The 60,948-nt window shown below is 47.0% G+C and overlaps 3 protein-coding genes across 4 annotated transcripts; 1 reads left to right on the top strand and 2 right to left on the bottom strand.

The window, feature by feature from the left end:
• Positions 1–3,786: 3,786 nt before the first annotated feature.
• On the bottom strand, positions 3,787–25,906 carry LIX1L (limb and CNS expressed 1 like; the record flags this gene model as incomplete). Its single annotated transcript, XM_080692367.1, has 6 exons — positions 3,787–4,029; positions 4,780–4,857; positions 5,645–5,740; positions 8,114–8,254; positions 14,387–14,550; positions 25,624–25,906. 6 exons carry the CDS (start codon positions 25,904–25,906, stop codon positions 3,787–3,789), a joined length of 1,005 nt encoding a protein of 334 aa, XP_080548493.1.
• Positions 25,907–29,593: 3,687 nt separating this feature from the next.
• Positions 29,594–31,111, bottom strand: ANKRD34A (ankyrin repeat domain 34A; the record flags this gene model as incomplete). The annotated part of the gene is made up of 1 exon (XM_080693486.1): positions 29,594–31,111. The coding sequence occupies one exon, from the start codon at positions 31,109–31,111 to the stop codon at positions 29,594–29,596; it is 1,518 nt and encodes a 505-aa protein (XP_080549612.1).
• Positions 31,112–38,154: 7,043 nt separating this feature from the next.
• On the top strand, positions 38,155–46,363 carry POLR3GL (RNA polymerase III subunit GL; the record flags this gene model as incomplete). 2 transcript variants are annotated; one of them, XM_080693204.1, is made up of 7 exons in its annotated part: positions 38,155–38,289; positions 38,599–38,728; positions 41,355–41,423; positions 43,190–43,246; positions 43,680–43,753; positions 43,860–43,973; positions 46,277–46,363. In XM_080693204.1, 7 exons carry the CDS (start codon positions 38,164–38,166, stop codon positions 46,361–46,363), a joined length of 657 nt encoding a protein of 218 aa, XP_080549330.1. The 2 variants fall into 2 exon arrangements, with proteins under 2 accessions (XP_080549330.1, XP_080549329.1); XM_080693203.1 differs by lacking the exon at positions 41,355–41,423 and having other exon boundaries at positions 38,164–38,289.
• Between the last annotated feature and the right edge of the window lie 14,585 nt (positions 46,364–60,948).

The following is a 60,948-nucleotide window of genomic DNA, read 5'->3' as shown; positions in this document are numbered from 1 at the left end:
GAAGATGGTCGCAGGGAAGAGTTGAGATGGGGATAAGGTTCTGACTTAGATAACGAGGTAGATAATCCCAATAACATATCGAGGAGTCAAAGAAGAGCAAATATGGAGAAATGGGCTTTACTTTGATTATGTGAGTTCACGGTGCTTCTGCCACGTATGGCAGTGATGCCCAGTGTGTGGAGGTGCAGGTGGAAGGGTTGAAAACAAGGTGACGGGAAGAGACAGATTTGAGAACTGTGTGAATAGAGGAGTTTAAGCCCCCATAGTGGGTGAGATGGCCAGTGGGAAAGAGTAGGGCCTGAGAAGGACCCAGGACAAAATCCCTTCCGGCCCTGACGTTTCTGGGGAAGGAAGGCGGATTGCCTTCCCCAGCAGTTATGTCTACCCCCAAAATGGGGTGTGTGTGTGTGTGTGTGTGTGTGTGTGTGTGTGTGTAGTACTAAGGATTGAACTCAGGGGCATTCTACCTCTGAGCTATATTCCCAGCCCTATTTTTATTTATTTATTTATTTGTGTGGAGGGGGAATGAAGTCAGGGCCTCACACATGCTAAGTAAGTGCTTTACCGCTGAGCAACATCCGCAGCCCCTAGACATTTTTTTTTTATTTTGAAACGGTTTCATTTAACTGCTGAGAGCTTCACTTAAGTTGTTGAGGCTGGCCTCAAACCTGTGATCTGGGCGTGGTGGTACATGCTTGAAATCCTAGCTTTTGGGAGGAGACCAGAGGATTGCGGTTCACGGACAGCCTCAGCCAGCCGCAGCCCTTCGCAACTCGGTGAGACCCTGTTTCAAAAAATAAAAATACTAGCCGGGCATGGTAGCGCACGCTTATAATCCCCTCGCGTGGGGGGCAGAGACAGGAGGATCGTTCAGGTTCGAAGCCAGCCTCTCTGGTTTAAGAGACCCTGCTTCCAAATAAAAAATATAAAAATGGGTCTGGGAGTGTAGCCCGGAGGTAGAAGGGTTTCTAGGAACCCCAGTACCATTAAAAATAAGTAAATAAATAAAAATAAAAATACTAGAACCAGGCCTAGTGGCACATGCTTGTAATCCCAGTACTCAGGAGGCTGAGACTGGAGGATCACGCAGATTCAAAGCCAGCCTCAACTACTTAGTGAGGCTCTTAGCAACTTAGTGAGACCCTGTTTCTAAATAAAATATAAAAGAGGGCTGGGAGTACAGCCCGGAGGTAGAAGGCCCCTGGATTTCATCCCCAGCACCACAAAAATAAATAAATAAATAAATAAACAAACAAACAAACAAACAAACAAACAAACTAAAAAATAGGACTGGGAGGTGTAGCTCAGAGGTGCAATGCCCCTGGGTTCCATCCCCAGTACTGCAAAACAAACAAGCCTGTTATCTTCCAACCTCCCAAGTACTAGAATTACAGGCATGTGCCACCAATCCCTGCTAAATTGTGTGTGTGTGTGTGTGTGTGTGTGTGTGGTATTGGTGATTGAACCCAGGATGGGTCTACCTCTGAGATACACCCCAGCCTTATTTTTTATTCTTTATTTGGGAAACAGGGTCTCACTAAGTTGTGGAGGGCCTAAGTAGCTGAGGCTGGCCACAAACCTGTGGTCCTCCTGTCTCAGCCTCCCAAGTACTGGGATTACAAGCATGTGACACTTTGCCCGGCTAAAAATTATTTTTAGTCTTTTAAAATTATTTATTTATTTATTTATTTTTGCATACTGGGGATCGAACCCAGGGGGATTCTACCTCTCCCCCCAATCTACCTCCCCAGCCCTCCTATTTTTTTTTCTTTATTTTGAAACAAGGTCTAAGTTGCAGAAGGCCTCACTAAGTAGCTGAGGCTGTCTGCGAACCCGGATCCTGTCTCAGCCTCCCAAATGCTGAGATTAAAAGCATGTGCCACCATGCGCAGCTTAAAAATCCTTTTTAAATATATGTGCAAATGAACAGGACCATTTAGGGCTCCTTTAGTGTGTGTGTGTGTGTGTGTGTGTGTGTGTGTGTGTGTGAAGAAAGAGGCATTCTGGTTCACTAGACAAAAAAAATCTATTTTAATTGTATAAAATTTTACATATAAAATACATAGAAAGTACCAAGAAGATAACTAAAATTTTTGAAGCCAAAAGTGGACAGATCAGGGAAAAATATTCTCAAGTTCTTTGGGAATCTTGGATATTTGAGAAAAATAATAAATCCAGGAGATGCAAGGACAATTCTTCCCACAACACATACCCATAACAGTTCTTCTCAGAGGAAGGAGCATAGGAAAAACTGGAGGCTTTATGAATTCTGGGTTATAAATATCAATTAAAAACAGATGGATGCACTTATTTAATGTAAAAGCCTCTACTCCAACCCTAGATGAGTTTCATGGAATACAAAGATAGGGCTTGGAGAATAAAAAAAAAAGCTTCTTTCAAACACTGTTATAATTGTAACTGGTACCTCTGATCCCATATGTACTGGTCACCAAGATGATTTCAAAAGCAAGAAAGCTAGCTGCCTTCCATCTTGCTCCTATTTAATCCAGAAGAACAAATTGTGCCCATTCTACTTTTTTTTTTTTGTACGCGGTACCGGGGATTGAACTCAGGGGCAATCTACCTCCAAGCTACACCCCTAGCCCTAATTTTTATTCTTTATTTTGAAACAGGGTCTCCCTAAGTTGCAGAGGGCCTCGCTAAGTAGCTGAGGCTGGCTGTGAACTGTCATTCTCCTATCTCAGCCTCTCAAGTACTGGGATTACAAGTGTGTGTCACCACACCCGGCACTGACCCTATATTTGCGAGGCTGAGACAGGAGGATCACAAGTTCTCAGCCAGCCTCAGCTACTTAGTGAGGCCCTCCACAACTTAGTGTGACCCTGTTTCAAAATTAGAAATAAAATAGGTCTGGGGTGTAACCCAGAGGTAGAGCGCCTCTGAGTTTTATACATAGTGAAAAAAGAGAGGGGGGTGGAGAGGGAGGGAGGGGAAGAAAGGAACTCCACTTCTGAATACAAAGGTAGGGAAGCCTCAAAACAAATGTCAAAGAAAGGAGTAATCGTGAGAAATAGAAGTGTGCCACCCAGGCCTAGCTCCTGATAAACCAAAGCCAAAGGCTTCTTACTCATATCCTGTTTGAGTCCCAGAAAAAGCAAGAATGAGGATGAGTTGCTGGACCTACTGGTGCACGCCTATAATCAGAGTACTTGGGAGGCTGAGGCAGGAGGATCAGAGGCTTTTGAGGATAGCCTCAGCAATTTAGTGAGACTCTCAGTAACCTAGCAAGACCCTATTTCAAAACATAAGGGCTAAGAAGTGTAATTAGAGGTAGAATGCCCCTGGGTTCAATCCCCAATATCATACACATACATACACACACAAGGGTGAGGGTGGAGCACACAGTCCTTATTTAGCCTACCTGTTCTTTTATAAGAAGACATGAACACTTATTCAATCATATTGTGCTTTTCAAATGAATACACAGAGTTAATCTGGAAATTTAAGAGCGAACAGAACCCTAAAGACAGCCTGCTCTTTCTTGTAAAGTGGAATGGGGATATTTCAAATGAAACCACATCTAAAAACTAGATGTTAGAAAAGAGATCTCATTAGAATGTTCTTGGGTTAAATCCCCAGTACAAAAAGCAAAGGGATCTCTTAGCAAATAGAAATCCAGGTGTAGAATTTATACATATATATAATCTATATTTTAAAGTATAAAACTGAGAAAGTATGTACAGAAGTCATCCTAAGTCTTAGAAAGGAAACATATCAAAAAAGAAAAAAAGGCCAGGAGAGGATGGTCAGTAAGTGGGTCGATGCTTAGCAGTTGGAAGAATGCATGTTGCCCAACTGCCCTGCAGCCAGCATGAGAATGTCTTTCTTCTCCTTGTGGAAGCGCAGCTCCTTGCCGGCCAGCCGGGCTTCGTCCAGCTCCCGCTCCGTGGAGGCCAGCTCCCTTGACAATGCCCCTGGCACACTCTGCTCCCGGCTCACCCAGTCCAAGGCCATTTGGTGGCGAATATCATCATCCAGGGCCCGGTGAGAATAATGAGCCAGCACCTCCTAGTTGGGGAGGGAACGTGAAGGTCACTGAGAAGGTAGATGTTCACGTCATACCCTACTGACCCGATGGAAGTAGGCACGCTTAGCCTTGCTCCTAACTGAAGTCAGCACCCAAGTAAGTCCTCCAAGCACTTGTGTGTGTGTGTGGGGGGGGGTACTAAGGATGCTACACCCCCTAGGCCATATATATATATATATTTTTTTTTTTCAGTACTGGTGATGAAACCCAGGGGTTCCATCAAAGTTGCTACTTCTGAGCAACATTCCCAGCCCTATTTTTTTTTTTTTAACAGGATCTCACTGAGTTGCAAAGATAAGTAGCTGAGGCTGGCTTCGAACCTGCCCAATCCTCCTGTCTCAGCCTCCCAAATGCTGGGATTACAAGCATGTGCCACCACACTCGGCTCTTTTGTTTTTGAAGGAGGGTTTCGCTAAGCTGCTGAAAGTCTCACTGTGTTGCTGAGGCTGTCCTCAAACCTGTGATTCTCCTCTCTCAGCCTCCCAAGTACTCCAAGGAGATTCTTAAGGGAAATTTCCTGGTGGGGGAAGCAAGGCAGTCCAAAAAAAGAAAAAAGAAATTACAGTGAAGATTTAAATAAAATTACAGCCGTGAAGGAGGCACTTAAGTAAGGCTTTCAATATTTACAACCTGGTAACCACAGGCCTGCTTATTTCTAACATAGCAGCTACCTCAAAGTCATCCTACCCTACCCCCTTCTACCTGCTCCCCTCACCTATGTGGTCTCTTACCTGCCGAGAGCACTGTCTTTCCCTCATGGCCTTAAGGCTGCCATTCCAGTGCAGCAGCTGAAAAACTGTCATTAGCTCCTGGGGGAAGAAGATATGAAGTACCAGGAATGTGACTGTATATTGGTAGCTTGCATCAGAATTACATGAAGAACTTTTTACAAGCCGGGTGTGGTGGCGCACGCTTGTAATCTCCGCGCTTGGGAGGCTGAGACATGATCACGCAGGTTCGAAGCCAGCCTCAGCTACTTAGTGAGGCTCTCAGCAACTTAGTGAGACCCTGTTTCCAAATAAAATAGAAAATGGGTCTGGGAGTATAGCCCGGAGGTAGAAAGCCTCTGGGTTCCATCCCCAGTACCAATAAATAAACAAACAAACAAACAGGGTCTTGCCAAATAGCTGAGGCTGGCCTTGAACCCGCTTCCACTTTTAGCCTCCCAAGTACTGGGATTATAGGCATGCACCGACTGGGCTGAGGTATTTATATTCTTAAAAATATTTTCTCTGCCGGGCGTGGTGGCGCACGCTTGGCTTGTAATCCCCGCGCTTGGGAGGCCGAGACAGGAGGATCACGCAGGTTCAAAGCCAGCCTCAGCTACTTAGTGAGACCCTGTTTCCAAATAAAATATAAAATGGGTCTGGGAGTATAGCCCAGAGGTAGAAAGCCTCTGAGTTCCACCCCCAGTACCACAAAAATATATTTTTTATCAACTTTCTTTTCCTTTCTTTTAGTCTCAGTGAGAGATTGATTAGAGAGAGAGAGAGAGAAAGTGTGTGTGTGTGTGTGTGTGTGTGTGTGTGTGTGTGTGTGTGTGTGTAAGCAGGCTGACCTGTTATATCAGTGCCAGGGAAGTAGGTAGAATAGTACCTGGAACTCCAACATTGACTTGCCCTTGTTGGATTCCAACATGAATCGGAAGGCACCAATCCCTGTATTTGGGTTGTCAGCTTCCTCCCTGTTACCCTAATAAAATGAAAGGAAAAGACAACAGACTTTCAGTCAGAATTATCATCTCATGTAGCCCTACCCAAAAGAAATACAACACGAGCCACATATTTAATTTTAAAATTTCCAGTTGCCATTGCCATATTAAAATGAAAGTAAACCAGTAGAATTATTATTTTATATATATATGTATATATGTGTGTGTGTGTCTGTGTGTGTATATATATATATATATATATATATATATATATATATATATATTTTTTTTTTTTTTTTTTTGGTGGTACTGGGGTTCCTGGAAGCCTTCTACCTCCGGCTACACTCCCACGGGCTACACTCCCAGACCTATTTTTATACGTTTTTTATGTGGAAACAGGGTCTCTTAAGCCAGCGTGGCTGGCTTCAAACCTGCGCGATCCTCCTGTCTCTGCCTCCCAAGCGCAGGGATTACAAGCGTGCGCCACCATGCCTGGCCAGTAGAATTAATTTTAAGAGTGTATTTTAAGCCAGGCGTGGTGACGCACACTTGTAATCACAGTAGTTGGGAGGCTGTGTCAGGAGGCTCACAGGTTTGAGGCCAGCCTCAGCTGCTTAGTGAGGCCTTCTGCAACTTAGTGAGACCCTGTTCCAAATAAAGAAGAAAAAATAGGACTGGGGATTTAGCTCAGAGGTAGAATGCCCCTGGGTTCAATCCCCAGTCCTACAAAAAATAAAGAGTATAATTTAGCCAGGTATGGTGGCACATGCCAGTCATTCCAGTACTTGGGAAGCTGGAGCAGGAGAATCACAGGTTTCAGGCCAGCCTCATTGATTTAGCGAAACTCTCAGCAACCTAATGAGACCCTGTTTCAAAATAAAACATCAGTCAGGTGTGGTGAGGTATGCTTTTAATCCCAGCATTTGGGAGACTGACACAGGAGGATTGTGGTTTGCATGAGGCCCTTTGCAACTTAGACTCCATTTCAAAATAAAAAATAGAAGCTGGGCGTGGTGGCACATGCTTGTAATCCCAGTGCTTGGGAGGCTGAAACAGCAGGATTGCATAGGTTCGAAGCCAGCCTCAGCTACTTAGGCTCTCAGCAATTTAGTGAGACCCTATTTCCAAATAAATATAAAATAAGTCTGGGAGTATAGCCCAGAGGTAGAAAAGATCCTGAGTTCCACCTCCAGTACCACCAAAAAAAAAAAAAAAAAAAAAACCATAAAAAGGGCCAGTGACCCCGGCATATGCCTGCAATCCCAGTACTTAGGATGCTGAGACAGGAGAGTAACAGGCTGGAGGACAGCCTTAGCAAGTGGTGAAATTCTCATCAACCTAGTGAGATCCTCTTTCAAAGTAAAAAATAAAAATAGGGTTAAGGGTGTAGCTCGTAAGTAGAATGCCACTGGGTTAAATCTCCAGTACCCTCCCCCTACACACACACACACACACACACACACACACACACACACACACACAAGGGGCTGGAGGAGTAGCTTGGAGGTAAAATGCCCTGAGTTCAATACCCAGTATCATACACACATTAAAAAAAAAGTATATTTTAGTTGGGTGTGGTGGCACATGACTGTAATTCCAGTATTTGGGAGGCTGAGACAGGAGGAGTGCAGGTTCAAGGCTGGCCTCAGCAATTTAGCAAGACCCTGTTTTTCTAAAACCTAAAAGAGAAGCCAGGCGTGGTGGCTCACGCTTGTAATCCCAGCGTTCGGGAGGCTGAGACCGGAGGATCGCGGTTCGCGGACAGCCTCAGCTACTTAGTGAGGCCTCTGCAACTCAGTGAGACCCTCTTTCAAAATGAAGAATAAAAAATAGGGCAGGGGGTGTAGCTTGGAGGTCGAATGCCCCTGGGTTCCATCCCCAGACCCGCAAAATAAATAAATAAATAAATAACCTAAAAGAGAAAAAAGACAAAACACTTTATAGTATTTCTATAATATTTACACTATTTGTTTATGGTATTTAATGGCATTCATCTTATTTACTAATAAGATGAAGTAATAGAGGCAGGAGACATGACTATAGAAACATCTGTGTACAAGGGAACAGCTCTTGCCCACTCCTTGCCATGTGACAGCCTGAGTCACCTTACCAGCAAGAGGGCTGTCAGCAGATGAGGTCCCTTGACCCGGGACCTGACCATGATTCATAACAAACTTCTTTTCTTTATAACGTAAAAACAATCGGCCTGGGGATGTAGCTCAGTGGTAGAGCACTTACTAGTACATAGGATATCTGGGTTTGATCCTGAGCATCTCAAAAAGATTCCGAGCCCAGTGTGGCTCTATCACTGAGCACCACCCCTAGCCCCTCACTTTTTTTTTTTTTTTAACACATCTCACAAGTTTCTGGCTGGCCTCCCTTTCTCTCCTTCCTTCCAACTCCAAGTTACTCACATTGAAAGATGCCAGGGCCTCAGAGACACTCTTCTCAATGAACTCATCCGTGATTCTTCGGGAAGGGTGTTCATTAAACACGGAGTTCATTAGTGCGATCTTTGCCGCGCTCCTCCGGGCCTCAGCTTTTGTGGGACAAAACTAGGCAGGAGAGAGAGAGAGAATGTGTGTACTTGTGCGTCTGAGAGAGAGAAAGGAACAGTGGGAGGAAATACCTAAGAGAGAAGACGCCTGGATGTGCTTTGGGTAAATCGGCTGTGTTCAACACTTTCCAAAGGTTTTCTTTTAAAATGGTTGAGATGTTTGGAAACATTTTGATTCAACATCCTGAAGTCATTAAGGAGCTGGAGACGGCTGGAGCTCACACCAAATGAATGCACACTGAAGAAGGCTGCTGAAGCCAGCATCTAAGCACCGGACAGGAAAAATACCTCTGCTTACACTGTCAACAGAATTAACTACTCAAAAGCCAGATTCTGGCTAGCCTGTTAGAAGCCTGTATCTTGTTCTCATGCTCAGTGAACAGGCAAGGTTTTTTGGATTCTTCGAAGGAACCTGAGAACAGAGCTGTGTTGATCCTGCTTCTGAAGAGGAAGCCCCGTCTTGATCAGATGGGAGTCTTGGACATCATGTTTAGCTATGCAGAGGCATTTTCCCCATCAATGCAGTGAGCCAAAGCAGCCGTCCCCAAAGAGGGTCTAGGTCTGAAGAAATTGAGTCTTCATAAAATTTTTTCTGCCAGGCATAGTGGCACATGCTTGTAATACCAGTACTTGGGAGGCTGAGACAGGAGGAACATGGGTTCGAGGGCAAGCCCCAGCAACCTAGTGAGACCCTCTAATTCAGTGAAATCCTGTTTCAAAATAAAATAGGGCCAGGGATGTAGCTTGGAATTAGAATGCTCCTGAGTTCATGCCAAGACATCCTGCTGCCTCGGCATCTATGTGTTGAGACCCCCACTCCACATAGTTAAATTCGGCAGAAAGCCCCGAGAAAGAGGTGTCGTCTCTGGCCAAAGTACCCCCCACTTTTAGATACCCTTCACTATTATTCCTTTTAACTTTCTACACGAATTGCTCCAGTGATGTGAAATTAAGACTATAAATAGAAACTGAGTCCGTGGAAATAAACTCTCTAATAATTTGCCTAAACGTCCTTGGCTCTGCTCAATAACAATAAAAACTGGCCAGAATTCAGATGCTGTGATAAGCATTCCAGCTGCAGCAATTACAAAGGGTCTCTGACCCTCACTATCACTAACTTAGGTTAAGCTATTAACTCCGGTAAGGTAGTTCAGTTTAAGGTAACTCTGTTTACCCTTGAGATCCTGCCTAGAGACAGAGAAGATAAAAACCTTGTGTGTGACCTTAAAGCAATTTAGTTGATAAACAACTTAGTTGCCCAAATACAATAGACTCAAGGAAAAAGATTGGTGACTTTTACGCCCAGTGTAAATATTCCTGAAGACAGAGAGGCTGACCGCATGGTTAATGAATATGACAAAATAAAGGACAGACGTTCTAAATATATATGTATGAAGGAAAGGAAATACCGTGTAAGAGTAAGAAAGCATTTTTGCATGAAGAAGAGCTTATCATAAGAAAGTCCCAACTGGGAAAGAAAGGAATTAGAAAGTTAGAAGCAGGTTGCAGAGGGTTTGTGACAGAGAAATGGGTTATTAAAGATGGTTAGACTTTTAATAGGCTTATTGTCTAAAGAAGAGTGCTCAGCAGTTAAGGAAATACATCTGACAATTAAAACCAAGAACTTTGTGGTGTTGTTTGTGGTATTTTGTCTGCAAAACTGTGTTGTGAGTTTGCTTAAGCTTTCAGATTTAGAAGGTAAAACGCCAACACCTGGAGAAACTCTATCACATCCACCTGAATCACCACATCTCCCCACACTTGCTATATGAACTGAGCCCAAAAGATGGAAAGTTCCAAGAAAGCCAAAGAAGATTCCCCGAGAAACCCCCAAGCCTTGGCCATGCTTGTTTATTTTGGGAAGTGGCCCCCTGGGACTGCTTATCTGCAAAGACCTTGGAAAAGAATCAGGAGTCAGGAGTCAATCTCTCGAAGGCCAACAGCCAGCTGAAGGACTAGTTTTATTACCTTTGTTTACATGTCATTCATTATTATTTCACAATGATTACACCCACCTCCCTTTTCTCTTATTATTAACTTTACTGGTGAGGGGTATAAATTTCTTGGAGTTTTTGTAATAAAGTGTCATTGGCTCAAGAAGCCTTTGTCCACCTCAGATTCTTTCCCAAGCGTCGTACCTAAAAAACTTAGGGAATTCATAGAGGGGAAGGAATCGCTGCAGATAAGTTTCTGCAGGACATCACCTGCCTTTTGCCCCATCTTTCTGAGGATTTGACCGGGAGCTGACAATAACGACCCAACTGAGATTAGTCGGCAACAAGTTCAAACCCTAGCAACAACAACAACAAAAATCCTCAATGGGAAGAAAGGAAAAGAGAAGGAGTGACTAGGGGAAGGGAATAAAAAACAAAGAAAAGAAAAGAGAAAATTAAGAGCCAGGTGTGATGGCACATGCTTGTAATCCCATCATTTAGGAGGCCAAGATAGGAGGAGGAGCCCAGCAAATTAGCAAGATCTTATTTCAAAATGAAAAATGAAATAGGACTAGGAGTATAGCTAAAAGGTAAAATGTCCCTGAGTTCTATGCCCAGTAACATGCACAAAATAAGTCACAATTTATTTTTATGTGTGGAGGGGGGTTGAACCCAGGGGCATTCTACCTCTGAACTATACCCCCAGCCCTATTTTTATTATTTTTTTTAACAAGGTCTCACTAAGTTGCTGAGCACCTCACTAAGTAGTTGAAGCTGATGGTGAACCTGTGATCCTCCTGTCTCAGCCTCCCAAATACTGGGATTACCATGCCTGGCTACCCACAGTCTTTCTGCTTCTTCAGTTTCTCTGCTTCTGTTTCTCTATTACTAACCTACTCCCTACTCTAGAGTTTTTGAAAAAGTTATCAGGGAAGAAAACCACAAGGAAAAAATTAGCCTGTGGATATAAAATTTTTTCAAACCAGATATAAAATGTATAAGCTAAAAGAGACCAATAAGTATAATCCTACTCTTTTAGAAAATAACAGAAGCCTGGCACGGTGGCACACACTTGTAATCCCAGCTCTTGGAAGTCTGAGACAGGAGGACTGCACTGGTTCGAAGCCAGCCTCAGCTACTTAGTGAGGCTCTCAGCAACTTAGTGAGACCCTGTTTCCAAATAAAGTATAAAACTAGGTCTGGGAGTATAGCCCAGAGGTAGAAAAGCCCCTGGGTTCCACCCCCAGTGACACACACACAAAAAAAGAAGAAATGACAGAAATTACTTATAATGGTTCAGTTATGGGTATCATCATAAAATTATGAAATCATCATGCAACCTTGTGATGCAGAAGGAAGAAAGAAAAATTTTATTTTTTAATAAGAGAAAGCATCTTGTAATCCCAGTATTTGAGAGGCTGAGACAGGAGGATCGAGGTTCACAGATAGCCTCAACTACTTAGTGAGGCCCTCCACAACTTATTGAGACCCTGTTTCCAAACAAAGAATAAATAGAGCTGGGGGTGTAGCTCAGAGGTAGATTGCCTCTGAGTTCCATCTCCAGTACCTCACAAAAAAGAGAGCATAAGCCGGGTGTGGTGGCGCACGCTTGTAATCCCAGCATTTGGGAGGCTGAGACTGGAGGATCATGGTTCGTGGACAGCCTACTTAGGCCTTCTGCAACTCCGTGAGACCCTGTTTCAAAATTAAGAATAAAAAATTGGGCGGGGGGTATAGCTTGGAGGTCAAATGCCTCTGACCTCCCAAATGCTGAGGTAGAATGTTCCATCCCTAGACCCACAAAAAAAAAAAAGAGAGAGAGAGAGCGAGAGCATAAACATTAGTCATCAGGGTGTATGTTTATTTCCCTGAAATGGCTGAGATTCTGAGGCAAAACATTTAGTCTCCTGATTTATTTATTTATTTATTTATTTATTTATTTATTTATTTATTTATTTATTTTATGTGGTGTGGTACTGAGGCTCAGACTCGGGCATTCTACTTCCAAGCTACATCTCTAGCCCTATTTTTTATTCTTTATTTTGAAACATTACTGATCACATGAACCTGTGATCCTCCTGTCTCAACCTCCCAAGTACTGCGATTACAAGCATGTGGCAGCAAACCCGGCTTCTGGTCACCTGATTTGAAACAAGGCTTCTTTAGGACTGTTTCTATATGAGGCGGAGACTAAGCTGACATGGCTGTCATTCACACAGCAGATTTGTTTAGCACGTGCTGGGCTTTGAATTGGGTGGTAGGGACTAAGTACTAAACAAGAAAGTAGACTTCACCAGGCATGGTGGCATATACCTTTAGTCCTAGTACTGAGGATGCTAAAATAGGAGAATTGTTGCTCAGACCTCAGCAACCTAGCACGACTCTTAGCAACCTAGCTATTCTTCAAAACAAAACAAAATTTAAAAAGGACTAGGGAGCCGGGCATGGTGGCGCACGCTTGTAATCCCGCACTTGGGAGGCAGAGACAGGAGGATTGCGCAGGTTCGAAGCCAGCCTCGCTGACTTAAGAGACCGTTTCCAAATATAGAAAAATATATAAAATAGGTCTGGGAGTGTAGCCCAGAGGTAGAAGGGTTTCCAGGAACCCCAGTACCACCAAAATAAATAAGTAAAATAAAAAGGACTAGGGATAGTCAGGTGTGGTGGTGCACATTTGTAATCCTAGGACTTGGGAGGCTGATACAAGAGAATTACAGTTTTGTGTTCAGCCTCAGCTACTTAGTGAGGTATTCTGAAATTTAGGGAGACCCTGTTCCAAAATAAAGAATTAGAAATAGGGCTGGGGTATAGCTTGGAAATAGAATGCCCCTGGGGTTCCATCCCCAGTTCCACAAAAAAGGGGGAGCTAAGAGTATAGCTCAGAGGTAGAATGCCCTTAAATTTAATCTCCAGTACAAAGTAGAATATAGAGGAGATGGAGGAGGAGAAGAAAGAGGTAGAAGAGGAGACTGGAGGGGAGAAAGAAAGGAAGGAGGGAGGGAGAGAGGGAGAAGAAAGACTTAGCATTGGCAAGGCTCTAGGTTCAAAAGATTATATTCTTTTTTTATTTTTTTGGTACTGAGGGTGGAACCCAGGAGATTTTCTATCTCTGAGCCATACTCCCAGACCTATTTTTTATACTTTATTTGGAAACAGGGTCTCACTAATTTGCTGAGAGCCTCATTAAATAGCACAGGCTGGCTTCGAACATGTGCGATCCTCTAGTCTCAGCCTCCCAAGTGCTGGGATTACAAGTGTGTGCCACCATGCCCAGCAATATATTCTACTTAATGTTATAGATGGGGAAAAAGAAGCCCAGAGAAGTTGCCTGACTTACCTTATGGGCAATTAGGGAATGAAATTTTTGTGTTGGGGGAGTGCTGGGGATTGAACCTAGGATTCTACCTCCAAGCTACAACCCAGCCCTATTTTTCACTTATTTATTTATTTATTTATTTATGGTGGTACTGGGGTTTCTGGAAACCCTTCTAACTCTGGACTGCACTCTCAGACCTACTTTATATTTTTATTTGGTCTCTTAAGCCAGAGAGGCTGGCTTCGAACCTGAGTGATCCTCCTGTCTCCGCCTCCCAAGCATGGGGATTACAAGCGTGCGCCACTACGCCCGGCCCTATTTTTCATTCTTTACTTTGAAACAGGGTCTCACTAAGTAGCTGAGGTTGGCCACGAACCCAGATCCTCTTATCTCAGCTTTGGCTTTTAGGGAATGAGCATTTGAATCACCTCTTAGATGTCCCTATCATACACAGTCCCTTCCTTTTGATCTTTTAGAGAACTTAAACATTGCTTTCTTTGGTAATTGCCGATGAAAAAATTCTGGGGCAAAGAAAGCTTGCTCTAGATCCTCCAGAAGACACAGCAGGACATTGGGATGCAATAATGGAAGAGCGTTCAGAACAAGGCTGGGTGCTCACAGTCTTATACAGTGAATAAAGATGTGTTCATCACTGCTCAGAAGCAAAATGGCTTCCAGTTTTTGCAGGCTGAAGGAGAAGCCTGCTACTGATGTGCTTTCATGACCTAATGAGCCTTACATGCTTGCCAGAATGGTTTGCCCAGACTTGGTTTAGGTCCCCTACTGCATGATTTCAGGCAGAGATTTAATGGCCAAAGTGATAGAGAACGCCCTTAGAACCAAGCATTTATCTTTGCCACTGCTGCCCCATGACTCTTACCTGGAAACTCCCAAAGCAACTTCCCCCAGGCAGGGTGACGTAGCAGACGTAGGGAGGGCTGCTAGAGGGAACCATCTCGTAAACCACCAGAGCCCCATTCTTCAAGTCAGCCCCGCGAGACTGCTTCATCTGCCAGAATTCCTGAAGTGCCTCCACCACATTCACTACAAAAGAAGAAGTAGCTGAAGGTCAGCCATGACAACACCTCTGAGTGGTGCTGGACTTCAGTAAGGTGCCTACCTACGTTAAGCGTCCCTTAGCTCCCTAACACCGTTTAAACTGAGGTTTGGCTGTAGCTCCGTGGTAGAGCACTTCCCTGGCATGCACGAAGCCCTGGTCCAATCCCCAGCACAGCAAAAGCAAAACCAACAGCAACAACAACCAAAAAAAGGCATTTAAATTAGTAAACCCAAACTGTCTGTGATCAAATTAAATTGCATAGAAGACAAGAGTACATCTGCCCTCCCCCCAACTTTAGCTCATACTTTAATTAGTCCTAGACACCAAAGGACTAACTTAAATATCAGACCATTACCACTGCCTCATGAAGTACAAGAAGATTGTTCTACAAGTGGCCAGCTAGCCTAGGGCAAGAGAAGCCATCACAGTAGTTAAGTGCAAGCACTTATGGAATATTTATTGTATAAGGCCTTTCCCTAAGTGCTTTCTTTACCTATTTAATCAGAATAAGCTTATGAGGGAAGTATGTGTGTGTGTGTGTTCAGGGATTGAACCCAGAGGCATTCTACCTCCAAGACATACACCCAGCTTTATTTAATTTTTGTTTTATTTTGTTTTGAAACAGTTTCTCACTATGTTGCTGAGCGTCTCTCTACATTGCTGAGGCTGGCCTTAAACCCAGGATCCTCCTGTCTCAATGTCCCAAATACTAGGATTATAGGTGTGTACCACCACATCTGAGTGGCAGGTACTTTTGTTATCCCTATTTTACAAATGAGGGGAATGAGATAGATAGAAAGGAGTTAAGTAACTGGCCGTGTGTGTGTGTGTGTGACGGGATTGAACCCAAGGGCATTCTACCTCTGGATTATAGGCATGCCACCATGCACGGCTATTGAAGAACTGTATGTCAGGAAGCACTACTCCACGGGCTTCTCCTGCTCCTTCACACACTGAGAAGCCAAGATTGCAAAGCCCCACTGCTCTTCCTTGGACCATTTATCAGGACAGTGTTTACAGCAAGAAACCTTGAGTCTTCGGGGAATGGAATCGTGGCCTCAGTGCAGATATGGTGATAGACTTTGAAGGCAGAAGCTGAGGCTGTCAATTCACTTATGCTGTCTGCAGCAGGAGATCTGAGAGCACATTTTCTTTATTATTTCTTTCTTTCTTTCTTTCTTTCTTTCTTTCTTTCTTTCTTTCTTTCTTTCTTTCTTTCTTTCTTTCTTTATGTGTATAATACTGGGAATTGAACCCAGGGGCATTCTACCTCTGAGCTACATTCCCAGTCCTATTTCATTTTTATTTTGAAACATTGTCTTGCTAGGTTGATAAGTCTCACTACTTCCTGAGGCTATCCTCAAACCTGTGATCTCCTTGTCTCAGCCTCCCAGTACCAGGATTATAGACATAGACTTCCACGTCTACCTCAGCACATTTTCATCAAGCAAAAAAACTGGAGCATTTAATAGGTGTGAGGCTCTATTCTCGCTATTAGGAGATATGAAGAACACCATATCTATCATCAAGGTGTTCAAAATCTAGCTGCCAAGCTGGGCTTAGTGGTGTATGCCTATAATCTCAGTACTTGGGAGGCTGAAAAAAGGATTGCAAATTCAAGACCAGCCTCAGAATCATAGTGAGATTTTCAGCAACCTAGCAAGACCCTGTTTTGAACAAAAAATAAAAAAGATGGGGGGGGGCAGACATGGTGGTATAGACTTGTAATCCCAGTACTTGGGAGGCTGAGACAGGAGGATTGTGGTTTATGGACAGCCTCAGCTACTTACTGAGGCCCTTTACAACTCAGTGAGACCCTGTTTCCAAATAAAGAATAAAAAATAGGTCTGGAGGTATAGCTCAGAGGTAGAATGCCCTTGGGTTCTATCCCCAGTACCGCATAGTAAATAAATAAATAAATAAATAAATAAATAAATAAGCCAGGCGTGGTGGCGCATGCTTATAATCCCTGCACTTGGGAGGCTGAGACAAGAGGATCACACAAGTTCGAAGCCAGCCTCAGCTACTTAGGCTCTTAGCAACTTAGTGAGACCTTGTTTCCAAATAAAATATAAAAATAGGTCTGGGAGTATAGCCCAGAGGTAGAAAGCCTCTGGGCTCCACCCCCAGAACCACAAAAAAATAAAAATAAATATCTATATGGCTGGAGGTGTAGCCCAGAGGTAGAATGTACCAGGGTTCAATTCCTAGCATCCTCCCCCACAAAAAAAGAGGCCTGGGGGTGTGCTCAGAGGCAGAATGCTCCTAAGTTACATCCCCAGTATCCAAAAATAAAGATAAAAATCTAACTGCCAATAATAAGTTAGCTTATCTTCTCTGCAACTGAAACAGGGTCCCATATACTGGCCAGTGTTTAGAAAGCAGAATAAGCCTTTTGAATACCCTGAATTTAACTGACTTTTCAGAATGTTCCTGCTTCTGTTAAAAGGCAGCATGGAAAGGAGGCACTCTCTTTCCCAGCCTTGGTTTTGAAAAGGGCTCTTCAAAGGTCACCACTACCCAGAAAGCGTGGCCATCTTTGTCCTTTCCATTGAGATCTTTTCATGCACTGGGTGACAGCTTTCCTGACATGCAAACAACAGGGAGAATCGTGGAATAAAAGAGAAGGGGAGGAGACACCAGAACTGGGAAGGTCCTAGTAGAAAGCATGCTGTCCATTCCATAGCAAGTGAAATCCCTCTTGGCATGGAGTATCGGACTGTTTTTAAATGGCTCCTTAAAACTAAAGGAAATGAGGAGTCTGATTTCAAAAATACTGAGTATTAAACGAGAAACTGAAAAATGGTCAGAAAAAGCAAGTAATTGTGATCTGCATTTGGAAATGTTCACAGAGTGATTTTTGAAGCTGGCGAGAACTTTAGAGGTCATCCAGCGGCCTGAGGTCACACAGCTGTTATGGAGCTGGGGTATGAATCTGAAAATCCTGACATCAATATTCTTTCTAGTTTGGGAGTCTTAATCCAGAGTTTAAAGTCCAATCCATGGTTGAGCTTCATGGGAGTTCACCCTAAAACTAAAATTGTTAAGTAAACTGGGCATGGAGGCGCATGTTTGTAATCCCTATGCTTGAGAGGCTGAGACAGGAGTATCGCACAGGTTCGAAGCCAGCCTCAGCTACTTAGTGAGGCTCTCAGCAACTGAGTGAGACCCTGTTTCCAAATAAACTATAAAATAGGTCTGGGAGTGTATCCCTCGGTTCCACCCCCAGGACCATCAAAAAGAAAAATAAATAAATAAAACTGTTAAGTAAAATTGTATGTGTGTGTGTGTGTGTGTGTGTGTATGTGTGTGTGTGTGTATATGTGTGTGTATGCACCCGTGCACACATGTGCTTGCCCATGAGTGTTTGTACATGTGTCAGGGGTGTGCCCATAGTTTTTATTAGATTTTCAGTATAGTTAAAGTACAGTGATGTGGAAAATACACACATTTGACAGATGAAATTACTTTCTGGAGGTCACTGACAGATGTTGGTCTAAAAAGGAAAAAAGGACGTAGATAAAATTGTTTATGTGCTTATACCATGATGTTGAATAACAACACAAAAGAAAACAATTTTGGTTTTTGCCATTAAAAGATAAAATATTAAAGCCAGATGTGGTAGTACACACTTATAATCCCAATACTTGGGAGGCTGAGACAGGAGGATCACAGGTTCCTGGCCAGCCTCAGCTACTTAGTGAGACCCTCTGTAACTTAGTGAGACATTGTTTCAAAATAAAGACTAAAAAATAGGTTTGGAGTATAGCTCAGAGGTAGAATGCCCCTGGGTTCAATCCCCAGTACTGCAAAAAAAAAAAGAAAAAAAGATAAAATATTAGATGAATGTCTAAGTTATGAGAGGTATGGATCATTTATCCACCAGAATAAAAATATTAAAACAACACATGGGCCGGGCGTGGTGGCGCACACTTGTAATCCCCGCGCTTGGGAGGCTGAGACAGGAGGATTGCACAGGTTTGAAGCCAGCCTCAGCTACTTAGGCTTTCAGCAACTTAGTGACACCCTGTTTCCAAAAAATATATATAAAAGTCTGGGAGTATAGCCCGGAGGTAGAAAGCCTCTGGGTTCCACCCCCAATACCACCCAAAAATAAAAAATAAAATAAAACAACACATGGGGTCTGGGGGTGTATCTAGTGATAGAGCGCATGCTCAGTGTGACTGAAGCCCTGGTTCAGTTCTTAGCACCAAAACCTAACACATGAAACTACAGAAGAAATTATATCATAAGATTAAATATGAACTGGGCATAGTGGCACACACACCTGTAATCCCAGTACTTGGGAGGCTGAAATAGAAAGATTGTAGGTTCCAGGACAGCCTCAGCAAGTAGTGAGACTTTCATCAACCTAGTGAAACTGTTTCAAAAATAAAATTAAAACCCCAGGTGTGGTGGCACACGCTTGTAATCCCAGTGCTTGGGAGGCTGAGACAGGAGGATCACACTGGTTCAAAGCCAGCCTCACCTACTTAGTGAGGCTCTCAGCAACTTAGTGAGACCCTGTTTCCAAATAAAGTATAAAATAGGTCTGGGAGAATAGCCCAGAGGTAGAAAAGCCCCTGGGTTCCACCCCCAATACCTAAATAAATAAATAAAGCAAGCAAGCTAGCTAGCTAGCTAGCTGGGGGTGTAGGTTGGAGGTAGAGTGCCCCTGGGTTCAGTATGCAGTACCACAAACCAAACAAAATCACTCCCTTAAATATAAGGGAGCAGAGCTGGGTATGGTGGCGCACACTTGTAATCCCCGCACTTGGGAGGCTGAGACAAGAGGATCACACAGGTTGGAAGCCAGCCTCAGCTACTTAGTGAGGTTCTCAGCAACTTAGTGAGACCCTGTTTCCAAATAAAGTATAAAATAGGTCTGGGAGTATAGCCGGGAAGTAGAAAAGCCCCTGGGTTTCACCCCTAATACCACACACACACAAAAGGAGAAGGAATAAAGGGATGATAGACAATGAAATTGAGAAGTGAGTAAAAACGTTTCCTTGATCCTACAGGTTTGTGAGAAGAGGCTGGCCTAGCTTGATTCAAGTTATTAGCCGGGCATGGTGGCTCACGCTTGTAATACCAACACATGGGAGGCTGAGACAGGAGGATCACACAGGTTCAAAGCCAGCCTCAGCTACTTAGTGAGGCTTTCAGCAACTTAGCAAGACCCTGTCTCCAAATAAAATATAAAATAGGTCTGGGAGTATAGCTGGGAAGTAGAAAAGCCCCTGGGTTCCACACCCAGTACCACACAAAAAAAGCGCAAGTTATTAAAGTTATTATAGTAAATAGGAAATTTAGGCCAGGCATGGGAGTGCACACTTGTGTAGCTCAGAGGTAGAATACCCTGGGTTCCATCCTCAGTACCACAAAAAAAAAAAAAAAAAAAAAAAGACTTCTAGGCAAGCCAGGCATGGTGGCACACACTTGTAATTCCAGCATTTGGAAGACTGAGACAGTAGGATTGCGGTTCTCAGATAGCCTCAACTACTTAGTGAGGCCCTTTGCAACTCAGTGAAACCCTGTTTCAAAATAAAGAATAAACTGGGTGTGGTGGCACATGCTTGTAATCCCAGCATTTGGGAGGCTGAGATGGGAGGATCGCAGTTTGAGGACAGCCTCAGTTAATATTTAGTGAGGCCCTTTGCAACTCAGTGAAACCCTGTTTCAAAATAAAGAATAAAAAGAAAAATAGGGCTGGGGATGTAGCTTGGATGTAGAATGCCCCTGGCTTCCATCCCTAGTACCACAAAAATAAATAAATAAATAAATAAATAAATAAAATAAAAAATAGGACTGGGGGTATAGCTCGGAGGTAGAATGCCTCTGGGTTCCACTTTCAGTTCTGTAAAAAAAAAAAAACACAAAACAGCTGGGCATGGTGGCGCACGCTTGTAATCCCAGCATTTGGGAGGCTGATACCAGAGGATCGTGGTTCACATACAGCCTCAGCTACTTAGTGAGGCCCTCCATAACTTAGTGAGACCCTGTTTCAGAAATAAAGAATAAAAGTCGGGCATGGTGGCAAAAGCTTATAATCCCTGTGCTTGGGAGGCGGAGACAGGAGGATCCTGCAGGTTCGAAGCCAGCCGCGCTGGCTTAAGAGACTCTGTTTCCAAATTTAAAAAGTATAAAAATAGGTCTGGGAGTGTAGCCCAGAGGTAGAAGGGTTTCTAGGAACCACAGTACCACCAAGAAAAGAAAAAAAGAATAAAAAGTAGGGCTGGGGGTGTAGCTCAGAGGTCAAATGTTCCTGGGTTACATCCACAGACCGGCAAAAAAAAAAAAAAAAAAAAGGATTAAATATTTGCCTTGAGCTGGTAGTAGTGCACACTTGAAATTAATCCCAGCATTTGGGAGGCTGAGACAGAAGAATCATGGTTCCAAGACAGACTCAGCTACTTAGTGAGCCCGTTTGCAACTCAGTGAGACTCTGTTTCAAAATAAAAGAATAAAAAATAGGACTGGGGGTGTAGCTTGGAGGTAGAATGCCCGAGTTCCATTCCTAGTACCACACACACAAAAAAAGCCTTGTTTACCACTTCATCTGCTGATCAATAAATATTTGCTAAATGAATAAATGGGACAGATGAGGCATAGAGAATTTAAGCCATTTCTCTAAAATCAGAGTCACTGTTTGACAGGGCCAGTTCCTCTGATTCCAAATCCTACACACTGTAAACTGATTAAGATCTAACAGTATACTGAGCTACTGAGTGCGCTTGGGCAGGTGGGCATGGCGGGGGATGAAAGACAAGTGAAATAACAGAAGAGCTTTTTGTTTTGTTTTGTTATAAATCCTGGTCTCCACCATGAGTGACAATAAATCTAGACTGAAGTAGGAAAGGTGAATGTGGAGTAGTGAGGAAGAAGATGAAGGGTGTGGACTGAAGATGATGTGTAAGGCACTGCTGGATCGCAGGATGATCTGGACAGAGACCAAAGTAAATTGTTTTCAGGGGAATAGAGCCATCCCCCAAATACCATGCCATCAGTCACAAGGGTATATGGGCTCATGCCAATGGCAGCTTTGCCTATTAATCGAAGCAGAATAAGTGGTTCCATGTGCTGAAGGGCTTCTGAGCCAAATCAGCAGAGATTCTGCTTGCCTAAAGCTGAACTATCTGCCAAGCTTTTATAAAGTCCTGGCTGGACACGCAGACTGGAAATGAGAAACTCAAGAATAATGTAGGATGTGCTGGGCGTGGAGAGGCTGTCTGAAGCCAGGCAGATTGCTCTTTGTCAGCACAATCCCTTTGTTCCCTCATCCTTTCTGAGGAAATTTAAAAGTCTTAGCAAGTCACCCATTTAGAAGCCAAACCAGAGGCTCTCCAGGTAGCAAAGACAAGAAAAAGGGTATATTCCTCTAGATATTTTTTGGCACAGGGGATTGAATCCAGGGGTATTCTACCTCTGAGTTATATATATCCCAAGCCCTATTTATTTTATTTTTTATGGTTCTGGGCATTGAACCCAGGGCATTCTACCTCTGAGCTCCACCCCCAGCCCTATTTTTTTTTAATTTTTAATTTGGAAACAGGATATCACTAAGTTACTGAGATCCTCACTAAGTTGCTGAGGCTGGCTTCGATCCTATGATCTTCCTTGTCTCAGCCTCCCAAGTACTGGGATTACAGGGGTGCGCCACCATACCTGGATTTTTATTTTTATTTTGAAACAAGGTCTTACTAAGTTGCTGAGACTGGCCTTGGACCTATGATACTCCTGTCTCAACCTCCCAAGTACTGGGATCAGAGGCCTCTACCACAGTGCCTGGCTATTCCTCTACCTCTGAGCTACACTCCCAGCCCTCTTTTTTATTCTTATTTTGAAACAGGATTTCACTGAGTTGCAAATGGCCTCACTAAGTAGCTGAGGCTGTTAGCAAACTGCAATTCTTCTTTCTCAGCCTCCCAAATGCTGGGATAACAAGTGTGCACCACCACCCCTGGCTTTATTCTTTATTTTGAAGTAGGGTTTCACTAAGTTATGGAGTGTCCTCACTAAGTAGCTGAGGCTGGCCACGAATCTGTGGTCCTCCTGTCTCAGCTTCCAAGTACTGGGATTACAAGGTGTGCCACCACAGCCGGCTCTAAAATTTTGTTTTTATTGAAATCTTTGCATTTATATCATCAATATTTAGGAGAGGGGAAAAATGAAACATGTTCTTAAGAAAGTAGAACTCTGAGTTATACCCCTAGCCCTATTTTATTTTTTAGTTTGAAATAGTCTGAGTTACAAAGGTCCTCACTAAATTGCTGAAGCTAGCTGGGAACCTATGAATCTCCTGTTTCAGCCTCCCAAGTACTGAAATGACGAGCATGCTACATTATGCCTCGCTTATATTTGAGATTTTGGGGGTTATTTTTGTGTGTGTGTGTATGTGGTACTGAGGATTGAACTCAGGCATTCTACCTCTGAGCTATACCTCCAGCCCTATTTTTATGTTTTATTTTGAAATAGGGTCTAAGTTTCAGAGGGCCTCACAAGATTGCTAAGGCAGGCCACGAGAAAAAATATTAATAATTGTCTTTAAGTACTCATGTGCGCCAGGTGTGGTGGCGCATGCTTGTAATCCCCACCCTTGGGAGGCGGAGACAGGAGGATCATACAGGTTCGTAGTCAGCCTCGCTGGCTTACGAGAGACCCTGTTTCAAATATGTGTGTGTGTGTGTGTGTGTGTGTGTGTGTGTGTGTGTGTATATATACACACACACATATATACATACACACACACACACATATATATATATATACATATATATATATATACACACACACACACACACACACACATATATATATATATATATAGAGAGAGAGAGAGAGAGAGTAGGTCTGGGAGTGTAGCCCGGAGGTAGAAGGGCTTCCAGGAACCCCAGTACCATCAAAAAATCAAAAAAAAGTACTCATTATGTGCCAGTTGCACTATCTCCATTCAAATTAAAATTCATGGGGAAGCTAAAGCTCAGTGAGATTAAATCCCTTTTCCAAAAGCAGAGCTGGCGAGGAACAGAGAGCGTTAAAGCCTGAATGTAAACCAGCCGTGGTGGCACATGCCTTGGAATCACTGTGACAGAGGACTACTTACGGGTTCAAGACCAGCGTCAGCAATTTAGCAAGGTCCCTCTGCAACTCAGAGAGACCCTGTTTCATTTCTTTCTTCTTTCTTTCTTTCTCCTCCCCACCTTTGGTAATGGGGATGGAACCCAGGGGAGAATTCCTCCAAGTTACACCACCAGGCTTATTTTTTATTCTTTTTTATTTTTATTTTTTTCAGGTCTGGGGATGGAACCCAGGGGCATTTGACCTCCGAGCTACACCCCCCTGCCCTATTTTTTATTCTTTATTTTGAAACTGGGTCTCACTGAGTTGCAGAGGGCCTCACTAAGTAGCTGAGGTTGTCTGCAAACCCTGATCCTCCAGGTTTCAGCCTCCCGAACGCTGGGATTACAAGTGTGCGCCACCACGCCCAGCTTTTATGCTTTATTTTGAAACAAGCTCTCACTGAGTTGCAGAGGGCCTCACTAAGTAGCTGAGGCTGTCTGCGAACTGTGATCCTCCTGTCTCAGCCTTCCAAATGCTGGGATGACAAGCTTGCACCACCACACCCGGCTAGACCCTGTTTCAAAATAAAAATAAAATAGGGCTAGGGGTGTAGCACAGAGGTATAATGCCCCTGGGTTCAATCCCCAGTACCACACACATACACACCCAAATAAATAAATACAAATATAAAAAATTCAATAGAAGCCAGGGATTATGTAATCCCAGTATTTGGGAGGCTAAAACAGGAGGATTGCAGATTTATGGCCAGCCTCAGTTACTTAGTGAGGCCTTCTGCAACTTATTGAGACCCTGTTTCAAAATAAAGAATAAAAAATAGGGTTGGGGGTATAGCTCAAGTTAGAATGCCCCGGATTCAATCCCCAGTGCCAAAATAAATAAGTAAATACAAATAAAATAAAATAGAACTGGGGGGAGGTTCAGAGGTAGAATGCCTCTGGGTTCAATTCCCAGTACAAGAGAAAGAAAGAGAGGGGGAGGGGGAGAAAGAAAGACTGGCTGAAGAAAGAAAGGAAGAAAGGCTGTATGTACTCTTTTTACTACACTTCCTAAGGGGGTCAAAAAAAGAAAGCATTATTGTCTATAGAGAAAGCTCTGCAGCTTTTTCCTGAATTAAATAGAAAGTTATATAGTTACTTTTGAATCAATCAAGACTTGGGTAAGCAGACAGAAATGATGTCTTGGAAATTTCAAACTGAAATTCCGAATCCCACACCCTTCACTGTATATTCCTTGTTACTTAAACTATAAATTTGGAACTCGGACTCAGACAGGAAATTCTACACTAGTTAAACAAAAACAAAGAAAATCCTCACATCCCCTTTCCCAGAAATTAGGCATCTTTATGCTGAAGACTTCTAACTGAAATAGGGTTTCTACCTGGCTCGTTTCCACAGAATTTAACATTGAGAAAGCCAAGGCCTGGGATTTATCCTCGGTTCCTGGGCAAGGGCCAGGAAAACAGAGCCAGACAGACAGAGGCCGGAGTTGTGAGGCTCCATACTAAAAAAGTACCAAAGTGAGGTACTAAGTCACAGGAGCTGGCGAGGGCTCAGTGGTCTGGGTCCAGATTTAAAGGCACAATTATTGGGGTTTGTGAAGACACAATGCAACTTCAGGAGTGCAATCTGAAGTTGCACTGGAGATTTTTAGAGCGGAGATAAGGAAGGAATTAAAAAGTCAGCGTTAAGGAGACGGAGTCACTAAACCGGGAATTGCTGGTATCGAGAGGAAAAGGGTGAGAGATGAGAACTCTCATCGTGGATCTGAGATAAAGGGCAGGATCTCACACAATGGGGGACGGGTTCTCCAAGGGGGAGAGACGTTAAGACATTTAAGAATACAAGGAAGAATTTCATTTCTGACTGAGAAAAGGCTGGGAAGAAAGGAGGCTGGACGGGGAGGGGGCCGGAGAACATCATCAACTCACTGAAGTGTGAGCGTGCGCGTCGGGGCGGTGCAGCGCGCCCCAGACTCACCTCGGCCGTAGCCCTGCGTGTGCTTGGCGAAGCTGCGCACCACGGCCTCCACGGCCTCCCGCAGCACGGCCGGGCTCCCCGCCGCCCCGGGCGGCAGCGCCAGCCCCGCGGCCCCCGGCGGCAGCAGCGGCGGCGGCGGCGCGGGCGGCGGCGGGGCCGGCGGGGGGCCCGCGGGGGGTGTGGCGGCGGCGGCCCCCGTCACCCCGGGCCGCAGCGCCCGCAGGGTGCCCCTTCCGCTCGCGCCCACGCCGGGCTGCAGCCGTTGTGCTCGCAGGGTCTCCATCGCGGCCGCAGCAGGGCGCCGAGCCTGCCAGCCTGGCCAGCTAACGGTCCCCGCCACCCGCGTCGGCGAGCGCCCCGGACTGAGGGCGGCGCCGGGCGCGGCCGTCAGTCAAGCCGGAGGGGGCGGGGACGAGCGGGCCCGGGCCAATCGCCGGCGAGAGGGCGGGAAGGGGCGGAGCGCCGCCGGAGGCCCGACGGAGGTGCTTAGAACCAATGGCAAAGAGAAAAGGCATCTCTTCTACTACAGAGAAGCCCAGCTCCGGCGCCGGGTGGGGAGTCCTGCAGCAAACACGAAAACGCCGGCCAGACTCCTGGGGCGGGGCTTGAGGGGAAAAAGGCCGACGTTCAGGAAAGCTGGGGAGGATTGTAGACGGAGCAAGAGGTTTCTTAGAGATCGTTTGTCTCACCACTTTATTTTATAGACGCAGATGAGGATCCTGTGGCTGGGACGGGTGATGTGACTTTTTTAAGAGCTCGTGGCAATTGGTGGTGGAGCTACAGCAAGAAAAGAATTTGGTATTTAGTGAGCACATACCCTGTGATATACGTTAGTATGTTGTCTTATTTAATTATCGCAATCACGAACCAGACTTTATTATTTTAGGAAGACGGAAATTGACACTCAGAAAGGCTATACAAACCGTCCAAAATTAAATAGCTGGGGTGGGGCAGTAGGACACAGGTATTCTAATTCCCAGTATTTCCATCTTTTCACCATGTTACATTGTTGGGTAATATTCTGATTTCACTCATTTCAAGTTAGAAAGGGAGTAGGAGAGTGCTGTTGCAGGCCTGTAATCCCAGGACTTGGGAGGTTAAGACAGGAGAATAACAGGTTCAAGGACAGCCTCATCAACCTAGTGAGACCCTGTTTCAAAATAAAATAGAGCTGGGGGTGCAGCTCAGAGGTATAAGGCCCCTAGGCTCAGTCTCCGGTACAAGAAGACGAAGACAAAGAGGAGGAGGAGGAGGAGGAGGAGGAGGAGGAGGAGGAGGAGGAGGAGGAGGAGGAGGAGGAGGAGAAGCTAGAATATATGCAGCAACCCATCAATCAGACTGAGAAATCCAAGGAGAAGATTAATTATCCTTGTTCACAGAACAGGTCAGGCTGGGTTCCTCTTATTACCCACACACATTAGACACACATACCATACATCCTTCTTTGGAGAGGGGTGCTGGGGATTGAACCCAGAGACTTTCTACCTCCAAGCTACACCTCGGGTCCTATTTTTAAATTATTTATTTATTTATGTATTTATTTATTTATTTTGGAAACAGCATCTTGCTAAGTTGCTGCAAGCCTCACTAGGTTGCTGAGGCTGGCTTTGAAATTGCGATCCTCCTGTCTCAGTCTCCCAAGTACTGGGATTACAGGTGTGGGCAACGACTCCTGGCTTCATACACACCATTTGTTGAATATTATGCCATTTTTACTTAAGTGAAGTTATACCAACTGCCCCCTCTACCAGTCTTTCCTATAAAGGCTTAGAAATTGAAGATGTTTGATAGAGGTGAGAAGTCTTAAGAAAATGCATGAAATGAACCTAGTGAAATGAAAAATAGACCCTGAGTAAAAACTATGAGTGGAGGGCCGGGCGTGGTGGCGCACGCTTGTAATCCCAGCATTAGGGAGGTGGAGCGCAGAGGATCGCAATTCTTGGACAGCCTCAATTACTCAGTGAGGTCCTTCGCAACTCAGTGAGACCCTGTTTCAAAAAAAAAAAAGTAAAAAATACTAAAAATTAGGATCAGGGGTATAGCTTGGAGGTAAAATGCCCCTAGGACAACTACTTCTAATACTACTACTTCCTCTTCTTCTTCTTCTTCTTCTTCTTCTTCTTCTTCTTCTTCTTCTTCTTCTTCTTCTTCTTCTTCTTCCAGTACTGGGGATTGATGTTTGTTTATTTATTTATTTATTTATTTATTTGTGGTACTGGGGTTCCTGGAAGCCCTTCTACCTCCAGGCTACACTCCCAGACCTAGTTTTTATATTTTTATTTGGAAACAGGGTCTATTAAGCCAGCGCGGCTGGCTTTGAACCTGCATAATCTTCCTGTCACCGCCTCTCAAGCACGGGGATTACAAGCATGTGCCACCACGCCCAGCTTGATTTTATTTTTATTTTGCGGTACTGGGGCTAGAGCCCAGGGGCTTTCTACCTCCGGGCTATCCTCCCAGACCTATTTTACATTTTATTTGGAAACAGGGTCTCACTAAGTTACTGAGAGCCTCACTAAGTAGCTGAGGCTGGCTTTGAACCTGTGTGATCCTCCTGTCTCAGCCTCCCAAGCGCTGGGATTACAAGCCTCGGCCACCACATCTGGCTCAGTACTGGGAATTGAACCCAGGGGCATTCTACCTCTGAGCTATAGTCCCAGTCCCCTCTTTTTTTTTTTTTTTTTTTTTTTTGCGGGTCTGGGGATGGAACCCAGGGGCATTTGACCTCCAAGCTACACACCCCCTGGCCTATTTTTTTTTTAATATTTTTTTGTTTTGAAACCAGGTCTCACTGAGTTGCAGAGGGCCTCACTCAGTAGCTGAGGCTGTCCTGAACTGCGATCCTCAGGTCTCAGCCTCCTGAATGCTGGGATTACAAGCATGCACCATCAAGGCCAGCTTATTCTTTATTTTGAAACAAGGTCTCATTAAGTTGCAGAGGGCCTCACTAAGTAGCTGAGACTGGCCAAGAACCTGCAATCCTCCTGTCTCAGCCTCCAATTTATTGGGATTACAAGTGTTCCCCACCATGCCCAGCTAACCCCCGCCATTTCTAATACAACCAACTAGTTGATCAGGTGGTCTCCTGGAAAGAGGGTAGCTGTAACTTCCAAGTATTCCCCTGGATCATCGTGGTTGTAAATTAGTATTACCCTGCCCCCATTCCTCATTCCCCAAACCCCAAACCTGCAGGCAGAAGTGACAAAACAAAGACTTCTGAACACATTTATTTGATGTCAGGTGGAGAGAGGAGTGATTTAGGGTTACTCCCCACTTTGACCTGTGGGAGTGTTCATAAGCTCAGACAGACAAAAGAGCAGCTTAGAGCCCATGACCCACCCCCTGAGAAAGAGACGACTGGTTTGTAGTGTTTGGGAAAACAGGGTTGGAATCAAAGGCAGGAAGGACAGCAGCAGAACTGACACTGGGCGTTGCTGCAGGAACCCCAAGAAGAGTGAAGGCGATACCCTGAAAAGTGGGTGGGGCTGGAAGGGTGTGAACCAGGAGCCTGGAGAGAAAAGCAAGCCCTGTAGAACGGGATGGAGACCTCACGGAGAGAGAGCAGAGTGTGGGGACTCATGACGGACGGTGTTGCTGGGCAGACACGGAAAGCAAGGGGCTGCTTCTGTAGGAGGGCAAAGATGTCAACGACAACCCATAAGGAGGGCCTCCTTGCTGCTTCTGAGCAAACGCAAGTGGGGTTGGGACCCTCGCACAGTGGTCCTGCGTGTTTATTGGTGTGTTGTGCCTGTGGACACACAAGTAATCCCACATGCATGTGAAATGAGCAGGGTATGAACTCCTACGTCTATGTGCCCCGTAAACAGAGCGCTTCTCCCTCCTTGTTAGTAAGTTCCCTGTGCTCGTGGACACAGGTTTACCCACGCGTGCGTGCACGGCGCCAGGAGCACATGTTCTTCACCTGCCCCGTCCAGGCCCCGACCCCCGCCCTCCTCGGCTCCGTCGCCCCTCAGCGCCCCGAGTCCCCCGGCCCGCCTAGACTCTGGAAGCCCCCTAGCAGGCGGAGCTGCTCAGTCTGCATGGAGTGGCGTCTCACCAGCTTGCGCTTGGTCCTGGGGGAGCCGGGCGCCCCCGCGTGGGGAGGGGCCGGCAGTGACGGCGCCCGCCCTCCGGGCTGGGGACGGATGTCGGGGATGGGGGGGTGGGGGCTGACGTTGAGCGGGGGCAGGAACCCCGGCCGCGTTTGCGAGATGTGGTCCAGGAGCAGCGTCCCCGAGCCCCTCCGCTCCAGCAGCCCAGGACTCCGCCTGCGCCCGCTCAGCGGAGACACGGCCCCCGGCAGGCTCTCCTGGGACTGGCGCGGGGAGGGGGCCGAGCCGGCGGGCGGCAGGGTCAGCGGGGAGGCGCTGAAGCGGCGCCGCTCCAGGGACAGGCGGCTGGACTCGGGCGAGTCGGGGCAGAGATGTCCGGGGGTGTCGAGCTCCACCGGCTCCATGCGGCTCAGTTTTTGCCTAAGCCCCGAAGGAGGACCAGGCTCCTGCGCCTCGGGCGCAGTGTTTCGGCGAGACAGAGGACCCCCGCCCATCACTTTCTCCGCCCATGGGGGCGGATCCTCCGGCCCTTCGGTGCTGTGACGTCGGGAAAGACGGGGTCGGCCGGCCAGGGTCAGGCCATTGAATTCCGCGGTCAAGCGCTCCATCCCCAGCCTCCCTTCGGCGGGAGGGACCGGTTGAGGAGGAGCCACTAGGCCCCAGGGCTCGGAGTTGAGCCTTTTGAGTGGTTTGGGGGGGTGTCGGGGTGGTTTGGGGAGCGGCTCAGAAGGGGAGGGGTCATCAGGCGGCTTAGGGAGAGGGAATTCAAACACGTCCCGCTTCTCCTCCTCTTCCTGGGCGCGAGGAGATAAGAGCCGTCCTCCTCCGCCTCCTCCTCCTCCTCCTCCTCCTCCTCCTCCTCCAGTCTGCAGTTGGATTTCCGAAGGCGACGTACAGACCCCCGGGCTAGGAGGCGCGGGAGCAGGGTCCTCCACCCCCGGAGATGGCGGGGAGTTGAGATACTGCCGGGTCTTCTTGGTGCCGGAGGGAGAGGTGTCGGTGGTTATGATGATGACCTCCGTGCCCTTGGCTTTGCAGGCGTCCAGCAGAGTGGCGAGGGTCTCGCGGTCCCCGCGGTCCAGGGCGTGGACGAGCGCCGAGGCCCCGGCGTGGTCGCGGACCGAGGGGTCTGCGCCGTGGGCCAGCAGCAGCGAGGCCACCGCGGCGCCGCCGCCGCCCGCGCAGGCGTGCATGAGCGCAGTGCGCCCCAGGCGGTCTGCGATGTTGGGGTCCGCGCCCTGCTCCAGGAGGTAGCGCACCATGCGCGCCTTGTTCTGGGGGTCGTCGTAGCGGGCCCGACAGGCCGCCATGAGCGCGGTCTCTCCCTGGGCATCACCCTCATTCACGTAGGCTCCTCCCTCCAGAAGCAAACGGGCCAAGCGAAGCTTACCCTGACCCACCGCCCGAAGCAGAGCGTGGCCCTCGGTGTGCAGCATGGCTGCGGCTGGGACCAGAGCACCGAGCAGCGGAGGCTGGGACCCGCCGCAGGTGCTAGGGGTCTAGGGGCGGTGGTTGGCAGAGGCCTGAGGTCTCAGCGGTGAAGCCTATCCCTGCAGGAGAGAGAGAGAGCGCGCGCTTATTGATGGATTCGGCAGGGAAACTGAGGCACCCGGCGTGGGTGGGGGCGGGGAGATCGCCACTGAACACAGTCCTTCCACTAACTCATCATGCCTTTGAGGCGCCCCTTCCCCCCCCCCAGCGCATGCCTGAGGAGGTGGGACGGGTGCACCCGCACTGAAGGATGAGCGCGCGTGCAAATACGTACGTGCACGCGCAGGGATGCTCGCACCCCCACCCTCACCCCTCGGCTTATCAGACCTTTCAGCATCCCCCTTTTCTTAATCACACTTGGAATCCCCCTCTGTAGGATGCTGAACCACACACACACACACACACACACACACACACACACACACACACCGGCACCCACCCACCCATTCCGTCACACACATATTTCTATTCCTAACCTCTTCTAGGTTGCCACGGCCCCCAAATTGAGTAGGGGGAGGGAAGTAACTAGCGTCTGGGACCTAAAAGGGGCAGAGGAAGAACCGGGGAAGGGGGTTCTTTTGCCCCTGCTATATTCCCCACAGCGCCTCGCTCTTCCCCTCCCAGACTGTGTGCCCGGATAGATACCTGGACGTCCACAGAATCTCGGCCTGGCCAGGATTGAGGACCCGGCCATGGGGCGGCCGGGTGCAGGAGCCGGATTCCTGGGGGCTCACATGGCGGGGGGGGGGGGGCGGATTCCCTTGGTGTCAGTATCTGCGCCCCGGCGCCGGATCCTGGTCCCTCCTCCCGGTGCGCCCCGGGCACCGCGCCGGCTCCGGAGGAGAGAAGCTGGGGAGGGGGGCGGAGCTCTGCTGCGCTATTTATAGCCCAGTCTCTGCGGGTGGGGGCGTCGGACACCAAATCGCTCCCCACCCTTGCACACATACACCCTGAAAAACCTAGAGGCTCCAATCCTGACTTCTCTTTCGTAGCCCTCCCTTCAGTCCCAACAAACCTAAGCGATCCTTAGGGGGCTCCTCCGCCACCCAAACAGGGGTCACTGGGATTCCTCGCTGAGCTTCAGCGGATCTCCATTCTCCGCACTTGGTGTGTTTCTGCGCTCCTTTGAGCCAGACCTGACTGCCACACGGTGCAGAGGGGTGGAGGGAGGCGACTGAGAGCCGCATCGGTGTCCACACTGTGCGCAGAGAGGCAGGATGCTGGCTGCCTTCTCGTGGTTTAATGTCAGGAAAACACGGTCCAGACACAGCAGTACATCCCCAGCCACCTTCTCCCCCAACAGCACACTTGGCGAGAAACTTGGACCTCAGCTCCTTTATTTAGATCTCTTAGAGAAGCAGAAAGAAGCCTGGTCATCTTTAGATGGGGCAGGGGCATTCCGTGCCTCTTGTCTGTATTGGGGGGGAGGCTGAGAGGGAGACAGGAAAGGGGCAGGGAGATGGGCAGACCTTGTAACACACCCTCTCTCACTACATCTTACTCTGTCTTACAGAGACTTATTTTTCCATCTTGCTTAAAGGTCCCTGTCCAAGTCACTCCTGACGTCTTCCCTTTCTATTTGTCACTACTGGTCTCTCTTACTGCCTCTGCCTCTCCTTGCCACCTGCCCTGTCTCCATGGTTACCATAGCTTCCATCTGCATATTTTAGGAATGAGTTTGTGTCCAGCTGGAAGGCACCAAGGGAAATGGGGGGGGGGGTGAGGAAAATCCTAAGGATTTGGAAAGCTCACCCAGGGTCTTAGATAATTCAGAGGCTGGAGGCCGCCAGACATGAGAGACTAAAAATAATATTCCTGGGGAATGGGGAGAGAGAAATATTTGCAGGGAAACTACCCATTTTTACTAGTTACCGATGCCAACTCTGTGCCGAGAGCTTTACATACATTATCTTCGATCCTCACAATTCCAGAAGACAGGAGCTACTATCTCCTTGTAACATATGAGGTAATAAGGTTAAGAGAGTCCCCCAAAGCTTCACAGCTATGGTTTTTTTTTTTTTTTTTTTTTTTTTTTTTTTTTTTTTTTTGTCCAGTTCCAAGGACTGAGCACTTGACCTCAACATACAGCCGCCAGGATGAGAGAACATTTTCTCTGATATATGAATTCTTTTTTTGTACTGATACTCGACCTCTGAGCTACACCTCCAACCATTTTAATTTATTTTAGTTTTGAAACAGGGTCTGGCTAAAGTGCTGAGGCTGACTTTCAGCCTTCAATCCTCCTGTCTGGGCCTCCCAAGTACTCAGATTACAAGTATGGACCACCAGCCTGGTTTGGGGACATTAATGTTAACTTTTAGTGTATGTGTGTGTGTGGTGTTACTGGGGATGAAACCCAGGGGCATTCTACCTCTAAGCTACATCCCCAGCCCTATTTTTCATTATTTATTTTGAAACAGGGTCTCACTGAGTTGCAAAGGGCTTCACCAACCAGCTGAGGCTGTACGTGAACTACTATCTCCTGTCTCAGCCTTCCAAATGCTGGGACCACAAGCGTGTGCCGCCACGCCTGGTTAATTTTTAGGTTTTATCTGCAATCTGAAGTCCTTTCCCTCTGTTTCTGTCTTCTGTGAAAGTAGGACTCCTCCCCTCCCCCTTTACCAGAGGACATGGGGGAACTGGGAAGCAGCGGAAGATGCAGAAAACACTGGTTCCCCGCCCAAACCCTCTTCCCACCCTTGTGGACTCGGTAGCAACTCACAGAAATGCAGTTTTAGAAAAGTATCCGCTGCAGCGGGCACAGTGGCACACTCTGTAACCTCAGTATTTGGGAGGCTGAGACAGGAGGATGGCAGGTTCGCAGGCAGCCTCAGCAACTAAGGGAGGCCTTCTGCAATTTAGTGAGATCCTGTTTCAAAATTAAAAAAAAAAAAATGCTGGGTATGGTGGCACATGCTTGTGATCCCGGCATTTGAGAGGCTGAGACAGGAGGATCGCTCAGGTCCTAAGCCAGCCTCAGCTGCTTAGTGGGGCTCTCAGCAACTTAGTGAGACTCTGTTTCCAAATAAAATATAAAATAGGTCTGAGAGTATAGCCTGGAGGTAGAAAAGCCCCTGGGTTCCACTCCCAGTACCATTAAAAAAAAAAAAATTGCCAGGTATGGTAGCCCATGCTTGTAATCCCAGCATTTGGGAGACTGAGACAGGAGATTGAGATTGAGATTCACAGAAAGCCTCAGCTGGTGGGTAGAGGCCCTTTGCAACTCAGTGAGACCCTGTTTCAAAATAAAGAATAAAAATAGGAGCCGGGTGTGGTGGTGCACGCTTGTAATCCCAGCATTCGGGAGGCTGAGGCAGTAGGATCCCTGTTCCAGAACAGCTTCAGCTACTTCGTTGAGGCCCTCTGCAACTCAGTAAGATCCTGTTTCAAAATAAAGGTAAGCCAGAGCCTGGCGTGGTAGCGCACACTTGTAATCCCAGCATTTGGAAGGCTGAGACTGAGGATCGTGGTTAGCAGACAGCCTCAGCTACTTAGTGAGGCCCTCTGCAACTTAGTGAGATAAATAAAGAATAAAAAAAAGAATAAAAAACAATAAAGAATAAAAAACAATAAAGAATAAAATAAAGAACAAAATAAAGAATAAAAAAACAATAAAAATTTTTAAAAAATAGGGCAGGGGGTATAGCTCTGATCTCAAATGACCCTGGGTTCCATCCCCAAACCCGCAAAAAAAAAAAAAAAAAAAGCCGGGCGTGGTGACGCACGCTTGTAATCCCCGTGCTTGGGAGGCTGAGACAGGAGGATCGTACAGGTTTGAAGCCAGCCTCAGCTACTTAGTGAAGCTCTCAGCAACTTAATGAGACTGCTTCCAAATAAAATATAAAATAGGTCTGGGAGTATAGCCCAGAGGTAGAAAGCCTCTGGGTTCCACCCCCAGTACCACACACACACACACACACACAAAAAAAAAATAGGGCTGGGGTATAGCTAGAATGACCCTGGGTTCCACTCCCAGTACCGCAAAATAATAATAATAATAATAATAATAATAATAATAATAATATAATAGAGGAGGAGGAGGAGGAGGCTGCGGCGGCAGCGGCTGGGGTTGTAGCTTGGAGGTAGAATGTCCTGGGTTCCATCCCCAGCATCGTAAAAATAAAATAAAATAAGGCTGCGGGTGTAGCTCACAGGTAGAATTCCCCTGGGTTCAACTCCCAGAACAAAAATATATAAATAATAAAGTATCCACTGGTGGTGCTGGAGAAGATGGTGCAGGATTGAAGGGAAGGTTGCAGCAATGGAGAGGCCAAAGACCGATCCCTAAAAAGAGTAGTTTCATAAGGGTTCATTTTTGGAGAGGTTCCCTTCTTTTGGCCCCGGGGCGGCAGTTCCCTCGAGGACATCTGAGCGTCCTGTTCCCTGCGCACGGATGTACACTGACCCCTGGCGATCCTGCAGCCCGGTCTCTCCCCGCACCCCGCCTCCAGCCTCGGTTCCTCCGGCGGCCTCCCTCCCGCCCTCCCTCTGTCCCCGCAGCGTCCGAGTGGGCGGGCCGCCCGCCCTCCTCCGCCGCTCGGAGATTGGCCGGGAGGACCCACCAATGGGGAGCGCGGGGAGGCGGGCCCAGACGCCGCGGCCGAGGAAGAGGAGCAAATTCAAGTTGGCCCCGGCCGGGCCGCCGCGCCGGGCGGGGGCAGCAGGTAAGGCTCCGGGGGGGCGGCGGCGGCCGGGCTCCGACCCCTCCCGAGCTAGCCCCCCCATCCCCCGGCCAGACCGCGAGACAGACGGACAGACGGCGCTGACAGCCTGTCGATCGCCCGCCTTGGGGGCCCGAGGCTCTATTGATTGTACAGCAGAGAGCCCCTGGGTTTCTCTCGCTTACTGGGGAGAGGGGAGGAGGCTCACTCTTGTATCTCTGACTCTGCCCTGGCACCAGCACCCCCTGAGTCTAATAACATTACCTCCTTGTCTGAAAACCAGACTCCGGTTCTCTCCCGAGACTGAGCTAAAATACTACCTCCTACCTGTAGCTTTCCTAGACCGCTTTTCTGGCAGAATTCATTGTTCCCTGGTGTGATGATAGCATTTTATGCATCTCTACTACAGTACTTAGGGTGCACTCTCTCTTTTTCTTGCTTTTTTTTTTTCTTCTTAGAGTATAAGGTTTTTGTAGGGCAGGTTCTAGTACCCAATAAAGGTTAATTGAATGGAATTGATTTCTGCGAACTAGCACTTTTGGGGAGGCAGCATTTAAATTCCTAACATAAGTAGGAAACAATAAAAGACAGTCTGATATATAATTAAGGACCTTTAAATTAGTGGTTTATATTATTAGCGTTTCATAATTGCTCTCACAGTCCAGAGAAGAAAGAAAACAAGAACTGGAGGGGAGGATTTATGAATCACAAGGCATTAAGTTTGGAAAGCCCACAGGAATCAGGTGTTTATTCATTCATCCATCCATTCATTCATTCCTCAAATATGATTGAGCAGCTACTATGTGTCACGTGCTAAACAATGATAATCACAGTGAATCTTTTACTCTGACTATGCAGCCTTTGTCTGTCACATTAGGGATTGAATTCAGGGGCATTCTACCTCCAAGCTACCCTGTCCCCAACTCTTTATTTATTTATTTGCAGTATTGGGGGTTGAACCCAGGAGCCTTCTACCTCTGAGCTATACCCCCCCCAGCCCTATTTGTTATTCTTTATTTTGAAATAGGATCTCACTAAGTTGCAGAGGGCCTCACTAAGTAGCTGAGGCTGGCTGCAAACCTACAGTCCTCCTGTGTCAGTCTCCCGAATGCTGGGATTACAAGCGTGCACCACCACGCCCGGCGAGACCCTGTTTCAATTAAAGAATTAAAAAAAAAAAAAACTAGGGCAGGGGGGGTGTAGCTCAGATGTCGAATGCCCTTGGATTCCATCCCCACAACTGTATAAATGAATGAATGCATGAATGAATGAATGAATGAATGCCGGGCATGGTGGCGCACACTTGTAATCCCCACGCTTGGTAGGTGGAAACAGGAAGATAGCGCAGGTTCGAAGCCAGCCGTGCTGGCTTAAGAGACCCTGTTTCCAAATTAATAAAAGTATAAAATAGGTCTGGGGGTGTAACCTGGAGATAGAAGGGTTTCCAGGAACCTCAGTACCACCAAAATAAATAAATAAATAAATAAAGTAACCTGGGTGCATACCTAAAATCCCACTACTTGAGCAGATCACAGGTTTGAGCTAGCTTCAGCAATTTAGTGATACCCTCAGCAAATGAGCAAGTCCTTGTGTCAAAATATAATATAAAATAGGGCCGGGAATATACCTCAGTAAGAATATCCCTGGGTTCAATCCTGAGTACCACAAAAAGGAAAAGAAAAAGGTCTGGGAGTGTACCTTGGAGGTAGGATATCCCTGGATTCAATCCATGTTACAAAAAAAAAAAAAGCCAAAAAAAACACATTATACATAGAAATTTGGATAGTAATATACATCAAATTGTCATGGGGATTTAGAGGTTTTTTTTGTTGTTGTTGTTTTTTTTTTTTTTTTGTACTTGAGATTTGAACCCAGGAGCATTCTAACACTAGAACTATACCCCCTGCACTTTTTAGTTTTTAGTTTGAAACAGAGTCTCCAAGTTGCTAAGGCTGGCCTCGAACCTGTGATCTTCCTGTCTCCGCCTCCCAAATGCTGGGATTACAGATCTGCACCACCACACCTGGCTGGGGAAGTTCATTGAAGGGTCTAGTTACCGTCTCCTCTGTCCTGCAGATAGGCTATACTGCAATCAGCTATCCCATTGAAACCAGGCTTCACCTATGTTTATATTTCCAGAAATACCCTGCCTGGCCCTGTGTCTTCTCAGTCAAAATTTGTTGGATGACATTGGCTTTTCAAGTGTCAGGAAGGGAAGATTGAGTGTCTTCTGTCTTGCTAGGCCCCTGACTCTTCTTCTGGACTGCCTTTCTCTTTGTTTTTGTCTTTACTAGGTGTTTCTCATTGGATCTCAGACTATCCAGGCCCCCTCCACCATGGCCAGCCGGGGTGGGGGCCGGGGCCGAGGCCGGGGCCAGTTGACCTTCAACATGGAGGCTGTGGGCATCGGGAAGGGGGATGCTTTGCCCCCGCCCACCCTGCAGCCTTCTCCACTCTTTCCTGTGAGTGTCTTCCTCCCCCTCCCAAGACTCCCACGCCTGGCTGGCTGTGTCTCACCCTCCCTTCCTCCTGGGCCACTGCAAAACCAGCCTCCTCTTGCCCCTGCTGTCTCTGTATCCCCACTCCCAGATGTTTCCCAGCACCTAAGTTTCTCCCGGAACCTCTCACACTCCAGCTCCCAGCGTCCAGAATGCCCTGCCTCTCCCCTGTCCTCTCCTGGCCCTCCTCAGTGGGAGCACTGGGTACCCGTAGAGGTACAGTTTGTACCCCAGCCTTCTCGCCCCGCACTCACCACGGCCCTGCCTTCTCAGCCTCTGGAGTTCCGCCCTGTGCCTCTGCCCTCGGGAGAGGAAGGAGAATACGTCCTGGCCCTGAAGCAGGAGCTACGAGGGGCCATGAGACAGCTCCCCTACTTCGTCCGGCCAGCTGTCCCCAAGAGAGGTCAGTGGCAATGGGAGTGTCTTATTGGGAGTGGACGGGCGTCAGCACCACTAGGGATGGAAGGCACAGGCAGTGTCTTAACTGGGGAGGTTGGCATCTGAAACATATATTAGCATTACAGCCAGCCTGCCTTTCATTCATTCATTCATTCATTCATTCTTTCTTTCTTTCTTTCTTTCTTTCTTTTTTTTTTTTTTTTTTGCGGTACTGGGGATAGAACCCAGGGGCATTCTACCTCCAAGCGACACTCCCAGCCCAATATTTTATTCTTGTCGTTGAAACATGGTCTCACTGAGTTGCAAAGGGCCTCACTAAGTAGCTGAGGCTGTCTGCAAACCATGATCCTCCTGTCTTAGCCTCCCAAGTGCTGCTCAGAGATCTAGCACCAGCACCCATTTGGTTGGTTGGGATTACAGGCATGCGCCACCACGCCCGGCACAGCATTTCTGATTTGACTTGAGTCATGAGAGGTTAAGTATTAAGATCTCATTTTCACACCAGTAATCTTAATACTTGGGAGGCTGAGACAAGGATTGTAGGCTCAAGGACAACCACAGCAACTTAGCAAGACCCAGTTTCAAAACAAACAAAAAAATAGATGAGCGTGATGACACACATCTGTAATCCCAACGCTTGAGAGGCTGAGACAGGAGGACTGCAGTTTCGCAGCCAGCCTCAGCAACCCTGTGAGGTCCTCTGCAACCTAGTGAGACCCTGTTTCAAAATAAAAATTAAAGTAGGGGTGGGGATATAGCTCAGAGGTAGAATGCCCCTGAATTCAATCTCCAATACCACACACACACACACACACACACACACACACACACACACACACAGAAAAGACAAAGAAAAGTAGCTGGGGATAGCTAAGCGTGAGGGTGAACACCTGAAATCCCAGTACTTGGGAAGATGAGACAGGAGGAGGATCCCAGATTCACAGCCAGCCTAATCAATTTAGTGAGACCAACTTAGTGAGATCCTGTTTCAAGATAAAAAATAAAATAGGGCTGGGGGTGTAGCTCAGAGGTAGAAAGCCCCTGGGCTCACTCCGTAGCAACACACACACACACACACACACACACACACACACGGCGGGGGGTAGTTCAGAGGTAGAGCACCCTTGGGTTTAATCCCCAGCATCACATACAAACAGAAAGAATCTCATTCATATGTGTAAATGGAGAATGTATTAAAATTTTAAACAGTGTTGACAGGACCCAACCAACCAAAAGGGTGCTGGTGCTGGAGCTCTGAGCAGCTACCTAGATAAAATATTTGCCTTTGGCCAATGGGTCACAGGGAAGTCAGGGAGACCCCAAGGAACCAGAGGCGGTGCACTATGGGAGCCACGGGGCCCGGCCGCCTGCCTGCTGGTGTAGCATGGGAGTACGGTATTTCAGTGTATTCACAACTGAAGCTTTCTTATGCAAGTCTGGAAAGCTGAGGGTCAGATGAAAGACTAAGTTAACTCCATTAGCAAGGAGTAAAGAGAAGACCCTGAAGGCAGGCATGGTGGTGCACACTTGTAATCCCAGTAATTGGGAGGCTGAGACAGGAGAATCGCCAGCCTCAGCAACTTGTGAGGCCCTCCGCAATTTAGTAAGACCCTGTTTCAAAATAAAGAATTTAAAAAAGGGCTGGGGGCTGGAGCTCAGAGGCAGAATACCCCTGAGTTCAATCGTTAGTACTGGACGGAGGGGGGGGAATAGAAAGTCCTGAGCTGGGTGCACGCCTGTAATCCCAGTATTTGGAAAGCTGAGAAAGAAGGATTGCAAGTTGGAGTTCAGCCTCAGCAATTTAGCAAGACCCTCAGCAATCTAGCAAAGACCCTGTTTCAGAAACAAAAATTAGCTGGGCGTGGTGGCGCACGCTTGTAATCCCCGCGCTTGGGAGGCATAGACAGGAGGATCGCGCTGGTTCGAAGCCAGCTGCGTGCGCTGGCTTAGGAGACCCTGTTTCCAAATTTTAAAAAATGTAAAAATAGGTCTGGGAGTGTAGCCCGGAGTTAGAAGGGCTTCCAGGAACCCCAGTACCACCAAAAAAAAAAAAAAAAAAGAAAAGAAAGAAACAAAAATTAGCCGGGTGTGGTGGCACACGCTTGTAATCCCATTACTTGTGAGGCTGAGACAGGAGATCGCACAGGTTCGAAGCCAGCCTCAGCTAACTTAGTGAGGCTCTCAACAGCTTAGTGAGACCCTGTTTCCAAATAAAGTATAAAATAGGTCTGGGAGTGTAGCCCGGAGGTAGAAAGCCCTTGGGTTCCATCCCCAGAACGACAGAGAGAGAGAGAGCAAGAGCAAGAGAATGAGAGAGAGAATATATCAGAGAAAAAACGACCCTGGGGTTTTTTTCTTCTCCCTACTATAACTTCCAGCACGCCCACCCTATTGCTTGCTATAGTGGCTCCTTTGAGCTAAAGGAGAAAGAAAAATTGTTCTAATTGCTGGTGGCAAAGGTACAGTTTGGGAGAGTGTTGGAGTCCTCAGTGAAGCCCCTGGGTTCTGGGTTTGGAATGAGGAAACAGATAATTCCTTAGTACTAAGAGGAATGAACCCTTAGGAACAACCCTGATCTTTAGGGATCTGAAAATATATAAACGTTTCTCTCTTGACCTCTGACCCCCCAGATGTGGAACGGTACTCAGACAAGTACCAGATGTCAGGGCCGATTGACAACGCCATCGATTGGAACCCTGGTAAGGAATGGGTTCTTTCTTTCTCTCTTTCTTTCTGTAGTGCTGGGGATGGAACCCAGGGGCTTTTCTACCTCCGGGCTACACTCCCAGACCTATTTTATATTTTATTTAGAAATAGGGTTTAAGTTGCTGAGAGCCTCACTAAGTAGCTGAGGCTGGCTTCGAACCTGCGTGATTCTCCTGTCTCAGCCTCCCAAGCACTGGGATTACAAGCATGTGCCACCACGTCCAGCCTAGGAGTGGGCACTTTCATTGATGGCCCTTTCAAATGCTTGAGATGGAGCTGGGCATCCCAGTACTTAGGAGGCTGAGACAGGAGAGTCAAAGGTTTGAGGACAGCCTCAACAATTTAGTGAAACCCTGTTTCAAAATAAGAAAAAATAAAACTGGGTCATGGTAGCATATGCTTGTAATCCCAGAACTTGAGAGACTGAGACAGAAGGATCACAGGTTCTCGGTCAGCCTCAGCTACTTTGTGAGGTCCTCTGCAACTTCGTGAGACCGTTTCAAAATAAAGAATATAAAAAATAGGGGTGGAGGGTGTAGATCGGAGGTAAAATGCCCCTGGGTTCCATCCCCTGTTTTGCAAAATAAATAAATACATATATAATAAAAATAATAAACTGGGTGCGGTGGCGCATGCTTGTAATCTCAGTACTTGGGAGGCTGAGAGAGGAGACTCACAGGTTCGCAGCCAGCCTCAGCTACTTAGGCCCTGTTTTCAAATAAAAAATAAAACCGGGCTGGTGGTGTATCCCAGAGGTAGAATGTCCCTGGGCTCAGTCCCAGCACCAAAAAATAAAAAAGAAATAAAAATAAATATAAAAACGCGGGGTGTGGTGGCGCACGCTGGTAATCCCCGCGCTTGGGAGGCAGAGACAGGAGGATCGCGCAGGTTCGAAGCCAGCCGCGCGCGCTGGCTTAGGAGACCCTGTTTCCAAATAAAAATGTAAAAATAGGTCTGGGAGTGTAGCCCGGAGGTAGAAGGGCTTCCAGGAACCCCAGTACCACCAAAATAATAATAGTAATAATAATAATAATAATAATAATAATAATAATAAATATTTTAAAAATAAGAGCTTGAACCGGGTGTGGTGGCGCACACTTGTAATCCCAGCATTCGGGAGGCTGAGACCGGAGGATCGTGGTTTGCGGACAGCCTCAGCTACTTAGTGAGGCCCTCTGCAACTCAGTGAGACCCTGTTTCAAAATAAAGAATAAAAAATTGGGGCAGGGGGTGTAGCTCGGAGGTCAAATGCCCCTGGCTTCCATCCCCAGACGCGCAAAAAAAAAAAAAAAAAAAAAAAAAAAAAAAAAAAAAAAAAAAAAAAAAACTGGGGCTAGTGGTGCACACCTGTAACTCCGGCGCCTGGGAGACTTAGGATTGCAGGTTCGAAGCCAGCCTCAGCAATTTAGCAAAGCTCCTGTTTACAAATAAAAATAAAGTAGGGCTGGAGGTGTGGTTTGGTGGTAGAATGCTGCTGGATTCAATCCTCAGTCCAAAAAAAAAAAAAAAAAGAAAAGAAATTGCTTGAGATGCCTCAGCCTACCCCCATGGTCCTCCCCGGACCTTAGATGTGCTCCACAGCGCCGCAGATTCCACCCAGACAACCTTTTAAACAGCCCTTGCTCCTCGAGGCCTCAGGCCACAGTTTTGCTCAGAGGAACTGCCAGCCACGCCTGCCTCCCTCTCCTTTAGCCCCAGTCAGCAGGTGAATGGCCCCAGGCGGGGTCCCTGGACACTCACCTTCTCTCACTCTTCCCAGATTGGCGGCGGCTGCCCCGGGAGCTAAAGATTCGAGTGCGGAAACTACAGAAGGAGCGTAAGTGTATCTGGAAGAGAAAGGAGAAGCTTCTACATCCCCTGCGGGGTCTTGGGCGCTCCAATCCCTGTTCAATCCAAGGGTTGTTGCTGTGTGCCACCGTGGCCACACGAGGGCAGCAGAGCGGCGCGTTTGCCGCGGGAGGGTGGTGCCGCTGCAAAATGCTTTCTGCTGGGCTTGGAGGCCACCCTTGTAATCCCAGCATTTGGGAGGCTGAGACAGGAGGATCGCGGTTCACGGACAGCCTCAGCTACTACTTAGTGAGGCCCTTTGCAACTCAGTGAGACCCTGTTTCAAAATAAAGAATAAAAAAATAGGTCCGGGGGTGTAGCTCAGAGACAGAATACCCCCTGGGCTCCATCCCCAGTACCGGAAAAAAAAAAAAAAAAAAGATGCTTTCTGATGGTTCTTCACCTTTTGACCCCGCCCCCAGGGACTACCATTCTACTCCCCAAGAGGCCCCCTAAGGCCACCGAAGATAAGGAGGAGACGATACAGAAGCTAGAGGTGAGGAGATGTGCATAGAGCGCGCCAGGCCCTCGGTCCATTCCCTGCCCGAGGCTCACTTGTGCCTTGATAAATCCGAGTTTCTCTTCCTCTTCATCTTCACGAGACCCTGGAGAAGAAGGAGGAAGAAGTGACTTCAGAGGAAGAGGAGGAGAAAGAAGAAGAGGAGGAGAAGGAAGAGGAAGAAGAGGAGGAGTATGATGAAGAGGAGCACGAAGAGGTGAAGGGGTCCTGCCACCTCTGTCCCCGCTGGTGCCCCCCTGAGCTCTGGGCTCCCTGCTCTTCCACCACAGACGTTCTTCTCAGAGGGTTACAGGATCAACGGAATAATGCAAAGAAGGGTCGGGGCTTCCCTCTCCTTGGTCTGTCCCCAAGCTCAGCTCAGAAAGGAACTGTAGCCAGGCGCAGTGCCGCAATCTTGTAATCCCCGCACTTGGGAGGCGGAGACAGGAGGATCGTGCAGGTTCGAAGCCAGCCGCACTGGCTTAAGAGACCCTGTCTCCAAATTTAAAAAAGAGGTCTGGGAGTGTAGCCCGGAGGTAGAAGGATTTCCAGGAACCCCAGTACCACCAAAAAAAAAAAAAAAAAAAAGGAACTGTAGCCAGGCAGGCATGGTGATGTATGCCTGTAATCCCAACACCTGGGGTGCTGAGAGAGGAGGATCACAAGTTCAAGGCCAGCCTCAGCAATTTAGCAAGACCCTGTTTCTGTTTGTTTGTTTGCTTGCTTGCTTATTTGTGGTCATGGGAATGGAGCCCAGAGGCAGTCTAACTCTGAGATATACCCCCAGCCTTTTTATTTTTTATTTTGAAACAGGATCTCCTTAGGTGCTGAAAGTCTTGCTAAATTGCTGAGGCTGTTGTAGAACCTGAAATCCTCACACCCGGTTGAGACTGTGTTTCAAAATAAAAAAGCCGGTGTGGTGGCGCCCGCTTGTAATCCCAGCACTTGGGAGGCTGAGACAGGAGGATAACACAGGTTCGAAGCCAGCCTCAGCTACTTAGTGAGGCCCTCTGCAACTTAGTGAGACCCTGTTTCAAAATAAAGAATAAAAAATAGGGCTGGGGATGTAACTCGGAGGCCAAATGCCCCTGGGTTCCATCCCCAAACCCGCAAAAAATAAAAAATAAATAAATAATAAAACAGGGCTGAGAGTGTAGCTGGGTTCAGTCCCCAGTTCCAGAGAAAAAGAAGTAGAAAGAAAAAGAGGATGTATTCATTCGAGTCACCCCTCCATGCCACTCTGGCATGGGGCTGTATTTCTATTTTCTGTATTTCTATCTTTTTAATAAACTTCTTTGAAAGAAAGAAAGAAAGAAAGAAAGAAAGAAAGAAAAGGAAGGGTAAAGAAAGAAAGAAAGAAAGAAAGAAAAGGAAGGGTAGCCAAGCATAGTGGTGCATACCTGTAATCCCAATGGCTCAGGAAGCTGAGATAAGAGGATGTCAAATCTGCCACCAGCCTAGACAAATTAGTCCAACTCTGTCCCAAAATAAAAAATAAAGATGGGCCAGGCGTGGTGGCACACGCTTGTAATCCCAGCATTTGGGAGGCTGAGACCAGAGGATCGCGGTTCGCGGACAGCCTCAGCTACTTAGTGAGACCCAGTTTCAAAATAAAGAATAAAAAATAGGGCAGGAGGTGTAGCTCAGAGGTCGAATGCCCCTGGGTTCCACCCCCAGACCCGCAAAAAAAAAAAAAAAAAAAAAGATGGCTGGGCATGGTGGTGCATGCTTGTAATCCCCGCGCTTGGGTGGCGGAGACAGAAGGATCACGCAGGTTCCGACCCAGCCTCGCTGGCTTAAGAGACCCTGTTTCCAAATAAAAAAATATAAAATAGGTCTGGGAGTGTAGCCTGAAGGTAGAAGGGTTTCCAGGAACCCCAGTACCACAAAAAAGAATATAATAATAAAATAAAGATGGGCAGGGTCCCAGGCATGGTGGTGCACACCTGCAATCCCAGTACTTGGGAGGATGAGACAGGAGGATCACAGGCTTGAGAACACACTCAGCAATTTAGCAAGGCTCTCAACAACCTAAGGAGATCCTGTTTCAAAAAAAAAAATTTTTTTTTGAGGGCTGAAGATGTAGCTCAGAGATAGAATGCCCCTGGGTTTGATCCTTAGTACCAAAACAAACAAACAGGGTGTGTTTCCCCATGGTAGAGCACCCCTGGGTTCAGTGTCTGATACTGCAAGAGGAGGGAGAAGAGCTGCTGCTTCAGGGTTGGGTGCTGAGGCTCAGACCTGTCATCCTAGTAACTCAAGAGGCAGAGGCAGGAGGATCGTAAGTTCGAGGCCAGCTTGGGTAACTTAGTGAGAATCTCTCAAAATAAAGAAAAAGGCTTGGGGATGTAGCTCAGTGGTAGAGCATCCCTGGGTCCAATCCCTTGTACCACAAAAACAAAAAACAAAAACACCTGCAGCTGGAAGGGGTGCACGGTGTGACTGGGAGGGATGCGTCTGGAGCGGAGGGAGGAGGACGCTGAAGGCGTGCCTGACTTTCACTTTTTTTTTCCTTTTCAGGAAACTGACTACATCATGTCGTATTTCGACAATGGAGAGGACTTTGGGGGTGACAGTGATGACAATATGGATGAGGCTATATACTGAAGAAAGGCCCCAAACAATACGCTGGACCCTGTTGGCTTGGGATAGGGAGTAACCGTCCCTGATACTTAGTCTAACGGGGGTCATCTGATCAAAGTCCAAGTAACCTGTCAGCCCCTGGAGTAGACATGGAGACCAGTGGCAGGCAGCCTTCTTGTCTCCCCTCCTCTCCCGAGACTTCAGACCACCCCTGCTCTCCCTTTATGAGGAAGGATTGGTACAGGGAAGGAGGGGAACCCAGAGAGCAACTGGCTTGTCAAGCTGACACAGCTGTATATATACCCCTACCCAATATTTCAGGTTTTTATGGACATGTGTGGGGGTGGGAACAGTTAGGAGGAGTAAGGGCAGTTTTATATTTTTAAATAAAGTGTTTTTATCTGTGTCTCTGGTCAGGGTGATGCATGTTCCAGAAGGCTGGAGGAAGGGCTGAAGGGTCAGATACCTGTCAAAGCCAGGGTGGTACCCTGCAAGTAGTGGCTTTGTGAGAGTGTGTGTATGTGTGAGAGACAGACAGACAGACAGACATGGGAGTGGACTTGGGGCCATCTGCCACTGAACTACATCCCTGGGTCTCACTAAGTCTGCTGGCCTGGAACCTGCATCTCAGCCTCCCACAGTGACGGCCCTTGTGTCCTGAGCCCCTTCCGCTGTGTGGTAGGACACACACATGCAGTCCAGCCCTGCCAGGCACTACTCACAAACCCATCTGCAGGGCTGTGCACAGCGGATGGTAGACCAGAAAGCCCAGGTCCCCCGCAGACCGGCTGCCCCTGAGCCTCAGGCCAGAGGACGTGACCGTTTCTGTTTCCGTGTGTTCACAAGGACACAGGCCTCTCCACACTTCACCTTGGTCGTGCCCTTATTTACAAAGAATGATTAAGGTTGTTTTTGTGGAGAGTCCAGAAGGCCAGGTACGGGGAGGGGCTGGCTTATTCAGTTGACTCAGTGCTCAGTCCCTGGAGATCTGGCTTTTTTGTGGGGGGGGGGATAATGGTGATTGAACTCAAGGACATTTTACCCCTGAGCTACACCTTCAGCCCTATTTTATTTTTAAATTTTGAAACAGGGTCTTAAGACCTTGAGGTTGCTGGCAGTTTCTCTAAGTTGCTGAGGCTGGTCTTAAACCTGCAATTCTCCTCTCTCAGCCTCTCAAGTACCAGGATTACAGGCGTGTGCCACCAAGCCTGGCAGGAGACCCCACCCGGAGAGTGTGTCGCTGCCGAGGGCGCTCCCTAAATAGCCTCCTCCCCACTTGCAGAAGCCAGTGTGCTCTGAGTCGAAGTTTCTCCTTTGGGTCTTCCCTTCACAGACCAAGTTAGCCTTCCTGGCCCTTTCTTTGGGTGGGGGTAGGCGGTGTTGCTTCACAGGAAGTAAGGAGGGTGGGGGCAGGGCGTGGCTTAGAGACAGCCCGGAGATGCTTTCCTGCCCACACACTTGGATGAGGTCATTTCCTTCGGCTCTGATTGGCTCCTGAGGAAGATTTCGATGAGCTGATTGGTTCCAGCCACTTGACATGCTACAGTCACGGGCAAGCTGCGTGTCCAGAATAGGAACCGAAGGAGGAAGCTTGCGAGATGCTTTGGGAGCGGCCATAAGAGGGGCTGTAGGAGAACCTTGGAGAAACTCCTTAAATGTTTTTCGGCAAGCTATTCCCTACAGCATCAAGTGATGGAGACTTGTAATCTAAGATCAGATTCTTCTGACCCCATTGTGAAAAGGCAGAGGGGATGTGACTCTACTGAGGAAAAGCACCTTAAAAGCCTAGTTTAAATGTGGTAGTGTTAAGACAGAAGCAGCCAAGAAACAGATCCAGCAACAGGAATAGAAACCGAACATTCCAGAGCTATTGGGCAACCTGAGATGATCGACATGTTTCCTTTTCTAGCTCGCTGAGGTGATACATGAGTGGAGGAAGGTGGGGTGCAGGGGACTGTCGCTGGGGTTTCCCATAATTATGCCTCAGCCTGTAAGTGCAGCTGGGGGAGATCAGCAGAAACGAAAGTAAGACTGAATACTTTCCTTTTGCCTTTATCTTGCTACACACACACACACACACACACACACACACACACACACACTCAGTCCTAACCTGGTCAGTTGTATCTGTATTACTTACACGGGGGCACAGCCACCCACTAAATCCTACCTAACGCTAATCTGGGAACTTAAGAGTGGGAACAGAGATTTTGGACATAAGACAGAGCTGGGCCAGGTGGTGCACCCTGTAATCCCAGTGCTTGGGAGGCTGAGACAGGAGGCCAGCCGCAGCAACTCAAAAAGGCCCTCAGCAATTTAGTGAGACCTTGTTTCAGAATTTTAAAAAGTGTGTGTAGGGTGCTGGGGATAGAGCTCCCAAGGTAGAAAACCCCTGGGTTCAATCCCCAGTACCCCCCCCACACACACACATCCTTTTCCCAGGAAGCTGGGGAAAGGGGGACAAAGGTTGGAATGACCACTTGGGACCAGCCGGTTTGCCTCAAAGACGAAAGTGTCAGCCATCACACCATTCTTGGACTCGGCCTCCTCTGGCCTCCTGCCCTTGCTGGCAGGTGACCTTGTTGGATGAAGCCAGAGGGGGTGACCCGGCAGCCTCCCCAGATTCCAGGGTGGTTCCAGGCACAAGCACCACTGTTTCCATCAACCTTTGTCCCACTTACCATCTGTATGGCTGGGCAGGCCGTGCCTGGGCCCAGTGGGCAGGGCCCTTGCTACGTGCCGGCCAGCGCGGGCTGGTCTCGAGCAGCTCATTCCCGTGACCCAGGCGGACAGAACTCTAACTCTTTTTGACCCTTGCCCCTCACCCTGCTGGTCCGCTCCAACCAGGGGCGGGCAGATTCAGAGTGGGGTTTGCAGTTGCCACTGGGAGCCTCAGTGGGGCACCTGGGTGTAATGCAGTCTAGGGTGGGAGTGGAGACCAGAGGAAATTGGAGAGTCAGAGGTCAGATGGATGTGGTTGAGGTAGGATAGAAGAAAGAGAAAGAAAGAAAGAAAGAAAGAAAGAAAGAAAGAAAGAAAGAAAGAAAGAAAGAAAGAAAGAAAGAAAGAAAGAGAAAGAAAGAGCTGAAAGAGATAGAGACAGAAGAAAGAAAGAAAGAAAGAAAGAAAGAAAGAAAGAAAGAGAGAGAGAGAAAGAAAGAAAGAAAGAAAGAAAGAAAGATGGTGACCCAGGCCTGTGATGCCAGTACTTGGGTGGCTGAGACAGGAGGATTATAGTTTGGAGGCCAGCCTCAGCAATTTAGACCCTCAGCAATTTACTGAGACCTTGTTTCAAAAAATAAATAAATAAAATGGCCTGGAGGTAACTCAGAGGTAGAATGCCCCTGGGTTGAATCTCCAGTACCAAAAAAAAAAAAAAAAAGGAAGAAAGAAAAAGGAGGTAAAAAGGAAAAACAAAGTAAATGTAGCTTCAATATGGAAGCCTGTGGCAAAGGTCCCCAAGACCCCAACTCCCCGCCAGACCTGTTAGTCCAGGTTTCAGAGGAGTTTACAAGTCTATTTTGGTTTTGATGTGGCACTTGGAACTGAGCCCACCCCAGCCCTATTTTATTTTATTTTATTATTTCATGTTACGGTACTAGGGATTGCGCCCAGGGGCATTCTACCTCTGAGCTACACCCTCAGCCCTATTTTTATTTATTTATTTTGGTGGTACTGGGAGTGGAACCCAGGGGCTTCCTACCTACAAGCTATACTCCCAGACCTATTTTATATTTTATTTGAAAACAAGGTCTCACTAAGCTGTTGAGAGCCTCACTAAGTAGCTGAGGTTTGAACCTGTGCGATCTTCCTGTCTCAGCCTCCCAAGTGCAGGGATTATAAGCGTGGGCCACCACGCCTGGCTGCTATTTTTATTTTGAAACAGGGTTTCTTTTTTTTTTTTTTTTTTTTTTTTTTTTTTTTGGTGGTACTAGGGTTCCTGGAAGCCCTTCTACCTCTGGGCTACACTCCCAGACCTATTTTATATATTTTTTATTTGGAAACAGGGTCTCTTAAGCCAGCAAGGCTGGCTCCGAACCAGCACAATCCTCTTGTCTCTGCCTCCCAAGTGCAGGGATTACAAGCGTGCACCACCACGCCTGGCAGTTTCGAAACAGGGTTTCTAACAGGCATGGTGGTGCATGCTTGCAATCCCAGTACTTGAGAGGCTGAGACAGAAGATCGAAGGTTTGCTGCAGCCAGCCTTAGCAATTTAGTGGGGTAACCCACAATTTAATGGGAATCTGTTTCAAAATTAAAAAATAAGCCGGGCGTGGTGGCGCACATTTGTAATCCCCGCACTTGGGAGGCTGAGACAGGAGGATCGCACAGGTTCAAAGCCAGCCTCAGCTACTTAGTGAGGCTCTCGGCAACTTAGTGAGACCCTGTTTCCAAATAAAATATAAAATGGAGTATATCCTGGAGGTAGAAAGCCTCTGGGTTTCACCCCCAGTACCACCAAAAAATAAATAAATAAATAAATAAATATTTAAAAATTAAAGAATAAAATAGAAATGGAGGTATAGATTGGACATAGACTGCCCCTGTGTTCCATCCCCAGTACCACAACAACAAGAAAGAAAGAAGAAAGAAAGAAAGAAAGAAAGAAAGAAAGAAGAAAGAAAGAAAGAAAGAAAGAAAGAGAAAGAGGAAAAGAAAAAGAAAAAAACACAGGACCTCGCTAGGTTGCTGAGAGTCTCACTACTTGCTGAGTCTGTTCTGGAACCTGTGATCCTCCTGTGTCAGCCTCCCAAGTACTGGGATTACAAATGTGCACCACAACGTGCAGCTCCAAATTGTATTTATTTATTGGCACTAGGGATAGGACCCGGAAGCATTCACCTCCAAGCTACACCCCCCCCCCCAATTTTTAAAATTTCTTATTTGGAAACGGTCTCACTAGGTTACTGAGAGCCTTATGATGTTGCCAAGGCTGGCTTTGAACCTATGATCCTCCTGTCTCAGCCTCTCAAGTACTGGGATTACAAGCATGCACCACCATGCCCGGCTATAGGTCCAAATCTTTAATAATTACTCTAAGCACTGCTGACTGTCCTCAAAGGGGTATTGATCAGACAACAGAGACCACACAAAGGATCAAGGGTGGCAAAAACCATACTGAAAACTCACAAAATGCCTTACACTGTTAATTATCCAACCCAGGAATAGTGAAGCAGGAGAGATATCTGTTGGTCAGAAGACAAAGGACAAGCCGGGCACGGTGGCACACGCTTGTAATCCCTTTGCTTGGGAGGCTGAGACAGGAGGATCGCACAGGTTCGAAGCCAGCCTCAGCTACTTAGTGAGGCTCTCAGCAACTTAGTGAGGCCCTGTTTCCAAATAAAGTATAAAATAGGTCTGGGAGTATAACCTGGAGGTAGAAAAGCCCCTGGGTTCTACCCCCAGTACCACAAAAGAGAGAAAGAAAGAAAGAAAGAAAGAAAGAAAGAAAGAAAGAAAGAAAGAAAGAAAGACTGACTAAGGACACACAGAAGAGTAATCTCCTTGGACATTGTTAGCTGTCTTTAAATAGTTGAAACAAGAGTGATGTCTCTGGAGATGATAGTGAAGGTTCATCAGGAACCAAAGATAACCAAAACACCCTAAGTCATCTTGTGATGTCACCCTCACATACTCCATAGTCCTGGGCCTTGGCAATGTCAAGCAGCCAGGCGTGGTGGCATACGCTTGTAATCCCTGCATTTGGGAGGATCACGGTTTGCGCACGGACAGCCTCAGCTACTTAGTGAGACCCTCTGCAACTTAGTGAGGCCCTGTTTCAAAATAAAGAATAAAAATAGGACAGGGGGTGTAGCTCCGAGGTCAAACGCCCCTGGGTTCCATCTCCAGACCTGAAAAAAAAAAAAATCACATCAAGCGCCTGTGAATTGGACTAGATGCCCACTGGGCGCCTTCCAGCTCTCACACAGTAGGACTGATGCTGGCCCACCCTCGCAAGTCGGAAGGGTTCTAAGAACAAAAGCAGGATGCTTTGGTGGAGCGGTTCATCCGCTGGGGTTTCCCACTTACTTCCAGCCGGGGCAGGCTAATGAGGCTGCAGGCAGCGGGCCAGTGGTTTCCAAGAGCCTTTTCAGTCCAAGGGGCAGGAAGATGAGCAATTCCACCAACCTGCAAGAAAACAAAAACCCCAGAGCTGAGTTCAAGGTCACAACCTGCAGGGCAGGGCCCAAGCCAAGCACACCACCAGAGATCTCTGAGGGAGGAGGAGGAGGAGGACGGGGCTGGCAGGGCAGGCCCTCTCTGTCCGCCTCAAATGTCACGCACGTCTGGCCAGAGGATGGCAAAGAGAAATGGGCGAGACAGAAATAGCACAGTTAGATAATCTGGCTCAACTAGTGGTGACCTCTTCTCCACTGACCTTTCCCCTACTGGGGCCCCTCTATTCCCCAAGGTCACTGATGATCACAAAGCTGAAAATCAGAGATTCCCACTTCTTGGTATCATCTCAGAAAATCCTTTGCCTTATTCACCAGGGGCCCCTCCTTTTATTTTTATTTTTATTTTTTATTTTTTTTGGTACTGAGGATTGAGCCCAAGGATATTCTACCTCGGAGCAATTCACCCAGCCCTCTTTTTATTTTTATTTTTACTTTTTACTTTTTGGTACTGGGGATTTGAACTCAGGAGGATTCTACCTCTAAGCTATACCCTGGCCCTACTTATTTTTTATTTTGAAACAGGTCTCAGTAAGTTGCTGAGGGTTTTACTAAATTGCTGAGGCTGACCTTAAACCTATGATCCTCCTTCTAAGTATTTTTTTTGTGTGTGTATGGTGTGAGGGATGGAACCCAGGGGCATTCTACCTCCGAGTTACACCCCCAGCCCTATTTTTTATTCTTTATTTTTGAAACAAGGTCTCACTAAGTAGCTGAGGCTGTCCACGAACTGCGATCCTCCTGTCTCAACCTCCTGAATGCTGGGATTACAAGCGTGTGCTGCCACGCCCAGCTTAACCATCCCTTTTCGAAGCACCCCAGTTCCTCATCCCGAGGCTCTCCTAGATATGTCTGACCATACTTGGCTGCCCCTGGCCCTCGCCTCTCACTTGCTTGGCCTGCCTGCTGTCCTGGGTCTTGCTTTCCATTCTGAACCACTACTCAGACACCTGCCTGGAGACATCGGGGGGTGTCTGCAAACTTCTCAGGAGATGCATAGGGCCAGCCAGGAGGGGTGGCTTATGATCACAAAGAGATGATTCCACTCAGAATGATCCCTGTTGACTTTCAGCTCTTCCTCCTTCTCCTCTTCATCTTTTTTTCCCCTGGGTTCTGAAGATGGAACCCAGGGGCATTCTACCTCTGAGCTACACCCCCGGTCCTATATATATTTTTTTATTCTCTGGCTTGTGATAGGCTACTTTGGACTGCTCTGAAAGACCCAGTGAAAATGGCTTCCTCTTCTAGTCCTGCAGAGGAAAAGTTCCAGATGATCTTCTTAGAGCGAAGGTGACAACCAAAGACAAACTTAGCCACTAGGCAGGAGTCTGGCAGATATAAAGTAGGGAAGGAGTGAATAGGGAGAGTGTAATGCAAGAGGGCGCAGTGGGCGGGCTTGTGGCACACACCTGGAATCCCAGTCCTTGGAAGGCTGAGACAAGGCGATCCAGATGTGAGGACAGCCTCTGAATTTTTTTTTTTTTTTTCAGGTTTGGGGATGGAACCTGGGGGCATTCTGCCTCCGAGCTACAATCCCTGCCCTATATTTTGTTCTTTATTTTGAAACAGGGTCTCACTAAGTAGCTGAGGTTATCTGTGAACTGTGATCCTCTGGTCTCCGCCTCCCGAATGCTGGGATTACAAGCGTGCACCACGGCTGGCTAAGCCTCTGCAATTTAAGGAGACCCTCAGTGACGTAGCTGACCTTGTTTCAAAACAAAAAATAAAGCTAAATGTGGTGGCACATGCTTGCAATCCCAGCATTTGGGAGGCTGAGACAGGAGGAGTGCAGTTCGTGGACAGCCTCAGCTACTTAGCAAGATTCTCCACAACTCATTGAGACTCTGTTTCAAAATAAAGAATAAAAAATTGGGCTCCGGGTATATCCCGGAGATAGAATTCCCCTGAGTTCAATCCCAGAACCACAAGAAAGAAAGAAAGAAAGAAAGAAAGAAAGAAAGAAAGAAAGAAAGAAAGAAAGAAAGAAAGAAAGAAAGAGAGAGAATGTGGCTGGAGTCGGGCCTGGTGGCTCATTCCTATGGTCCCAGTACTTGGGAGGCTGAGACAGGAGGATCACAGGTTTGAGGACAGTCTCAGGAAGTAGTGAGACTCTTATCAACCTAGCAAGGCCGTTTCAAAATTTATATATATATAAAATTAAAGTAGGGCTAGGGGTGTAGCTCAGAGGTAGAATTCCCCTGGGTTCAATTTCCAGTCTCTCTCTGTCTCTCTCTCTCTCTCTCTCTCACACACACACACACACACACACACACACACACACACACACACTAATGTGGCTCATTGTTACCTACCAGATATGATGACTTTTCATGAGAAACCATAACTTTTTTTTTTTTTTTTTTTTTTTAGTATGACACTGGGGATTGAACCCAGAGGCATTCTATCTTGGAGCTACACCCTCATCCATATATGTTATATGGCTGTGTGTGTGTGTGTGCTCGTGTGCACCCAGGGGCAGTCTACCTCTGAACTATACCCATAGCTATATTTATATTTTATTTTTATTTTTAAGCTGTCTCAGTGGGCTGATGAGTCTCACTCCTTGCTGAAGCTGTACCTGAACGTGGGATTCTCCCATCTCAGCCTTCCAAATCCTGGGATCACAGGTGCCTGTCATCACACCCAGCCAGAACAGAAGATTTGAGTGAAATCAGTTTCAGTTTTGCAGGGTTTTTGCAGTGCAAGCAACTGAACCCAGGGCCTTGTGCATACTAGGCAAACACTGTACCACTGAGCTAAGCACCCCAGCCCCTGAAATCTGGTTTCTAAATGTTTACTACCGATTCTAAAGTTTAGGAAGAAACCGTACAGGCCGCCAGCTGTCTGCCAGCTGCTTCAGCCTGTGGGCCTTCGGGTGCCGCCTCTGGCTCTGCGTTGCTTCCTGCTCTGCTTCAGTTCAGCCACCTCGGCTGAAATTTAAGACCCAAGAAGAAAAACATTAATCACAGCATGGCCTCCCTTCTCCAATTCCACTCCTGTTGCATTCCCCATCAATCTTGGAGCACCTAGCCAGGGATTCCCTTCTTCAGCCACAAAGTAGGTATGCAATATCAGAAAAGACTCTGAGAAGCTGGGCGTGTTGGTGCATGCCTGTAATCCCAGTCCTTGGGAGGCTGAGAAAGGAGGAGCGCAGATTTGAGGGCAGCCACGTCAATTTAATGTGCCGAGGCCCTCAGCAACTTAGTGAGACCCTGTTTCAAAAATAAAAAATAAGCAGGGCATGGTGGTGCACACTTGTAATCCCAGTGCTTGGGAGGCTGAGACAGGAGGATTGCTGGTTTGCAGCCAGCCTCAGCTACTTAGTGAGGCCCTGTTTCAAAACAAAAAATAAAAAATAGGGCTGGGGATATAGCTCAGAGGTTGAATGCCCCTGATTTCCATCTTCAGTAGGGCCCAGAATAAATAAATAAATAAATATATTTTAAAAAGTCAGGTGTTGGTGGTGCACACTTGTAATCCCAGTATTTTGGAGGCTGAGACAGGAGGATCACAGGTTCACAGACAGACTCAGCAACTTGTTAAGGCCCTCTACAACTTACTGAGACCCTGTTTCAAAATAAAGAATAAAATAGGGCTGGGAATATAGCACAGAGGTAGAATGCCACTGGGTTCTACCCCCAGTACCACTAAAATAAATAAACAAATACATGATAAATAAATAAATTTTTTTTTGGTGGTACTGGGGTTCCTGGAAGCCCTTCTACCTCCGGGCTACACTCCCAGACCTATTTTTACATTTTTATTTGGAAACAGGGTCTCATAAGCCAGCGCGCGCGGCTGGCTTCGAACCTGCGGGATCCTCCTGTCTCTGCCTCCCAAGAGAGGGGATTACAAGCGTGCGCCACCACGCCCGGCTAAATAAATAAATTTTAAAAACTATTTGCCTCTACAACACTGCAGCTGTTTTTTGTTTTGTTTTGTTTTTGCGGGTCTAGGGATAGAACCCAGGAGCATTCGTTCTCCGAGCTACACCCCCTGCCCTATTTTTTATTCTTTATTTTGATACAGGGTCTTACTAAGTTGCAGAGGGCCTCAATGAGTAGCTGAGGCTGTCTGCAAACCGCGATCCTCCAGACTCAGCCTCCCGAATGCTGGGATTACAAGTGTGCGCCACCACGCTCGGCCAACTGTTTAAAATAATAAAATAAATAAAATAAACCAGGCATGGTAGTGCATGCCCATAATCCCAGTACTTAGGAATCCGAGACAGGAGGATTGCAGGTTTGAGGACAGCTTCAGCAAGTAGTAAGAGTCTCAGCAACCTAGCAAGACCTTGTTTCAAAATGATAAGTAAACACCGAGTATAGCTGCACATACTTGTAATCCCAGTACTTAGGAGGCTGAGTTAGGAGGATCCCAGGTTCACAGCCAGCCTCAGCTACTTAATGAGGCGCTCCACAATTCAGTGAGACCCTATTTTTTTATTTTTTTATAATTCAATAAAGAAATTTTATTTTTTTATGTTTGTTAATGGTTATTTTCATGTTTTATTTTATTTTTTATTTATTTTTTATTATTGAAAGTAAATGTTATACATTTAATCTGTATTTGGTGCCCCTCCCCCCTCATTTTCCCTTCCTCCCTCCCGACAATTAATACCCAGGGTAACCTTGCTATATTCATACTTTTACACCTATTTGGAAGTAGCCCCTCATTAATCAGGTTCAGTCTCCTTCCTCTCCTATCTTTCCATTCAAACTTTGCTGAGATTTCCCTCCCATTATCTGGAGTCCCTCTGGTATCCCCAGTGCTCCCTAGTTTGGGCATATTAGAGGAAACATGTCCCTTCTCTTTCTGTGTTTGGCTGATCTCACTTAACATAATGCTTCCCAGCACTTTCCATCTTCTTACAAATGACATGATTTTGTTCTTCTTTATAACTGAATAGAATTCCATTGTGTGTATTTCCCATAATTTTGCAATCCATTCATCTGTTGATGGGGACCTAGGTTGTTTCCATATTTTGGCTATTACAAATTGTGCTGCTATGAACATAGGTATGCATATGTTGCTGTAGGTCTTTGTTTTCAACCCCTTTGGAAAAATACCCAGGAGTGGTAAAGCTGGATCATATGGTGGTTCTATTCCCAGTTTTCTTTCTTTTTTTTTTTTTTTTTTTTTGGTGGTACTGGGGGTGGAACCCAGAGGCTTTCTACTTCTGAGCTATACTTCCAGACCCATTTTATATTTTATTTGGAAACAGGGTCTAAGTTGCTGAGAACCTCACTAAGTAGCTGAGGTTAGCTTTGAACCTGCGCGATCCTCCTGTCTCAGCCTCCCAAGCACAGGGATTACAAGCGTGCGCCACCACGCCCGGCCTCTATTCCCAGTTTTCTTAAGAATCTCCACACAGATCTCCATAGCTGCTGAACTAGTTTGCACTCCCACCAACAATGTAAAAGAGTTCCTCTTTCCCCACATCCTCGCCAGTATTTGTTGTTATTTGATTTCTTTATGCTTGCCACTCTGACTAGGGTTAGATGGAATCTCAGTGTTGTTTTGATTTGCATCTACCTGATGGCTAATGATGAAGAACATCTTTTCATGAATCTATTGGCCATTTGTATCTCTTCTCTTTAAAAAAAAAAAAAAAAAAGAAGGGCTTGGAAGCCGGGCGTGGTGGCGCACGCTTGTAATCCTCTCGCTTGGGAGGCAGAGACAGGAGGATCACACAGGTTTGAATCCAGTCTCGCTGGCTTAAGAGACCCTGTCTCCAAATAAAAATATAAAATAGGTCTGGGAGTGTAGCCCAGAGATAGAAGGGTTTCCAGGAACCCCAGTATCACCAACAAAACAAAACAAAAGGGCTTGGGGTGTAGCTCAGAAGTAGAATGCCCCTGGGTTAAGTATCCAGTACTGCAACAACAACAAAAAAAAAGTTATGAAGGTGTATCTCAGAGATAGAAAGCCCCTGAGTTCAATCCTCAGTACCACCAGTAATAATAATAATAATAATAATAATAATAATAATAGAAGAAGAAGAAGAAGAAGAAGAAGAAGAAGAAGAAGAAGAAAAAGCCAGCTTCAACAACTTAGTGAGGCCCTCTGCAACTTAGTGAGACCTTGTTTCCAAATAAGAAATAAAAAATATGGAGCCGGCGTGGTGCCGCACGCTTGTAATCCCAGCATTTGGGATGCTGAGACCAGAGAATTGCAGTTCGCGGACAGCCTCAGCTACTTAGTGAGGCCCTCCGCAACTTAGACCCTGTTTCAAAATAAAGAATAATAATAATAAAAAAAAAAACTGAGCAGGGGGTGTAGCTTGGAGGTCAAATGCCCCTGGGTTTCATTCAGAGGTAGAATGCCCCTGGGTTCATCCCCCAGTACCAAAAAAAAACCCCCCAAAACACAATAATAAAAATAGGACAGGGTGTAGCTTGGAGGAAGAATGCTTTTGGGTTAATTCCCCAGTACAGAAAGGAGGGGGGGGGGCTTACATGGAGAGAAAAGGAAGCAGTCTTTGGGTACAAAGAGAAGAGAAGGCCGAAGGAGAATGGATTCCCAAATTGGGAATTTTGGTACCTTATCTCTCCTTCCTTTCCTCCATCCCTAATCTCCAGACCTCCCTGATAATCAGAAGGATCTTCTGGGCTTGCCAAGGGTCTGCCTGTCTCCTCACTGTTTCAACTCCCAGGGGACGGTGTTCTAAAACCAGAGGAGCAAAGCCGGGCGTGGTGGCGCACGCTTGTAATCCCCGCGCTTGGGAGGCGGAGACGGGAGGATCGCGCAGGTTCGAAGCCAGCCACGCTGGCGTAAGAGACCCTGTTTCAAAAATATAAAATAGGTCTGGGAGTGTAGTCCGGAGGAAGAAGGGCTTCCAGGAACCCCAGTACCACCAAAAAAATAAAATAAAATAAAATAAAAAATAAAAAAAAATAAAACCAGAGGAGCAGATTTGCCTTGTCAGACTCGGTCCCCATTCGGAGCCTCTCCGACCTTCACAGAACACTCCTACTCTTCAAAGCTGGCTTTCCAAAGTCTCAAATTCTGTTCCCAGGGGTTAGGGTGGCAGGATGCACGAGGTTGCAGGAGAGTTTAAGCCCCTGAGTGCCTCTGGCAGGGCTAAGCCTCTCTCCTAAAGGAGAAAAGAGACCTAAGCGACCCCTCTCAGATCTCTAGGGAAGTGAAAGCATCTTAGAGCCTGGAACAGAAGCCAAGCTTCTGCAGCTGGAAGATGAGGCAAGCGTGAAAAACCAGGCCTGCAGTGCCAGTCCCTGGGAGGCTGAGACAAGAGGATCACGAATTTAAGGCCAGCCTCAGCAATTTAGCAAGACTTCGCAACATAGCGAGACACTATTTCATAACAACAAATAAAAATGGCTGGGGTTATAGCTCAGGGGTAGAATTCCCCTGGGCTCAATCCCCAGTGCTATAAATAAATAAATACCCAAAATAGACCTAGAGGAGGAGCCAAGGATTAGCAGTGAGTGAGGATGGATGGGGAGGAAGTCAGAATTAGACAGGTGAGGTGGATGGGCCGGCAGGGTGGGGCTTTAGCAGTACAGCCATATAAGGGAAGCCCAGTTCTCATGCCCCCAGCTCTCCCTCCCCTCCCCCAAACTGAAATCCTTTCTCTGACCATCTATCTATGTGTCCAGGAGGTTAAAAATACCGGTGCTGAGCACCTTAGCCAGATATTTCCAAGAACCTGTTTACTGACCATTTGATTGACCTGGAGAAGCCTAGTCAGCAGCTCCATCACCCAAAAGAAGGACTGAGAATAGACCTGGCTTGACAACCCAGGACGCAGGGCACGCGGATTCAGTCCTGTCCCCATGATCTCGCTGTCTTCATCCTTCTCCCCTGACTCCGTTGCCTGGAGATGGCCAATCAATTTGTAGTCAGAAAATAACCCCAGCCTTCCAGTCTCTTCATTCTTGTGTCCTTATATAACAGGCCCAGCAGAGAGCGGAGAGGGTCAAGTGAAGGGAAAGGTCAGGAGAGACGAGGAACAACCCAACCAGCTACACTGGGCCTCATTGGTGGTCTCCCCTCCGTCGACCTCCATGCCATCCAGTATGGTCCATTGCAGGGGAAAAGATCAAATGAGAGGCACAACCTTGGAATCGGAAATCTGAGAGCCCTTTCCTTTTATACCACAAAAATATATGAAATAGGTAAATGAATAAAATAAAATAGAGCGGGGCATGGCGGCGCACACTTGTAATCCCAGCACTTGGGAGGCTGAGACAGGAGGATTGTAGGTTCGCGGCTAGCCTTCTGCAACTTAGTGAGACCCTGTTTCAAAAGAAAGAATAAAAAATAGAACCGGGTGTGGTGGCTCACACTTTTAATCCCAGCGTTCGGGAGGCTGAGACAGAAGGATCAAGATTCGTGGCCAGGTTCAGCTACTTAGTGAGGCCCTTTGCAACTCAGACCCTGTTTCAAAATAAAGAATAAAAGCCGGGCGTG

The sequence above is a fragment of the Muscardinus avellanarius genome (genome assembly GCF_963383645.1).
Source record: "Muscardinus avellanarius genome assembly, chromosome: 3".
NCBI classification, from domain to species: domain Eukaryota; kingdom Metazoa; phylum Chordata; class Mammalia; order Rodentia; family Gliridae; genus Muscardinus; species Muscardinus avellanarius.
This window is presented reverse-complemented; position numbering and strand designations above follow the sequence as displayed.